Genomic DNA, 72,089 nt, shown 5'->3' with positions numbered 1-72,089 from the left:
ATCAAACTGCTTGATCCATGTAACAGATTGGCTCTGAGAAGAAGTAAACATCTACTTCCTTGAAGAAACAGCGCCACCCTTGTCCATGGGCTGGATTAGGTATTTCAAGGAAAACTTTGGCAAACTGTTTTCTTTCTGTTTTTCTTTCAAATCATCTGGTGTCAGAAAGTTATATAGATTTGTAATTTACATCTATTTAAAAATTTCAGGTCTTCCAGTACTTATCAGATTCTTCATGTCCTGCAGGAAGTGGTGTATTTTTTGCAGTCTGACACAGTGCTCTCTGCTGCCACCTCTGTCCATGTCAGGAACTGTCCAGAGCAGGAGAGGTTTTCTATGGGGATTTGCTGCTGCTCTGCACAGTTCCTGACATAAACAGAGGTGGCAGCAGAGAGCAGTGTCAGTGTCAGACTGGAAAGACTACACCACTTCCTGCAGCTGATAAGTTCTGGAAGACTGGTGTATTTTAAATAGAAATAAGTTACAAATCTTTATTTCTGACACCAGTTGATTTCAAAAGAAAAGAACGTCACCGGAGTACCCCTTTAATAGGGCTGAACTGCAATACCAGACACAACCTGTGGATTGGTTCTTTTTGTGGAAGAAAGAAGACAGGTTCTTCCCATACAACTCTTCTACGATGGACTTCTATGTGTCTGAAAAAGTGGGTTATATGAAGACGATGTTACGCCACCCTTACCGGTCAGAGCATTCAGTGTACATCATAGGACAGCCATGTGCTCACACATTATATGTTGCAGATCTTTAATACAGTCCTAACAATAGAATCTATGGAATTATATAAAGGGTGTGTATATGCGGTGAGTATATGGGATTGTTGCATAATAAAGTGAATGTGAAAAATAAAAATAATACTTGAAATGTAGGGTCAAAGTTAGGTTATACTGATTTACAATGAAACCTGTGCACAGTGTAATTTTCCCTGCAGCACCACCATAGGGGAATTGAAGTGTTAAAGTAGACCTGTCAGTAACTGAAAAGGCAGCAAAAGCAGTGCTCGATGGGGCTTCTTACCCTCAATCAGGAAATAATACTCTTATTTCAATCCATCACTTCGGCGCTGAGATATAAGCTTTAAAAGTTTATGGAAATTAGGGAATAAAGCCCGCAGTGTGTTCCCCTGGATGCAAAAGCCCAGCCATGTTCAACCTGTCAATCTAAACATAGGGGTTTTAGGCCGCATTCACACAATCTGTGCTCGCGGATGGCACAGACATGAAATCTCTTTCCTGGAGTGAGCATGGATCGTGTAAAGGGTCTGAATACTGCTGGGCTTTTGCATTCCAGGGGAACGCCCCCTGGGCTTTATAGCCTAATTTGCCTAAAAGATCTAAAGCTTATATCTCATAAGAGTTATACTTTCTTATTATTACTTCAATTTATCACTTTAATCAGCTGAGAGATCAATGAAGTTGATGAGTTGTCCATGTAAAGCATGGACGTATTTAGTCCTCCCAAGTGAGAGACACTCTTTGTAACCACTCTTTAGATCATTAGATCAGGATCCTGGAAAGGAAACATGTCCGTTAAATCAGAATTTCCTAATAAAATATAAGAGAACAGGTTTTCAAAATCAAATAACTTCTTTACTTTCACGAGTATATAAAAAAATTCAAAAAACAAGAGAATATATTTTTTTCAATATAAATTCAACATAAAAAATATTAACACTAATGTACTATAATACATATAAATAAATGGACAAAATAAGTGACAAGCCAAATACTTTCTAACATTGAATTGCGGTGCCAGTCAGGAGACCGTGCACTTTGATCTCCCAATGTTGACTTTCTGCCGCATTGTCCCTCCCGAAACATTCGTCTGTGTTGTTAACGTGGCAGCTTTCGCTACACGACTGCAGATTTGGTGTTTTCTACTTTCTTACTTAGATGGTGTTTAAGGTCAAAAGGTTGGACAATGGAATTGCCAGTATTGCTCTGAGCTAAGGGTGTGGATCACCTGTAAAAAGCTGGAAAAACCAACCCAACAACATTGTAGCGAGGTAATTTTTTTTTTTTTTGGACAGTAAGTTTAATTTGTTTCTGTGGTGTTAGGTTTCAAGGAGGGACAAGATTAAAGTCTTTAGTCCCAGACTACACACCCCAATGCAGAATGACTGACAGTAGCCAAACTAGTAGATTTTCTTTCTTTTTTTTTTTTTTTTTTTTAACTAGATTGAGTACTATCGTATTTATGGCTATAGTGTTTGTATACTTCTCTGGTACATTTAGATGCAAGGAGTACATCAATTTTCAAAGAGGGATATAGAGTTAGGGCCCTATTACACGGGATGATTATCGTGCGAAAGATCGTTATATCGTTCAAATTTAAACGGTATTTGTTCTGTGTAATTGCAGGAAACGATTGAAAAATCGTTCGTATGTTGTTGATCGTTGATATAGATCTGACCCTAAAATTGGCTGCAATTCCACATTCGCTCGCTCAAGTTCCGCATTTTTTCACTAATCGTTCAGTGTAATTGCACATTGTTCATTGTTTTGCTCAGATCACAAGGAATAAACGATCATAATAACGATCGCAATAATGATCGCAGTAATGGTCGTATCTAACGACCATCGTTCTGTGTAATATGGTGAACCATTTCAGGTTAACGATAAACAATCTCGTCTGCGATCGTTTATCGTTAGTCGTTAATCGTTAAAAATCCCTCCGTGTAATAGGACCTTAGTGCTGCGTTTACACGGAACGATTATCATTCGAATTTTCGCAATAACGATCGCATTTGAGCGATAATTGGCTCGTGTAAACGCAGCGAACGATCAAGCGACGAGCGAGAAATCGTTCATTTCGATCTTTTAACATGTTCTCAAATCGTCGTTGGTCATTCTTTAAAAATTCGCAAATGGCTTCGTGTAAACAGTCTGTCACCGATTTATTCTATATGTGAGATAGGCAAAACAAGAGTCCGTGGAGCCTCAATTACGAGTCTCAAAACACGGGATAGCCAGATATCTCTAGCCTGTTGCCAACGGGGTGCCTCCATGATGGGGAGAGCACCACACCACCCTGATAAATAACCCCTTAAGTCCCACTCGGTTGCGAGTATTGGAACATAGACAGGGAAACGACAGGGTGGCCCCTTTTGTCAATGTCTAACTCAAGGTGCGAGTATTGCGATCATGACAAGGGCTTGCAAAGGCAGGCTTCCACCCACAGACAGCCGTTTCGGGGTTTTTGCCCCTCGTCAGTGTGGGGTAGGATTCTGGCTAGTTGGGGCAACGAAAAATCAACCAACAAAACACAGTAATCACTGAACTCAAGGAGAACAGCGAAAAAAATTCCAATGAAGTACTCAATCAAGAGTCTCCACTGATGCCCCCAAAAATTTAAATATGCAAAACAAGAGTCCGTGGAGCCTTCATTGGAATTTTTTTCGCTGTTCTCCTTGAGTTCAGTGATTACTGTGTTTTGTTGGTTGATTTTTCGTTGCCCCAACTAGCCAGAATCCTACCCCACACTGACGAGGGGCAAAAACCCCGAAACGGCTGTCTGTGGGTGGAAGCCTGCCTTTGCAAGCCCTTGTCATGATCGCAATACTCGCACCTTGAGTTAGACATTGACAAAAGGGGCCACCCTGTTGTTTCCCTGTCTATGTTCCAATACTCGCAACCGAGTGGGACTTAAGGGGTTATTTATCAGGGTGGTGTGGTGCTCTCCCCATCATGGAGGCACCCCGTTGGCAACAGGCTAGAGATATCTGGCTATCCCGTGTTTTGAGACTCGTAACTGAGGCTCCACGGACTCTTGTTTTGCATATTTAAATTTTTGGGGGCATCAGTGGAGACTCTTGATTGAGTACTTCATTGGAATTTTTTTCGCTGTTCTCCTTGAGTTCAGTGATTACTGTGTTTTGTTGGTTGATTTTTCGTTGCCCCAACTAGCCAGAATCCTACCCCACACTGACGAGGGGCAAAAACCCCGAAACGGCTGTCTGTGGGTGGAAGCCTGCCTTTGCAAGCCCTTGTCATGATCGCAATACTCGCACCTTGAGTTAGACATTGACAAAAGGGGCCACCCTGTCGTTTCCCTGTCTATGTTCCAATACTCGCAACCGAGTGGGACTTAAGGGGTTATTTATCAGGGTGGTGTGGTGCTCTCCCCATCATGGAGGCACCCCGTTGGCAACAGGCTAGAGATATCTGGCTATCCCGTGTTTTGAGACTCGTAACTGAGGCTCCACGGACTCTTGTTTTGCATATTTAAATTTTTGGGGGCATCAGTGGAGACTCTTGATTGAGTACTTCATTGGAATTTTTTTCGCTGTTCTCCTTGAGTTCAGTGATAACTGTGTTTTGTTATATGTGAGATAGGCTTAAGTGAACTTAAAATGATCGCAATAACGATTTTTCTTATGAATTTTCTAACAATTTTTCTAACGATTTATTGGTCTAAACGCTGATCGTTATAAAAACCAAATTGTTGCTTCAAAATTGTTAAACAATCGATTGGGCGAATTATCGCTCCGTGTAAATGCAGCATAGGATTAGTACTTTAGAGGATTCATCGCCAAATACAACGGGACAGAATCACTGGTGGAAAAGTTGGTGCAGATAGAGGTAGGGATCATCAGACTTGTGTAATAACTATTGGGCTATGTTCACACACCATGAAAATGACCACTGTTTTTATCAGACGTACACCATTTAATGGCAAATAATGGCCGTTAAATGACAGCCGTTTATTAAAAACAGCCGTCATTTTGATGGTGTGTGAACATAGCCCTATTACACTGGACAATTATTATACAGAAAATTGTTATATCTTTCAAATTTAAACGATAATCGTTCTGTGTAATCGAAAAATGGTTTGTGTGTCGTTGATCTTGATTTAGATCTGACCCTAAAATCAATGCTAATCATTCGATAATCATTCGCTGTAATTTCACTAATCGATCAGTGTAATTCCAAATTGTTCTTTCTCTTGCGTGGATCAGATGGAGTAAACAATTGTAGTAACGTTCATTGTAACGATCGTAACTAATGACTATCGTTTTGTGTAATATGATAAATGATTTCAGTATAACAATAAACAATCTCGTTCTGTATCTAATATGAAAAATAAAAAAACTTTTATATTCTACTGATTTGTGTCTACAGCTCCTATACAGACCTATGCATCTCCATGGTAATAGGCTGCAGCCACATGACTTGCATACAAGAATAAGGGACTGAATGACATCTGAGCTGCCCTTGACCAGGCAGTGTGGAAGCAGGAGACAATTTCAAAGTCAAGACAGTCAAGCAAACAAACAAACAAAAAATCCTTAAACTTCCTTCCATGTGATAGTCTTTGTGATTCCTTACATATTTTTAAATCGCTTCATTTACAAAAAATGACTAATTCATACAGAAAAAAACAAAGTCTTGGCCAGTAGATCTCTCACTTTCCTGCAAACTGCTGCCCACTGCCTTTTGTTAGAGGAATTCATTTTTTTATTTTTTTTTAACAATATTTTATTAAGTAGGCAAAAGCAAGAAAACATTTCAAAAGGAGCATGTGATATAATAATTAGGATTACAGACATTGCTCACAATATTAGAACCTTAGTGATATTGTCTAAATACAATAAAATAATACCATGCCTACAATTTCTTACAGTATATCAGCAACAATGAAAATTGCAGAAAAGATGTAAAATATCTCCAGATAGTAGATGATGTTTTAGGTTTATAATAAATATGGGAGTGAACCGTAATAGTAAATCATTGTTGCCATAAATTTAGTAGGAAAACAGTATATCATTCTGAAGTAAAACAGAATAAGAACAACAAACATAAACTATTAACTGCGGCCAGAAACAAGATTGTTGCAAGAGTAAATGGGCCCAACGGCCTATAGGTACCAGCCAATCCCCCCCCCCCCCCACACTAATGTATTCTAAGGATGCCCAAAGTTCCTTGAATATCTTCTTTATTATACCACTCAGAACCACGGAACTGCATTATAACATTTGTTCTCTCGGTTGGAGATAATTCACGTTCAATGAATCTGCGCCAAGTGGAGAAAAAACTAAATGTGGAGCAATTACCAGGTGTGTGTTGGGTATCCAACCTCTCTACAAAAAGAAAATCCCTGAGCTGGTTGGATAATTCCGATACAGAGGGGTTAGAGTCTTCAAGCCAATGTTGTAGTAGGCATTTCTTGAATGCTAATATAGATAGATGCATACCACGGTGTGAAGTATTTCCCGAGGAGACACTGAGTAGTGAAGTTGGTAAATAATGAAAAAGGCAGCACATCAAATCAGGAGTGAGATGGAAATCCCAGATCTGATTTATGAATTTTACACATTCTAACCAACCTCTCTGGACTTTCGGGCAGGATCACATACAATGAAGCAGATCCGCACGAGCTAGATCACATTTAGGGCAGTTTCTCAAATAATGTACAGGCACTCCAGGAAAAGCAAAATTAAAGGCATAAATTGCCCTATGGATGAATTTAAAATGCAGTTCCCTCCACTATTCTGAAATCATGTAATTGCGTATACATTTTAAACCCGACAGTATTTTAGAACTTATCTCCCCATCACAAAGTAATTCTTCCCATTTAGAAAATACAGTAGCTTCACATCCCGCTAAGAAAGTATTTTTAATAGATAGATAAAGCAGTGAGAGACTAGTTTTTTCAGTAGGATTACCTACAAGTAAATCAAAAACACCTTTTTTTTTCTACTGACGCAAAATCCTTTACAAGTTTCCTACAATAAGATGTTAGTTGAGTGTAGTGATGATAGTATCGGGGGTCTAAGTCATGTTTCTGTCGTATAATTTCCATACCTTCTTCACTATCTAGTAAGTCGCCTAAAATCGTTGGTCCATTAGCAGGCCAGTCACTAAGTAGTGAATAAGATTGAGATAAAGCAGATGGTATTATATTTAGTATGGGCATGTACTTGGAAAGACAGAAGGGCAGGGAGTAGATCTTACGAATCGCTTTCCAAGCCGCTATCAGCGTGTCGTAGCAGAATAGGCAATGTTTGTAATGGATATAATAACCTGGCAAAACTAACCATTTTAAGCAAATGAGCACGTCCTGTCAGTGATAAAGGTAATTCTTTCCATTTCTCCAGTTCTTTAGATATTTTAGATATTAGAGGGTGATAGTTCAGTCTATATGGCATATGGGAGGTGTGGCCTAGTTTTATTCCCAAATAAGTAATGGAGGGCGAAGCACATTCAACATCTACATTTGGTTTCACTGAAGGAGGAGAGGATCCCAGGAATAATAATTGGCTTTTCATCGTATTTATTGTGTATCCCGAAAAAGAACCATAGAATGTAAGTGTATTAAGTACATTGGGCAGATCAGTTACTGGGGAGTTTAAAAAGAGAAGCATATCATCCGCAAAGCACAAAAGTTTTGTTTCTAAATTACCCACAGAAATACCTGAGTATACTTGAGAGGAGATTAAGTGTACAGCTAATGGTTCTAAGGCCATGTTAAATAGGAGTGGGGAAAGTGGACAGCCTTGTCTAGTGCCTTTCTGTAAGTGTATAATATCTGATAGAAATCCTGGAGTTGCTATTCTTGCCATAGGATGGGAATAAATGGCTTCGATATAGCGTTGCATTAGTCCTTGTAGGCCAAATTTATCTAGCACCATGGCGAGCCACCATCTCTAGCAGCAGAGAGACCGAGACAGACAAAGGAATTGATGCCACTGTTATGCACAGGAGAAAGAATGGGATATGTACATGCAATCTGAACCAGTCTGCCCCCTCCAGGGGTCCACACTATGATAGAAAGGTAAATCAAGGCTTCCCACTTGTCTCTCTCCATCCATAAATTTATGGGCAGCTTTTGTTATCAGCAGTCCTTTGCTTGGACCAGGGCTGATTTGTGATGTATGCCTTAAACCTGTCACTGTGTGTTTTCCTTTCCACCCATGTAACATGGGCGGAAAGCAGTAGCGAGCCTTGGCACCAAGCACCCCAAGCAATCGCTTGGGGCCCCCAACATCCAGGGGGGCCCCCACACCCCGCTCTTCTCTTGTGCTCAAGAACGCTAGACAGGGCCGTTGCCCCGCTCACTGCTGTGATCTGAACTGTAAATATGAGCACTCGTAATGAGTGCTCACAGTTACATGCAGCAGCAGCACTGACAGGGCGGGAGCCATTGGCTCCCTTCCTGTCAGTCACTCTTGTGGCCGCAGGAAGTGTTTTCCCTGCTGTCACAAGTGGCCGCTGTGTCCTTGTGGTGACATCACTGGAGCATCGGCGCCAGGACAAGGGGAGTGCGGCCTCTTGTGACCGCAGGGAAAACCCTTCCTGCAGCCACAAGAGTGAAGAGAAGAGAAGACGCCCGGACCCAGGTGAGTATAAGTGTTTGTTTTATTGTGTTATATACTATATGGGAGGGGGAGCACACAGGGGCCTGTGTAACTGGGGGAGCGCACAGCGGGGGTCTATATAAATGGGGGGAACACACAGTGGGGGTCTATATAACTGGGGGAGCACACAGGGGGGCTATAGACTACTGGGGCTTCACAGAGGGGTCTATATACTACTTGGGTCAGCACACAGGGGGTCTATATACTACTTGGGACAGCAGAATGGGGTCTATATACTACTTGGGGCAGCAGAATGGGGTCTATATCCAAGTGGGGGAGCACACAAGAGGTCTATATCCAAGTGGGGGAGCACACAGGGGGGCTATATACTACTGGGGGAGCACACAGGGGGGCTATATACTACTGGTGTAGCACACAGGGGGTCTATATACTACTGGGGTAGCACACAGGGGTCTATATACTACTGGTAGGGCACACAGGGGGTCTATATACTACTGGGGGAACACACAGGGGTCTATATACTACTGGTGGGGCACACAGGGGGTCTATATACTACTGGGGGAACACACAGGCGTCTATACTACTGGTGGGGCACACAGGGGGTCTATAGACTGCTGAGGCAGCGCACAGGGGGTCTATATATAACAGGGGGGCACACAGGGGTCTATATAATACTGGGGCAGCACACAGGGGGTCTATATACTACTGGGGCAGCACACAAGGGGTCTATATACTACTGGAGGAGCACACAGAGGTCTACATACTACTGATGGGGCACACAGGGGGTCTATATACTACTGGGGGAACACACAGAGGGTCTATATACTATTGGTGGGGCACACAGGGGGTCTATATACTACTGGGGCAGCACACAGGGGGTCTATATATAACTGGGGGAGCACACAGGGGGTCTATATTTAACTGGGGGCAGCACACAAGGGGTCTATATACTGCTGGAAGAGCACACAGTGGTCTATATATAACTGGGGGAGCACACAGGGATCTATATAATACTGGTGGAGCACACAGGGGGTCTATATACTACTGGGGGAACCACACAGGGGGTTTATATACTGCTGAAGGAGCACACAGGGGTCTATATCCAAGTGGGGGAGCACACAGGTCTATATCCAAGTGGGGGAGCACACAGAGGGGCTGTATACCACTGAGGAAGCACACAGGGGAGCTATATACAAGTGGGGGAGCACACAGAGGGTCTATATACTAGTGGGGTATATGCAACTGGGGGCAGCACACGGGGTATATACGACTGGGGGCAGCACACAGGGGGTTTATATACAACTGGGATAGCACACAGGGGGTCTATATACTTTTGGGGGAGCACGGGGGGGCTATATATAACTAGGGGAACACACAGGCGTCTATACACTACTGGGGGAAGCACACAAGGGGTATATACTACTGAGGGGAAGCACACAAGGGGTATATACTAGTGGCGGCTGCGCACAAGGGGTATATACTACTGGGGGCAGCACACCGCGGTCTATTGTTGTGGAGTGAGTGTCGAGGGGGGGGGGGCCCCAGACATAACTTCGCTTGGGGCCCCAGAAATGCCAAGACCGCCCCTGGCGGAAAGCACACATATGTCATCTACAGTATTATAATCTCAATTGTTCCAGTACTCAGCATCTACTGCATGTCCTGCTGAAAATGGTGTATTCTTTCCAGTCTGACACAGTCCCCACAGTGCTCTCTGCTGCCACCTCTATCCATGTCAGGAACTGTCCATAGCAATAGCAAATTCCCATAGAAATACTCTCCTGCTCTCCAAACTGGAAAGAATACACTTCCTGCAGGACATACAGCAGCTGATCAGTGCTGGAAGACTTAAGAAATTAAAATGTTTTGGCTTTTCTGGCACCAGTTGATTTAAAATAAAGAAAAATGGTGAACTACCCCTTTAACAGTATGAGAATGGCTTACAATGTTCAATTTTTGCTCTGTGATCTATACAATAAATATGATATAATAGTAAGACGACCCCTTTCATGTCCTTGAGTCATAAAAAGCTGCATTCATCTCTGAGTGCTAAGTCTGAAGCTGAGGCTCAGCATAAACATATTCATTTTGTATAGATAATAAAAATCACAAAAAGCATGATTACTAATTTTTTATTGATAATGGTAAAGAGATCTATAATCCTTTGCTAAGGGTTGAGTGCCCCCTCTTGAACAATGAATGTATAGCAGTGGAGGAATGACAATGGGTCAATGGTTCGCTCAATTATCTCTGTCCTCACTGCTGGAGTCTTGGCATTGCTTACCTTTACTGCCATCTAATGGTGCATTTTTATATTTTTAATCTTCAGTTTTAACTTCAATAAGCAGGCCCTAGGAGCAAACTAACATCGCGAGAACAGCGTCTACAATCATTGGCTGGCTTACTCATGTGACCTCCAGAGTATAAAAACTTGGCTTTTCTTGCTCGTCATCAGGCGCCATCTTGAACCTAGTGAGGGAGAGATTGTGGAGTAGGGACAAAGAGGTAAAATAGAACACCACAGCTCCTGCCGAAGCACGTCAAGGAGGATGTGCGATTCTGTAACTTGTATGTAGACCACAGCGGGCTGATGGACCATGGATATCTTAGCTTAGCCCAGGTCCCTGCTCTGGGTGGAGCTGGCTTGTAGAATCCTTCCTATTAAGTTCAGTATCAGTCAGTAGAGAGCGGCTTGCTGGCACTGTGCTCTACTGCAGGTCCAGTCTTGAATTGTCTGTCCTTTTTCCGTGGGGAAGGAGGAGACAGCCTGAGTACCGCCTGGAATTCCAGACAGTACTCGGGCTGTCTCCTCCTTCCCCGCGGAGCGGGAAGGCATCGGGAATCAAATTCTGCACGTTCGAAAATGTTCGAGTTCAATCGAACCTAAGATTTCCCGATGTTCGATCATCTCTATTTCTAAGGTGGTCGACTGTCCTGTTTTAGCTAGTCAGTCATAAGCGTAGGCAAGGGTGAAGATTTCCCTAGGGGTCTTGTCTAGCAACCCATGAAGGTTGGGAAGCTAGCAGCAGGAACAACTATACTCACGTCTTGTCTGGCCTGTAGCCAGGTGCTAACTAACTGAATAAAGAAGTTACTACAAAGAAAAGTGTAAGTGTAGCTAGACCTAGTGTTAGTTGCAGCTGTGCTGTGTGAGTGCGACATCTAGTAGTTGGAGTAAGGAACAGCGGCCTCCTGTCCTAACCTGTGACACTAGAGAGATACACTTTTGCCAAGGTGTAAGAAGAAAAGAGAAAACACGTAGTGGGACACGACACTCATACATTCTAATTGTTGCAGGACAAGTTGAGGGATAGATCTTGGAGTAGAAACAGTAAGGATTTTCACAGATTTTAGGTAAGCAGGACCCCAGAAGTCATTCTTAGGGCTAATACACAGCACAGCATATACTTCTGTCCATACAGTGCAAACGTGGTGTCCCAGCACAGGGTGCTGTCCTTTGGCACCTGAACAAGTAACTCCCTCAGGTTCACACAAGTGGAAGATGGTGTAGCTGTACTATTGTTTTTTCCCCCCTAGGTGTCACTACTTGTATTTTCTATTTATATTGTATGTGTGAAGAGCCAGCTGAAGATACAAAAGGGTTAACTATGTTGTGTGTCACATGTTATGTATTATCCATCTACAGGTGCCGGTGCTTTTTGCTCTCTGATTTTTTGTCTTTCTCTCTGTGGATGTGTTTGGTCCAGCCCAGTCACAACTGCCTTTCTGAAGCAAGCAACTACTTAGCTATGCAGTGCTAAGTTACACCAGTCGAGAGAAGTCAAACAGAGATTCACCTTGTCCACGCCAGGAACCTCTTAAAAACATGCAGTTGCCTCCAAGCTATAGGAACTGACCCCAGTGGGACAAAGCTACGGTACGTCTACGTATCCCACTGCGCAGTGCAGGATGACTGGGTAATCCCGGGAGTCAGCTTCACCTTCACCTCTTGCTACCCACCTAGGACGGGTAGCCCGCAACTAGGGGGCATAAGGCGGGTAAGGACTACAACAGTCATCCGTGAGTACGAGTATTCTCTTTCACCTCTTTTGTCACTTCACCTGTTACGACAGAGCACACTTACTACATTGGGCAGGGCCTGTCTGGCAACTCCTTTCCTCTCTCTACTGCAAAGCACCTACTACTACTACTACTACTACTACAAGCACCGGTTCTATCTCAACTGTCAGCAGCTAAGTCTTCTGTAAAGATTTGTACTGATCCACTGCACTGTCATCACTGTACTGTTTGCACAAAGTTGATCTCCAGTAAAGTATCCTGTTTTTGCCAAGCACACTGGACTCTGTTTTACTCTTTAAGCAATCTACACTCCTCTGTATAATTGGGTTATCCTCTTTCTCTTTGCTGTGGCATTGCCAACAGTCCAGTGGGTCTAACACCACTTCAGGCTTCCATGACAAGTGCCCAAGAGACCCTAAACTCCCCCAAGGCGTTGGCCGCCATGTCACACAAAGACTACCAGTTGAAAAGAAAAAAAAAACAGTTAAACTCTTTTAGCGGTGGGTGCTGTTTGATTCCCTCTGTAAGGAACTTACCTTGTCCGGCTCCAGCGGCGTCTCCTTCCAGCTCGGCTCCGGCTGTCGGCTCGGGAGCGCGCCGCTGCTCCGCCCGCCGGAGCCGAGTGACGTCACGGAGACCCGACGGCGTCCCTAGCAACCGGGGACGCCGTGGGGTCACGTGACCGTCAGCTGGCCGGCCGGCACGCAGCTGATGTGTTTTGCACTCAGGCTGAGTGACAGGTCGCCCGGCCGCTCAGCCTGCAGTGCAACAGCTGCAGTGAGGCTGGACTCAGGAGGCCGGACCAATCAGCCTTTGGTCCGGGCTCCTGGTCCAGTATAAAGTTTCAGTGTAGCCAGCAGGTTATCGCTGGCTATTAGTTGTCCTGATCCCAGCTCCCCAGTCCCTTGTATTCTGTCCTATCCTTCTCCATTTTGTCTTGCCTGGATTCTGACCTTTTGCCTGTCCCCTGACTCTCCGCTCGGTTCTGATTTTGTACTGCGTTGCTCGTTTGGTTCCTGACTCGGCTAGTTGACTCTCCGCATTTTGTTTGTCTGTCTGTCTGCGTTTTATGTTCTGCACGTATACAGTATAGGGATTGTCTTCGTGGTTGTCCGCGACCGCCTAGGGTCGACTGAGGCAAGTAGGCAGGTGACAGTGGGTGGGGTCAGATTTAGGGCCCACTGTCTTGTGTCTTATCTTCCCCCAGCCTCTCGTGACAGAATAGCCAGCCCAAAAATTTTGTGTGACGTGTGCCAACGATTTGTTATCATGGATCCTATGAAGGCACTAGTGGAACAGATGCAGAATCTGAACACATTGGTTCAGAATCTCGCTGAGCGGGTTCAGGAGCAGGAGGCTGCTCCTCGACAGGTTACGATGACCACGCCCTCTCCCCCTGAACCGCCTGTACAACTCCCGGAAAAATTTAAGGGGGATAGAAAGAGTTTTCGAACCTTCAGAGAAGGGTGTCGGTTGTTTTTTCGACTGCGTCCCCGTTCGTCAGGAGATGAGGCCCAAAGAGTGGGAATAATCATGTCCCTCCTGCAGGGTCCCCCACAAGAGTGGGCATTCTCTCTCCCTCCTAACGCCATAGAACTAACTTCTGTGGACTTTTTCTTTTCGGCATTGGGACTATTGTACGATGACCCTGACAGGACTGCAGTGGCCGAGCGACAATTGACGTCCCTAAAACAGGGGAAAAGACCAGTGGAAGATTATTGCGCAGAGTTCCGCCAGTGGTGTATCCCATCTGGTTGGAACGACTCCGCTCTGCGCTACCAGTTCCGGGTGGGTCTCTCTGACCAGTTGAAGGACCTGTTAATAGCTTATCCTCCCCCTGAAACGTTAGAAGAGACAATGACGTTAGCCATTAGGGTAGACCGCCGGATGCGTGACAGACGAAGGGAGAAGTGCACCTCTGAACCCTGTAGTACCTCTTTCTCTCCTGTGTCTTTTCCTAAAAACCCCTCTTCCCTGCTGCCACCACCGGAGGAACCTATGCAAATTGGCGCCACCGATGCAAGAACTAGACGAGCCCATCGGATGCAGCATAATCTTTGCTTATACTGCGGCAAAGCTGGACACCGGGTTCGGGAATGTACCTCCAGGCCTGGAACATCGTCGGAAAACTCCAGCGCCTGAGTGACTATCGAGGGGGTCACTCAGGCGCACAGGTACCACTCGATAAGAATAAATTGATGGTTCCCATCTCGCTATGCTTGGGCGAGAGATGTATCTCGGGGTTTGCCCATGTTGACTCAGGGGCATCCGCTAATTTTGTTAATTCCGGGTTTTGGTCCGGTCTGGGGGTATGCCCGCTTCAGCTTAAATGCCCGCTGAGTATCACGGGGGCGGATTTTACCCCATTGGCCCAAGGAAGGGTAAAATATATTACTCCTCCTCTCGAAGTGAAAGTGGGGTCGATCCATTCTGAGTGTCTAGATTTTTTGGTTATGGACAATTTGTCCTCTGATGTTATTTTAGGTTTACCGTGGTTGACCCAGCATAACCCTGTGTTTGATTGGGTAAACAGAGAACTTGTCCAATGGGGACCAGGTTGTGCCGCCCATTGTATTTCTCTGAATTTAACCGAATGTTCTTCGTTAGAAGGAGAGCTCCCTGAATTTCTATCTGATTTTCTTGATGTCTTTGATGAAAAATCGGTGGACGAGCTACCTCCTCATCGTCCATACGATTGTGCTATTGATCTAGTTCCTGAATCCAAGTACCCGAAAGGACGCATTTTTAACTTGTCTAAACCAGAGAGAGAGGCTATGCGTGATTATGTTAAAGAGAGTTTACATAAGGGTCACATCCGTCCTTCCTGTTCTCCCCTTGGTGCTGGGTTTTTCTTTGTGGGCAAAAAGGATGGTGGCTTACGCCCTTGCATTGACTATCGGGAATTAAATAAAATCACGATTAAAAATCAACATCCTCTCCCTCTGATTCCTAATTTGTTTGATCAGATTGTAGGGGCCCGGTGGTTCTCCAAAATTGACCTCCGGGGGGCCTATAATTTGATTCGTATAAAGGAGGGCGATGAATGGAAAACTGCCTTCAATACCCCCGAAGGACACTTCGAATACCTTGTCATGCCCTTCGGGTTGTGTAATGCACCTGCAGTTTTTCAACGTTTTGTTAACGATGTTTTTCGCGACTACCTGGGACGTTTTTTAGTGGTATACCTGGATGATATCCTGATTTTCTCTCCAGATTGGTCTTCGCATGTTGGTCATGTTCGTAAGGTTATGGAACTCCTAAGACTTAACCATTTGTTTGCTAAATTGTCAAAGTGCCAGTTTGGTGTTCAGGAGGTCTCTTTTTTGGGATATAAAATCACCCCTAGTTCTTTTGGGATGGATCCCCTTAAGGTGACGGCCATTACCAAGTGGGAGCGCCCAAGGAATCTTAAAGCTTTACAGAGATTTTTGGGATTTGCTAACTATTACAGAAAATTTATTAAGGGGTTTTCAGTGATTGCTAAGCCCTTAACAGATCTTACCAGAAAGGGAGCTGATGTGGATAACTGGACTCCTGAAGCCATTCTGGCATTTGACAAACTTAAAAGATGTTTTTCTGTAGCTCCGGTGTTGATTCAACCTGACTTTGAGCAACCTTTTATTGTCGAGGTGGATGCCTCAGAGGTAGGGGTGGGGGCTGTTCTTTCACAGGGTCCTGAAACTCTCACCAATCTCCGACCCATTGCCTATTTCTCTAGAAAGTTCTCCAAAGCAGAATGCAACTATGATATAGGTAATAGGGAACTCCTTGCCATTAAGTGGGCGTTCGATGAATGGAGGCACTTTCTAGAGGGGGCTAAACACAAAGTTAAGGTTTTAACCGACCACAAAAACCTCGTTTATTTAGATAAAGCTAAGCGTCTTACTCCACGACAGGCCAGATGGGCACTCTTTTTCACACGGTTTAACTTTGAAATCACCTTCAGACCGGGTTCCAAAAATGTAAGGGCAGATGCTTTATCTCGTAGTTTCGACGTCAATGAAGTCCCCATAAAGGAGTCTGAAACCATCTTATCTCCGGGGGTGGTGGTGGCTATACTGCAGCCCGATCTGGCTGCCCAAGTCGTCCAGTCTCAATCTATGGCGCCTAGAAATACCCCGGAGAACAAACTGTTTGTTCCCCCAAATCTTCGTTTGAGAGTCCTGGAAGAAACACATTGTTCAGTTTTGGCAGGTCATCCAGGTATTGCTGGTACTAAGTATTTATTATCTCGTCATTATTGGTGGCCATCTTGGGTCAGAGATACTAAGCTGTTTGTGGAGGCTTGTGAGATTTGCGCCAGGTCCAAGGTTCCTCGCAGATTACCCGAGGGACTTCTCCAACCCCTACCGGTACCTGCTAGACCGTGGACTCACATCTCAATGGACTTCATAACTGATTTACCACCCTCTAAGGGTAAAACTGTGATTTGGGTGGTGGTTGATAGGTTCTCTAAGATGTGCCATTTAATTCCTCTCAGCAAGCTTCCTAATGCTCGTACCTTGGCTTCTCTTTTTATTAATCATATCTTACGTTTACATGGTGTACCAGAGAATATTGTTTCTGACAGGGGAGTACAATTTGTGTCTAAATTCTGGAGGGAGTTTTGTGGTCGCCTGGGCATATCCTTGTCCTTTTCTTCAGCTTTCCATCCGCAGTCCAATGGTCAGACGGAAAGGGTTAACCAGTCACTGGAGCAGTTCTTGAGATGTTTTGTTGCAGGGTCACAGGAGAAATGGAGAGAATACCTGTCTTTGGCAGAGTTTGCCCTGAATAATCGTGAAAGTCAGTCTCTCAAAATGTCACCATTTTTTTGTAATTTTGGGTTTAATCCTCGTTGTTCTTCTGTACATGCGGCCGAGTCCATTAATCCATCCGCCGAAAAAATCTACAGAAAACTGTGCACAGTTTGGGCCCAGGCTCTTCAGAACCTGGTTAAAGCCCAAGAAAATTGTAAAAAACAATCAGACAAAAGACGTATATCTGGCCCTGAGTACAGGGTAGGTGACAAGGTATGGCTCTCTACTAAAAACTTGAGATTGAAAACACCATCTGGTAAACTTTCTCCTAAATATATTGGTCCTTATGCCATAGTAAAAGTTGTCAACTCAGTTTCGTTTAAGTTACTGTTGCCTAAGAGTCTAAAAATTCACGATGTCTTCCATAAGTCTCTGTTAAAGAAATATATTAATCCCGTGTTACCGTCTGCTCCCCCTGCTCCTTTGATTATTCAGGGTGAACTTGAATATGAGGTAGAGAGGATTCTGGATTCTCGCCGAGTTCAGAGTTCTTTACAGTATCTGGTTCATTGGAGAGGATTTGGCCCAGAGGAGCGCACTTGGGTAGCAAGTAGGGATATGCATGCACCTCGTCTCATTCGGCAATATCATTTGCACAACCCGTCTAAACCAGGTCCTGTTACTAAGGGTCCTGAGGCCCCTCATAGGGGAGGGGGTAATGTAAGGAACTTACCTTCCGTCTCCTTCCAGCTCGGCTCCGGCTGTCGGCTCGGGAGCGCGCCGCTGCTCCGCCCGCCGGAGCCGAGTGACGTCACGGAGACCCGACGGCGTCCCTAGCAACCGGGGACGCCGTGGAGTCACGTGACCGTCAGCTGGCCGGCACGCAGCTGATGTGTTTTGCACTCAAGCTGAGTGACAGGTCGCCCGGCCGCTCAGCCTGCAGTGCAACAGCTGCAGTGAGGCTGGACTCAGGAGGCCGGACCAATCAGCCTTTGGTCCGGGCTCCTGGTCCAGTATAAAGTTTCAGTGTAGCCAGCAGGTTATCGCTGGCTATTAGTTGTCCTGATCCCAGCTCCCCAGTCCCTTGTATTCTGTCCTATCCTTCTCCATTTTGTCTTGCCTGGATTCTGACCTTTTGCCTGTCCCCTGACTCTCCGCTCGGTTCTGATTTTGTACTGCGTTGCTCGTTTGGTTCCTGACTCGGCTAGTTGACTCTCCGCATTTTGTTTGTCTGTCTGTCTGCGTTTTATGTTCTGCACGTATACAGTATAGGGATTGTCTTCGTGGTTGTCCGCGACCGCCTAGGGTCGACTGAGGCAAGTAGGCAGGTGACAGTGGGTGGGGTCAGATTTAGGGCCCACTGTCTTGTGTCTTATCTTCCCCCAGCCTCTCGTGACACCCTCCTTGCCTATGCCATCTGTAGTTGTCATAGGCAACATGATTTAAAGTGGTACAGGAAAAGTTTTCTTTTGATTACAATTTGGCTTTCTGTCCATGCTAATGTAGAGGAAAGGAGGTTTCCTGGTGTTTTTTCCACTTTACATAAAAGTTATATTGTGTTTGGAGTATATTGTTGAGAGGCTGTGATATTGGCATAATACTTTGGTGTGTTAGATGCACCCAGGCATGTTTACCCTGCTGTCCCAGTTACATTCCAGAGGTGTTTGAATAAATGTTTGAGGTGTCATTGTGAACTTGGTGACCTCCAAGTGGTCGAATTTAGGTTTCCAAGAAACAAGCATTTATCTCCCATCGATTTCAATTATTTGAATCAAATTTCGAGCTTTCAAATACAGTATTTTATTTCCTCATCTCTAGTTACTATCTATTCAGTCTCCTTCTCCCAGTTCTGAGCTGCTTCTTTCTGCTGAAGACACAAAAATCTTCGTGTGAGCTTTTCTTTCTGTCTCCCCCCTCCCTTCTAAGAGGGCTGAAGTAAACAACTCCCTGACTGGCTTTATCTGCAACACTATAGCTTATCTGGGTGTCAGTTACAGAGTCTGCTCAATACACCCAGACCCGACATTTGCGGTGTAAATTGCCCATAACAACCAATCACAGCTCAGCTTTCAGCTCTGGTAAAATTAAAGAGGAGCTGTGATTGGCTGCTGTGGGCAGTTTACACCAGTGTATATTTTACACCCTTTGGGCCTTAATGTTAGGAAGGGGTATAACTTGGATGTGTCATCATAAAATATCCTATTCATTGTTTTAAAGGCATGATTTTGATTTTTGCAATGAATCACATGCAAACAATTGCATAATCTTAATTGTAACTGCAGTTTTCACATTGGACACTAGATGTCAGTACAACATGCATTTATACCTGAACAAGACCGTAATACTTTTTAGTATTGCTAGCGTATATCTGGATGTGGAATAAAAAAAAAAAAAACTGACTGGCAAGTAGTGTCCAAATACTGCTTTGGGCTATGTTCACACAGAGTATTTTGGTCAGTATTTTGCAACCAAAAACAGGAGTGGATTGAAAACACAAAAAGCCTATGTTCACACACTTGAAATTTAGCCCATTTAATGGAAAATAATTGACGTTATCTTAAAACAACAGCCAGTGTGTAAAAAAAACCACCTTTCTGTATTTTCAATATACTCCTGGTTTTGGTTCCAAACTACTGACCAAAAAACTGAGCAAAAATACTGTGTGCGAACATAGCCTAAGGCTGGTTTTAGAGGAGCATGACTACTTTTGTCTGTATTACAACCATACGTCCCAGCTACGTTTGAGCCTGACGACTGTATAATGCTTTTAGTTCGAGTCTCTAAACTCGTGGTTAAGCTGGGCCTTAGCCGTAATGTGGACGTGAAAATAAGACTGTATTACCATCATCGGAGACTGATCATAATTATTAAAAAGGTTGTAGAGTACTAAAAAACCATGGCTGCTTTTTGCAAGAAACAGCGCCACTCTTGTTCATTGATTGTGTCTGGTATTGCAGCTTTATTGACGTTAAAGGAGTTATCCAGCGCTACAAAAACATGGCCACTTTCCCCCTACTGTTGTCTTCAGAGTGGGTGGGGTTTAAAGCTCATTTCCATTGAAGTAAATGGAGCTTAGATGCAAACCCCACCTGAACTGGAGACAACAGTAGGGGGATAAGTGGCCATGTTTTTGTAGCGCTGGATAACCCCTTTAATAGGACTGAGTTGCAATACCACAGACAACCTGTAGATGAATGTGGTTTGGCTTTTGGAAGAAAGCAGACAGGTTTTTCTAAACCTGTACAACCACCATATTGTCGGTAGATACAGTGTAGGTCCTGATCTCCTTCTTGTATGAACCTACAGGACCTAGAATCATCTACTTGGAGCTAGTAATGTCTGTTTACATGTATACATGATGCATAGTCCCTACCAGTGCTTTCCTCTTCTTTTTTCTCTTGACTTTTTTTTTTCATTTTTTGATTCCTACAAGGTTCATCCCTGCTATGTAGCTCCCTTGGGATACACTTTATCACGGACCCCAGCAAGACCTTTAATATCACCAAAAACAAGCCCTTAAAATTAATCCCTCATGTATTTTTTTCTTTGTTTCATTAAGTAGACATCATTTTACAGTTATTCTTTTACAAGGGCTGTCCAAGAGCAGAAGCAAATCCCCATAGAAAACCCTCTTCTATTTTGACAGTTTTTGACAGGAACAGAGGTGGCAGCAGAGAGCAATGTGTCAGACTGGAAAGAATACACCACTTCCTGCAGGACATACAGCAGCTGATAAGTATTGGAAGATTTGAGACTTGAGAAGTCATATAACTTTCCGGCACCAGTTGAATATTTTCTCTACAGTATCCCTTTAAGCGAAGAAAAAAAAAAAGAATAGAAAGTTTCAACAGATACAGATTTTTTTATAACTTTTCCTCTATTAACTCTTATCAGAAATTTCTTCATTTCTTTCTCGAAATAATTGTTACAGTCGATCTCATTTATATGAAAGGGATTCTACTTTGATGGAGGTTTCACAATGTTGTCCGATGCAAGAACAGAACAGAGGGCCACAGTAGGGATGACAGTCCACTCCACACAGGACAGGTAAAGTGCGGCAAAACCCATAGGAGCTGCATGTGCAATATCCCAATACAGAAGATTTATTTTGGTCTCATGAAGTATATCCTAAGATGGGAAAAAGGTAAAATTCCGGCAAAATTTTTTAATAAAGTATTGTATTGCCCCCTAAAAGTTATACAAATCACCAATATACACTTATTCTGGGAAATGCTTATAAAGAGCTCTTTTCCCTGCACTTACTACTGCATCAAGGCTTCACTTCCTGGATAAAATGGTGATGTCATTTCCTGGATAAAGTGGTGATGTCACTTCCTGGATAACATGGTGATGTCACTTCCTGGATAACATGGTGATGTCACTTCCTGGATAACATGGTGATGTCACTTCCTGGATAACATGGTGATGTCACTTCCTGGATAACATGGTGATGTCACGACCCGACTCCCAGAGCTGTGCGGGCTGTGGCTGCGGGAGAGGATGACGGCAGGGGGACACTGAGGGACACAGAGCACTGGAGGGACACTGAGCATCATCTGCCATCACAGCTCTGGGAGTCGGGTCGGAACAGGAAGTGAAGCCTTGATGCAGTAGTAATTGCAGGGAAAAAAAGCACTTTATAAGCATTTCCCGTAATAAGTGTATATTGGGGATTTGTATAACTTTTGGGGGACAATACAATACCCTAATAAAATGCCATAATTCAATAGTTTTGTCAATTTCACATGCGGTGATAGCAAATATGTTTAGTATGGGCTGCTGGAGCCCCTCAGCAAACACACACGGGGGGCGCTTGCCACTAAACCACCAGGTGAGAGCTTTTTGTAGCCTTTAAATGTTTATATGCAGCTGTCCGTTTTGACAGCTACATCTAAATGGCTAATTAGCCGGGTGCAGCAATCGACCTATGCCCGCTAATAGCCGTGGTCCCTAGATACTGATAGGATATACGGGTACATGTCCTGGGTCATCGAGGGGTTAAGGGACAATCTTCTACCAGTTTTCTTTGAGACTGAGGAGATAACAATTACAGGGCTCCTGGGCAAGAATCCATGGGAAGCTGTAATTGATAAATCTACCATGTTATCCTCAAAATTGCTAAATTCTATGTCTAGGCAGATTTACCTTTTAGGGTCCTACAATAAGTGTAAACTAACAGTTTCACTAATACTATACAGAATATACTGTATACTCACATACTGTATACTCTCACAGATAAAAGTGTGATGTGTCCTAAACAACCCATACTGGTATAGAAGTGAATAGGCTCTATTCCTTGATCCTTTCCCTAAGTTTACAGTTTTGATGGGGAACTCATAGAGATATATCAGCAGGTCTCCTGCAGAAGCTGGAGTGAAGGAGGTATTTCTCTGGTGGTCAGATGTTCAGTTTTATGAACATGTGATGGTTCAGGCGGTGCTGGCTCAGGCGGGTGCCGCGGGCGGTGGACTGGCCGGTCGGGGATCCGTTACTCGGGCCCTAGCCTGCCTTTCTGCCCCCCCCCCCGGTGCGGCCTCCTCCTCCCGGTCTGCCCAGTCTGCTGACCAAGGCGACGCTATAAAAGAGTGTGGGGCCATATTAAATTATCTACGGCTGGTAATTATCCACCTTCTATGTTATTTACAGTGAACTTTGTTTTGGGTCATCACGCTGGATTGATCTGGTGCTGCAGGTCTAAGGTGAAAGTGGTGCCAGAAACTGTGAAAAGAGGACAGACTGTCAGCAATGCCGCCTAAGCTATCGCAGAAGAGGGGAGGATATACTGGATCACCTAAAGATAAGACTGCTAAACCTGATAAAATTGATAAATATTTAAAGTCCCCTAACTGTACAATAACCTCTGCCTCATCGTGCTCTCCGTCTCCAGTTGTGGCCGAGAAAAAGCTATCAGGCTCAAGATTTACTGCGCTGCATGAAGAGAGGGGAGAGGAAGTAGAGGAGGGAGAGACTGCGTTGACAGCCAATAAACTAGATGCTATCTTGGCTGAGGTGTGCAGCTGTAGTAGATCTTTGGCGGAGCTTACTCTAAATGTAAACACGTTAGCGGTGGATGTCTCACTTATAAAAGATGACTTGAATAAGATTCGTGGGAAGGTGGAAATATTGGAAAAATCGGTTCCCACACTGGAGTCTGAAATATCAGGGATGAAAGTGAAAATGAAGGACTTTGAGAAACAGCTTAAAGTTAATATGGAGAAAGTTACAGATCTTGAAGATCGGTCTAGGCGGGCTAACGTCAGGATACTGGGGCTACCAGAGGGGGCGGAGTCGAGTGATGCAGTGGATTTTTGTCAGAAATGGCTGGTGGAAGCATTCGGGAGGCACTCTTTTTCTGCTTTATATGGCCTGGAGAGAGCACATAGAGTGCCGATGAAGCCCCTCCCCCCTGGTAGCGCCCCTAGAACGATGATTGTAAAGTTTGTCTGCTCAGGGGACCGAGACAAGGCTCTAAAATTAGCAAGAAATAGAGAAGATATCACATATAATGGTGTGCGTGTTGGCCAAAAGGTTGCAGTTTAGAAATATAAAGAAAAGACTGCATCAGGCCGACCTCTCTTTCTCATTAATATTCCCGGCCAAACTGCGTATTGTTTATAAGGACACAGTGCGTTTTTTTCCTCTCCTATAGAGGCAGTTGAATGGCTGGATAAAGAAGGCCTTTAATGATATGAAATGTGTTATTGTTGGGGGAATCTGGAGGAGGGGGGGTTGGGGAGGGGGGCGTTGACTGGCTATGGAAAGAGGCCGTTCTTAGGATATGGATAATGTCCTAGGGGGGTCAGTTAAGGGGGGTGGTTTGTTTTTTTTTGCTCTAAGATACAATGAGTTTTGATATTTTCTGTTGGAACCTGAGGGGATTGGGGGAGAGGACCAAGAGAGTGGCGGCATTTGATGTAGTGAATAAACATCTACCCGCGGTAGTCTGCCTTTTAGAAACCCATGGGACAGAGGAAACGATTGGCAGGTTGAGACGCAAATGGGCAGGAGTAGAACTGCACTCGGTTTATAACTCATATTCATCTGGGGTATCTGTATATGTTCATCATAAAATCTCGTTTGTGATTCTTGCTAAAAAAAATAGATGGTCGAGGTAGATACGTGTTTATGCATTGTAAAGTTTATGGGAAAGTAATGGTGCTTGCCTTTCTCTATGTTCCTCCGCCCATCTCCCCTCAGATATTTACTGTCCTGGTTGCATGGTAAAGAAGATCTGCCGCTGATCATATGCGGCGATATAAATTGTGTCTTTGATATATGCTTAGACAGGAAAGGCCCTAAGCTTAAGACTACGAGCGGTGTATCTCCCATTGCTAAAATAGCTGGGAAGGTAGTTTGGTATGATGTATGGCGTTTCCTGTATGGGAATAAATGTGAATTCTCGTGCTTCTGCCCAGCCAAGGGATCCGCCTCGAGGATTGATGTGGTTATTGGTAATGAGGGGGCCCTTCGCTGGGTGAAAAGGATGAGACACGAGACTCGCTCACTATCAGACCACTCTCCTATGACAGTGAAAATAGACGTGGCAGATCACGCATTATATCTTATTAAACCTTTTAAGTTTAACTCACATTGGTTAACACTGTTTGATGATAAAAGGAAAATTGTTAACGAATTGAATGAATTCTGGGATATTAATATGGGATCAGCAAGTCTACACTGTGTGTGGGATGCATCTAAGGCGTTTCTAAGGGGGCTCCTCAGCCGAGAAATGTTCCGGAAAAAAAAAAGCAGTTTAAGGACCAAGAGAAGAACCTGCAGGAGGCAATTAAGGTGGCAGAGGTAGCATTTGCACAAAATAATAATGAGGTTACTGTGGAGGGTCTAAAAGGGGCACAAAAAGCTTATTCAGACTATCTTAAAGACAAAGCGCAACGAAAAAAATTTTTTACAGGGCAGAAACGTTTCGTAGAGGCAGGTAAGCCAGGGAAGCTTCTGGCTAATGTATTGAAAGCGCAAAGGGAGAGTGGCCATATCGCAGCTATACAAGGGGTGCAGGGGAATGTTATACGGGATCAGGGACAGATACGAGAAGTAGTTAGAGACTTCTTCTCTCAGCTGTATGGGAAAGATTCTGGCCTTTTTGAGGGAGAATATAGCTCCTTTTTTGACAAAATCTCTTTGCCCCAAGTCTCAGAAGAACAAAGGGTTAGACTAAATAGCCCTATTACTTTGGGTGAGTTGGGGGAAGCATTGAAGAGCATGACAGGAGATACAGCACCTGGATCTGATGGCCTTCCTTTTAAGATCTATGTGGAATATGGGGAGGTATTGATGCCACGATTATTGGCAATAATTAATGAATCCTGTAGTAAAGGCATCTTACCAGACTCTATGAGACAGGCCAATATTGTCCTTGTCCCCCCCAAAAATAAGGACCCCTTACTGGTTGAGTCATATCGGCCGATCTCCTTGCTCAATACAGATTGCAAGATTTTTGCGAAGGTTTTGTCAAGGAGACTGGCCGAAGTGATCCCGGATTTGGTGTCACGAGAACAGGTGGGTTTCATTCGTGGGAGGTCAATCTTTGATAATATATCCAGAGCCTTTGCCAACATTCAGCTGGGGGACATGGGACCCCACTCCATTCTGTCATTAGATGCGCTTATATATTGTGAATTGTGATACTTTGCTTTTACTATGATAACAATAAAAAAATCATTTGAGTAAAAAAAAAAAGTGTCAAATGGCCACAATTTTATTTAAAATCACATTACACTAAAGACCCCTGACTCATGAAGAGTCACTCTCCAGCACTCAGGCAAGGAAAAAAACCCTGTGGGGTAAACCTCGAGGGAGCCATGGCTGGAAAGTTGCCCCTCCCTTGGGCTTAGAGGGTTATGCCAATATAAAATAGGAATTTGTACATTTAATCTGATTTACAGACAATAACAACAATAGACTATAAATATACTACAGAGATCTGGCTGCCATATCTGTCACCTTATTAATGGCTGGGTGGAGGTACCATTCCTCCCTTACAGATCCACAGCCACCTCTCAAGAAGGTGGAGACTTGGTTAGAGGGGTAGTCTATAGCAGACACCCCCTATCCCCTGCTAGAACCTCCAAATTGCATCAGGGTGAGGAGAGTGTAAAGTAGTCAAGCTCAATCAAGGTCCTCTGGCGCATCCAAGATGGCACTGATCCAGGCAGGGTGCCTTTCTTTTATGGAACCTTCTCTATGACATCAGCGATTGTCCCCACAGGTCACAGTTGCCATGGTGACTACAGGTGCCCATAGCACTCTACAGAATTAACCCTTTAATGACTGGCGATGCACTTTACTGCAGAGGTCATTAAACACACTGGTGACCAAGCAGCTCAGGGCACTAGGAGCTTAGAGATGACAGGTACAGGTAGTTGTAGATGTGATATATACCCCAGACCGGCCATGTAACCAGCATATACCTCATAACTTTATAGACGCCCATAGAGGGACACATACAGTCACTACACTGCACGAACACAACCTGCACACGTCCTACGACTGCTCTGTGACTATTAGTGACTGCACTACATACAGCCTCTGTGGTTGTCATGGTGATGCTGCCACAACTAAACATGGCCGCTCAGCTGTTTTGCAGGATCTTGCGCTGCTAGCGCTGCCCTTACATAAGATGGTGGAAGCATGGCGGATAGATAGAATCAAACACAAATGTAATAAATATCTTTATCTTTCTCAGTCTTCATTCTAATGAAAACGCACAGGCCTGATATATAAATGTGATGTACTGTACTAAAGCGGTCTGGCTCTGTTACATGTCCGTTATCACACAATAAACTATACTGCAGTAATATATCTGTATATGAGGTGGAGGTCAGCTGTTCCCACACCTTACATCTGCACAATGTCTACTGGTTCACCAGACGGCAGTAAATTACAGTCAGGCCTCAGTTATTAGATTATCATGAGCCGTCACCATACGGCTGATTCTAGTCCGATAAAAACCATACATAGCAGCTCTTCAGTGAGTGTACTGAATGTCCATGATGTGTTCTACATGGAGCTTCCATTCTGTCCCCTTTCTGGATATCAAAGCAAAGTAACAAGAGGACGAGTCCCGGCTGTCTCTGTATCTGCCATAAAATCTGGACTCGGCTGTTTCTCTTCCATAGAAATCAAAGGAGATTGAGCACGTACACAGAGCCAATGCTTTGGTGGTGGTGAAGGACCAGACACTCTATTTCTTGGATTGAAGTGAAAAATAGTTACAAATGATAAATTGTTCTCATGTGGCGGGGCAGAGGATTTAGGTTTGGTTCACACTGCGTTTTTGCAATCCGTTTAACGTAACCGTTTTTACTTGGTTACTTTTAACGGACAGAAAAACGTAGTCAACACTACTTTAGTGTCCGTAAAAAAAAAAAAAAACGCATCAGTCTTGATCCGTTTTTTTTTTTCTTTTTTACAATGGAAGTCAATAGAAAATGGATCCAAACGACACACAATTGCATCCGTTTTTGCTTCCTTTTTGTTCCATAAAACGCATATGTTAAATGGATTGCAAAAACTCACTGTGAACCCAGCCTTAGCTTGTACTTGTCCGGGCTCGATCTCCAGATCGGTCGAGGTCTGAACACTGAAATCCCAATCAATGAAAACTTTTGTTACGTCTCTGGGACATATTAAAAGTTTTTAATAAGAGGTACACTTTAAAGTAGTACTCCGAAGAAAAAAAATGTTTTCACATCACCTGGTGCCAGTAAGTTACAGATATCGGCCGTATTCAGCTGATATCGACCGTTGCGGCTGATAATCGTCCCGTGGAAGAGAAGGCAACGATCAACCGACATCGTTCATGTCGGCTTATCGTTGCCTCGTTTGTTTTTCAAACATGTTGAAAAACAAACGTCCAGGATAGCAGCGATCTGCTGCAGTCGCTCAGTGGAATAGGAGCAGCGGCAGCAGACCGCCCTTACCCTCTATGGGCTGCCCGGACAATCTAGCGATCACCCGAGCAGCCCCCCTGCAGCTCCCCGCGGCCCCTCCCGCACTCTCACACTTGCTGCTGCGTGAAATAGCGGGGAACAAGGAGCAAACGAACTCCTCACTGTCGGCCCGTAGAATAGGGGCTTAAGCCGAGTCATTTTTATTACCTAAATGAAAGAAACAAAGGATCCAGTCTGTAGATGTAAAACGATGAGTGCTGCAGGCCAGATTAGCTTAGATTCCGCATCCCAGGCCATGGCTGCCTTTCTCAGCACGCATACTGTACAATGCACGCTTTATTTTACCAGCATACATTGAATTCCTAGTCTAACCAGTAAAGGAAAAGGACAAGTAAGCAACTGGACCTCCAGACATTCAAGGGAGTAAGAAAAGTCAAGGTCCTTGCTGTCTCCTCCAGCCGGATCTGAGCAGAACTAGTCCCCAGCAGGTTGTTGTAGTCTCTATGACCTTTCCCTGTGAGCTATCACACTGTACAAACGCTCCAAGGCAATGCTGATATGTACTGAGCGCCGCCATTGTTCCTCCTGCCTCTCTGGCAACAATGATTTATGGATGAGCTAAATAACAATTACTGTAAGCAGAGTGCGAGGAAGAACATAGCTCAGGAGCACAATAAGTAACCTGGAGTTATTGCTGCCTACAGAATATAGTTATTTCATGTTTCACAGGAATAACTTCACTTCCCAAGGACTTTCTGCAAATACACTGCTCATAAAAATACAGGGAGCACTAATGCTGTGTTTACACGGAACCATTATCGTTCAAATTTTCGCAATAACGATTGCATTTGAGCTATAATCGGGTTGTGTAAACACAGCGAACGATCAAGCGACGAGCGAGAAATCGTTCAATGTGATCTTGCAACATGTCCTCTAAACATGTTCGCTAAAAATTCGCAGGTCGCTTTGTGTAAACAGTCTTTCACAGATTCACCCTATGTGTGAGATGGGCTTAAGCAATCTTAAAATGATCGCAATAACGATTTTTTAAACGATTTTTGACCTTGTCTAAAAGCTGATCGTTATAAAAACCAAATTGTTGCTTCAAAATTGTTAAACGATCGATTAGGCGAATTATCGCTCTGTGTAAACGGACCATTAAACAACACAATATAACTCCAAGTAATGCTACGTTTACACGGAACGATAATTCGCCTGATCGTACGATTAACAATATCAGAGTAACGATTTTTTTTTCATAACGATCAGCGTTTAGACGGTACGATATATCGTACAGAAATTCGTTTTGTGATCGTTTTGTGATCGCTTAAGCCTATCTCACACATAGGGTAAATCGATGAACGACTGTTTACACAGAACGATCTGCGAATTTTTTTCGAACGATCAACGATGATTTGAGAACTTGTTGAAAGATCAAAATGAACGATTTATCGCTCGTCGCTTGATCATTCGCAGCGTTTACACGTACGATTATCGTTCGAATTCGATCATTATTGTGCGAATTCGCACAATAATCTTTCCGTGTAAACGCAGCATAAGGCTAGGTTCACACTCTGTATCTGTGCGGCTGTATTGCGGGCGGTAAATCATCGGCCGGATTTTTCCGGTTCATGCGTACGCTGGAAAGTATACTATATACGGCTGCACAGTGCACACTATGTATGAATCTACGGCCCGATCGTAAACGGACCCGTAAAAAATGAACAAGACCATTGTTTGCGGCTGGAAATGCGGCCGTGAATTGACAGGCGGTCCGTACGGAGTACTTCAAAAATAGCCGGCAATGATGCTGAATGCCGATGCCTCTAATAGTTAATATATTAAATTAATAAAACACATTTTCTTTGTAATAAAGTCCCTTTCGTTGTTCAATAATTTAATTCTAACGAATCCATCATTGTGCAATTAAATATACTGTTAAAATAAATATATATATAAATGTATATTTATATATATATATTTATTTTTTGACAGTATATTTAATTGCACAATAATGGATTCGTTAGAATTAAATTATTGAACAACGAAACTGATTTTATTTCAACGAAAATGTGTTTTATTAATTAAATATTAATTAGTACAGGAAGCTCCAGTAAGCCGTTAATTCATATTGCCGGCAATAGAACATTCTGTACTAATCATCACTTTACTTTAATTAAAACATCAAATGTTTCTTCTAATTATGTTATCACAATAGCATTATTAGAAGAAATATTTAGAATTATATGTGCGCTCAGCTGATTGGCTGAGCGCACGTATAATTAGCGGGTCTGCAGCACAGTGACTTCATTGTGCTGCGGACCAGCGAAGAGGACACATCGGGGTGAGTATAGAGCTCTCCCCACCCCCTTCCCAGCACTGCACCCCTCCCAGCAAGGAAGGGGGGTCACTTAACCCCTTGGGGGCCAAACTGTAAGCAGGGATCTGTAAAGATGCTGCATACTGTAAGGAGCACAACACCACTCCCAAAGATGGGTGTTGTGCTCCTGTTTGCGTGTTTTTTGTGTGTTTCTCCCTTTTTGTTTTTCAGATATCGGTATCCTGTGGATTACGTCGGATTACGTGGACTATGTCGATGACCAGCGGTTGTTTGTTGTTTTTTTTTTTTTTATAAAATGGTCAATGAGGGGTGTGGGGGTGTTTTTATTTGAATAAACATTTTTTTAACTTGTGCCTTGTCTTTATTTCTTTACTTTATAGACTTAGTAGTGGAAGCCGTCTAATAGACGGAATCCATTACTAAGTCGGGGCCTAGTGTTAGCCGGTATAAAATGGCTAACACTAACCCCCCATTATTACCCCAGTACCCAATGCCACCAGGGGTACTGGGAAGAGTCGGGTGCCAGTGGTCCCGGAGCGTCAAAATTGGCGCTCCTGGACCGGGCGGCAGCAGGCTGGTAAGATTTAGGCTGGGGAGGGCCTAAAACAATGGCTCTTCCCACCCTGGTGTTACCAGGCTGCTGTCGCTTGGTTTTTAACCTGGCTGGTTATAAAAATAGGGGGGACCCTATGCGTTTTTTTTTTAAAATAAATAATAATAAAAAAACGCATAGGGTCCCCATTTTTATAACCAGCCGGGTTAAAAACCAAACGACAGCAGCCTGGTAACACCAGGGTGGGAAGAGCCATTGGTTTAGGCCCTCCCCAGCCTAAATCTTACCAGCCTGCTGCCGCCCGGTCCAGGAGCGCCAATTTTGACGCTCCGGGACCACTGGCACCCGGCTCTTCCCAGTACCCCTGGTGGCATTGGGTACTGGGGTAATAATGGGGGGTTAGTGTTAGCCATTCTATACCGGCTAACACTAGGCCCCCGACTTAGTAATGGATTCCGTCTATTAGACGGCTTCCACTACTAAGTCTATAAAGTAAAGAAATAAAGACAAGACACAAGTGAAAACATTTTTTTATTCAAATAAAAACACCCCCACACCCCTCATTGACCACTTTATTAAAAAAACAACAACAAACAACCACTGGTCATCGACGTAGTCCATCGAATCCGACGTAATCCACAGGATACCGATATCTGAAAAACAAAAAGGGAGAAACACACAAAAAACACACAAACAGGAGCACAACACCCATCATTGTGAGCGGTGTTGTGCTCCTTACAGTATGCAGCATCTTTACAGATCGCTGCTTACAGTCTGCCCCCCAAGGGGTTAAGGGAGGATGTATTGCATCCCCCTTAACCCCTTGGGGGCCAGACTGATGTCAGACTGCACCCATCCCAGCAAGGAAGGGGTTAAGTGACCCCCCTTCCTTGCTGGGAGGGGTGCAGTGCTGGGGAGGGGGTGGGGAGAGCTCTATACTCACCCCGATGTGTCCTCTTCGCTGGTCCGCAGCACAATGAAGTCACTGTGCTGCGGACCCGCTAATTATATGTGCGCTGAGCCGATCAGCCAATCAGCTGAGCGCACATATAATTCTAAATGTTTCTTCTAATAATGCTATTGTGATAACATAATTATAAGAAACATTTGATGTTTTCATTAAAGTAAAGTGATGATTAGTACAGAATGCTTTATTGCCGGCAATATGAATTAACGGCTTAATGGAGCTTCCTGTAATAATTAATATTTAATTAATAAAACACATTTTCGTTGTAATAAAATCAGTTTCGTTGTTCAATAATTTAATTTAAACGAATCCATCATTGTGCAATTAAATATACTGTCAAAAAATAAATATATATATATATAAATATACATTTATTTATATATATATTTATTTTAACAGTATATTTAATTGCAAAATGATGGATTCGTTTAAATTTCATTATTGAACAACAAAAGAGACTTTATTACAACGAAAATGTGTTTTATTAATTCAATATATTGAATAGGTGTTTGCATCACTTTCTTAAGATTTTATTTGTTATTTTTAGTTGAACCAGATTTCCAAGTAAATGACCGTATGTTTTGAGCCGCATGTCTATTTTTTCCCACGGCCGTAGTTTCAGCCGCACATTTCCAGCCGCATAAAAAATACAGCCGCACACATACATAGTGTGAACATAGCCTAAATCAGACTTCTATGAAATCAAACTTTCCACTTAGGAAGCACCATTGATTGACAATCAATTGCACATGCTGTTGTGCAAATGGAATAGACTGATGGTGCTTTTACATGGAACGATTATCGTTCGAATTTTCGCAATAACGATCGCATTTGAGCGATAATCGGCTCGTGTAAACACAGCAAACAATCAAGCGATGACCGAGAAATTGTGCATTGTGATCAGGGGCGTAACTAGAAATGACTGGGCCCCATAGCAAACTTTTGATTGGGACCCCCCCATTCCTTCACTGACCCTAAGCTGTCCACCTGTTCCTGCAAATGATGACAGCTCAGGGGCCCAGTGTATTGCAGGAGCGGGCAATGGGGCCCCTGATGTGGTGGGCTCCATAGCAGCCGCTATGGCTGCTATAGTGGTAGTTACGCCCCTGCAATCCAGCTCCACTATAAATCACCCTGGTCAGGCACTAGCTTGGTGATGACAAGACAGATAAAGTTTCAAAGTTTCCAATCTCACCAATGTGTAAAATTCTTCAATCTATTGCTTCCTGACATATACAAGTGAATGCATTGTGACTAAGTATTCATGCTCATACTACCATTATACTACCATTACACTGTGTGCTTTATATAAAGGGGCAATGATCCCTTGTAGTGATGTCTGAAACATATAACAACACCTGCAAAGTGTTCGCACTTCTGACTTTCTTGCATTCAATGTCTGTGTCCAGCTATCATCTGCAGGTCATGGGGTCACTAAAGTCAGTGGTGTGTAGCAGACAGTACAATTTATGGCCACTCCATAAAATCTGCCGCTCTTCAAAGCTGCCGCCCTGAGCAATAAACTCATTTCGCCTCATGGCAGAAGCGACCCTGCATGAGTTTGAAAGCACCACCAACATTCAAAAGTGACCAAAACATCAGCCAGAAAGCATAGGTACTAAGAATTAGTCTGTGGTCCCCACCTGTGGGACCACTCCTTTATTGAGTGTGTCTTGCTAATTGCCAATAATTTTCAGTGTTGCTTCCTAATTGGAAAGTTTGATTAAACAGAAGTTTTATTTACTTGGAGTTATATTGTGTTGTTTGAGGGTCCATTTACACAGAAAGATTATCTGACAGATTATCTGCCAAAGATTTGAAGCCAAAGCCAGGAATGGATTTGAAAAGAGGAGCAGTGTATTTTACAAAGGGTATGCTCTTAGTCTAAACTGTTAGCCAGAATCCTACTCCACACTGACGAGGGGCAAATATCCAGAAACAGCTGTCTGTGGATGGATGCCTGGCTTTGGTAAACCCATGTCATGTCGCAATACTTGCCACAGAGTTAGACTTTGATGCAAAAGGGGCCACCCTGGTATTTCCCTATTTATGTCCCAATACTCGCAACTGAGTGGGACTTAGGGGCTACGTATCAAGTTGGTTTGGAAATCTCCCCACTGGGATTGACCCCCTTGGCAACAGGTTTTCCTCCCCTGGAGGGATATCTGGCTATTCCCATGTTTTGAGGCTCCATGGACCCTTTTTTGCATAGTCTAAATGGCAAGATGGCGCCGCTGATTATGGCCTATGTTGGTTACAGCACATTGGAGTCAGTGAGGTTTATGTTATTTCCATGTACTGTTATGTTGTATGAGATTAATTGCCAGCCACGTCCCACTCCCTCAGCCTATCAGGGACACCTTCTAAAAAGTTCTGTCCAATGCGATGTTGAGTTACCTCAGTTCTTTCCAACTAATAGGGGATTAGCCCAGCCTTAGCCCTTTTGTAGGGGATAGTGTTAGGTTTTGTGTGTTCGAGTTAGTCTCTGCCTAATGAACTGCTGCCATTCCAGAAGAGGGAGCTTACACGAGGACCTGGCCCTTGTGGCCAGGTGCCCAGACCTGCTAAGACAGATTTTCTTATCAAGCCACCAGCAAGTAACTATAGTCCTGCTAAAACCTTAGGAGAGGCAACTACAGTCTCATCCCCTGCAACTGTGATTGTTACAACTCTAAGAGGTGGCCATTGGAAGGATGCCAAGGCCCACTGAAGGATGCTCCGGTCCTCTGGTGGGCCAGTCAGAGGGCTAATGGTTCCTTGCTCTGTGTCTTGCTAATTGCCAATAAATTTCCACCTTTTTGGTCTGTTTACACGAAGCGATAATTAGCTCAAACGATCGTTTAACGATTTTGAAGCAACGATTTGGTTTTTATAACGATCAGCGTTCAGACGAATAAATTGTTAGAAAAATCATTAGAAAATTAGTTCGAAAAATCGTTATTGCGATTGTTTTTAAGATTGCTTAAGCCCATCTGACACATAGGGTGAATCTTTGAAAGACTGTTTACACGAAACGATCTTGCTACTACTTGGAGCGAGCACTGAAGAGCTGCAACATTAAGGTATTTCTCGTATGCTATACACATCTTACTATGAAGTATTACACGAAACGATCTGCACTATAGCAGCCATAGCGGCTGCTATGGAGCCCACCACATCAGGGGCCCCATTGCCCACTCCTGCAATACACTGAGCCCCTGAGCTGTCATCATTTGCAGCAACAGGTGGATAGCTTAGGGTCAGTCGGGAAGGAATAGGGGCCCCAATCAAAAGTTTGCTATGGGGCCCAGTCATTTCTAGTTACGCCCCTGCTGAATTGTGTGTGCTCCTATTGTAATCCGCAGGTTTTCTGCACACACGCTGTGCTTACTTTTAATTGTCAATGGGGGGGGGGGGCAGTGTGGGCACCAGGGGAGAGGAAGGAGGCCATTTCAGGTTTCGCCTCAGGCAGCAGAAGACCTAGAATCGGCCCTGCACTCATAGTAGCATGAGACGGACTCTACAACCCACACAAGTGGCTCAGGTAGTGCAGCTCATTCAGGATGGCACATCAATGTGAGCTGTGGCAAGAAAGTTTGCTGTGTCTGTCAGTGTAGTGTCCAGAGGCTGGAGGCGCTACCAGGAGACAGGCGAGTACACCAGGAGACGTGGAGAAGGCTGTAGGAGGACAACAACCCAGCAGCTACCTCCGCCTTTGTGCAAGGAGGACCAGGAGCACTGCCAGAGCCCTGCAAACTGACCTCCAGCAGGCCACAGATGTGCATGTATCTGCACAGTTAGAAACCAACACCATGAGGATGGTATGAGGGCCGGACGTCCACAGATGGGGGTTGTGCTCACAGCCTGACACAGCGCAGGATGCTTGGCCTTTGCCAGAGAACATCAGGATTGGAAAATTTGCCACTGACACCCTGTGCTCTTCACAGATGAAAGCAGGTTCACACTGAGCACATGTGACAAGTCTGGAGACGCCAAGGAGAGCGATCTGCTGCCTGCAACATCCTTCAGAATGACCAGTTAAGCAGTGGGTCAGTAATGGTGTGCGGTGGCGTTTCTTTGGAGGGCCGCACAGCCCCCCATGTGCTCGCCAGAGGTAGCCTGACTGCCATTAGGTACCAAGATGAGATCTTCAGACCTCTTGTGGGACCATATGCTGGTGCGGTTGGCCCTGGGTTCCTACTAATGCAGGACAATGCTAGACCTCATGTGGCTGGAGTGTGTCAGCAGTTCCTACAGGATGAAGGTAGTGAAGCTATGGACCGGCCGCCCGTTCCCCAGAACTGAATCTCATTAAGCACATCTGGGACATCATGTCTCGCTCCATCCACCAACGTCACATTGCATCACAGACTGTGCAGGAGTTGGCGGATGCCTTAGTCCAGGTCTGGGAGGAAATCCCTCAGGAGACCATCCGCCACCTCATCAGGAGCATGCCCAGGCGTTGTAGGGAGATCATACAGACACTTCATCAGGAGCATGCCCAGGTGTTGTAGGGAGATCATACAGACACCTCATCAGGAGCATGCCCAAGCGTTGTAGGGAGGTCATACAGGCACCTCATCAGGAGCATGCCCAGGCGTTGTAGGGAGGTCATACAGGCACCTCATCAGGAGCATGCCCAGGCGTTGTAGGGAAGTCATACAGGCACCTCATCAGGAGCATGCCCAGGCGTTGTAGGGAGATCATACAGACACTTCATCAGGAGCATGCCCAGGCGTTGTAGGGAAGTCATACAGGCACCTCATCAGGAGCATGCCCAGGCGTTGTAGGGTGGTCATACAGGCACCTCATCAGGAGCATGCCCAAGCGTTGTAGGGTGGTCATACAGGCACCTCATCAGGAGCATGCCCAAGCGTTGTAGGGAGGTCATACAGGCACCTCATCAGGAGCATGCCCAGGCGTTGTAGGGAAGTCATACAGGCACCTCATCAGGAGCATGCCCAGGCGTTGTAGGGAGATCATACAGACACTTCATCAGGAGCATGCCCAGGCGTTGTAGGGAAGTCATACAGGCACCTCATCAGGAGCATGCCCAGGCGTTGTAGGGTGGTCATACAGGCACCTCATCAGGAGCATGCCCAGGCGTTGTAGGGAGATCATTGTGTTGTCAGCACACTTTGTACAGAACAAATTAATCAATGAGAAGATTTCATTCATTGAGATCTAGGATGTGATATGTGAGTATCCAAGGGACAAGGGAGGGACATAGAAGTAGCTAGAAGTCAGGCTGAGGTGTAGCGCCAACAGAGAGCATTCAATGGGCAATGCCATGGCGGCTCCATGGAGAATCAGCGGCTCTTTAATTCTGTTTAGGTTAGTGTTACGTAGCAGATTTCGCCATGACATATATAGAGAACATCTGCTGTGTCGTTCTGCATTGATTGTGCTGCAGTGCGACAGCGATCTTTGCCTAGCCCCGGCCTAATGCAATTCCCATAGAGGTTCCATAAAGGTGATGTAAATCGGGCGACATCAGGTACACCTCAGATCGCAAAACTACAACTCCCATCATGCCCTGACATCCTGAGAGCTGTAGTTCTACACTAGCTGAAGAGCCATAGATTAAGGAACCTCACAGTATATAATACCAGCTTGGTTTTAGGAAGTGTCCATCTTTTCTATATATGTGATTAACGCTGACTTCAAAAAAACGCAAAGTGGGAACACAGCCTTAGAATACAGGCCACGGGGCGCACATAATTCCCCATACACACAAGGAGACGCTATTATTATTCCCCCGGAGTCTATGTGCTTTCCCATGCCCCGGCAGCCCTGTCACTCACAGCCCCGCCCGCCCGTCCATCACCGCGCCATGCCTGGTATCCGAGCTCTTGGCAACCTCACTTCAAAGAGCCGCCTGGGGAGGGGCGGGAGCATTTCTGTCATATCAGCCAATCGGGAGACGGGTGGGAGGGGCTTCGCGAGAAAGACGCGCCGCTATTGGCCGGGGGGAGGGTGTGGCGTGGAATCTTAGCTTCTTTTCAGATCGGCTGAAGGACGGGCGCCGTGACGTCACAGAGGAGATTAGCGCTGCTCGGCGGAAGGGCGGCCGGTACCGGAGCTCCGTGATGTGAGCGGGCTGACTAGGGGCCGCAGGTACAGCTCCCCCCGTACTGACTGTCTGTCCGTCTCTCTCCCTCTTCTGCTGCTATTTTTGTCTGTCTTCCAGTCCTATGTGGGACCGTCCCCCTGTTTTTCCTGCGCTGGTCTGTGCTTTCCGCCGGGCGGTTGCAGGTTGTGGATGTTCGCAGCTTGTTGTGACAGGAGAATGTGTGTGTGTCCCGGGCCCAGGCGGATCGGTACGTATACTCCTCCTCCTCCTTTCTCTATCTTGCAGCGCTCGGATAAGGATCTGGTGGTATGCGCGGCCTTATGTTATGTAACGGGAAGGTTACGGCCGTCACCGCATACTTATCATAGACTTAGGTGCCTGGTCACACAGCGGACGTTTCCTCGCCGGTAAAAGCTGCCTGGAAGACAAACTACCATTGTTGCCTATATCAACCAATCACAGGACTGCTTTCATTATCCAGCAGTGGTATATGAACTCGGAACTGCACTGTGATTGGTTGTCATGGGTGATGGACAGGAGACTTAGAGTAGCAACCAATCACAGAGCAGCTAGTATTAGTTGGAAAATTAAAGCTGTTCTGTGATTGGTTACCATGGGCAACAGACTGGAGGTTTAGAATACTGTGATAGCAACCAATCACAGGACTGCTTATATTTTCCAGCAGCAGCAGCAGTATGTGTCATTAAAGCTTCTCTGTGATTGGTTGCTATGGGGGATATACAGGACACAATACCATCATAGCAACCAGACTCCTTTCAGATGCCCATGGCAACCATTTACAGTTTAGGTTTCATTTCAAATTCTGCTGTTGGGGAAATGAAAGCTGTTCTGTGATTGGTTGCTGTGGGCAGCACAGGTTTTCTTTTAGATAATAATGTACAGTGAATCTCTTCCCCCCCCCCCCATGTATGTTTTGGGTTTAAAGGGGGATCCTTCCTGAAATGGACGTGTGACAAGACTCATAGACCATGTCCCTGTTATTAAAGCAGCACTTTGCAAGTCTGCAAGGGTTAAAGGGGTTATCCAGCGTTACAAAAACATGGCCACTTTCTTCCAGAGACAGCTTCACTCTTGTCTCCAGCTTGGGTGAGGTTTTGCTGTTCAGTTCCATTGAATGGAGCGGCAGACAGTCTCCAAACTGCTGGCCTGTTTCTCTCCTCTTCCTGCTCACTCATCCCCCTCGGCCCCTCCCTCCTCCATAGGTTTTAATGGACTCAGCAAACCCGTCTACACTTTGCTCCTCTGTAGTGAAGATGGCTTAGCCTGGGGGTCAGCTGCAAAACGGCTTTTTGAGTACAGAAAGAGGCTTTTTTGCCTAATAAAACTTATTACAGTGTTTCTTAAAATCACCTGTACTATTGATTTCTGCAAAAATGTTTTAAATGACTTACTCTTTAAGCAGCCTCTGTTAGGGCTCCGGTAGATTGCATTTGTGCCTTCCATGGCATCTTTGTGTCATCAAAATGTGATGCCAATGTGCCTGGGCATGGGTCCCATTGATTTCAGTGGCCTGAATGTAGTCACTAAAGCACTATGTGAGGGCCATTGATATCAATGAGAGCTGTGCCCGGAGGTGCACCTACACATCCTAGTTAGAAGTGAAGTTTTCCCAAGAAAAAGCAACTCGGAATTTCCCATGTGGGCTGATGCATTAGAGGGGCTTAAAGGGGTAGTGCTGCACTTAGAAATTTTTCGCAAAATAACACACATTACAAAGTTATACAACTTTGTAATGTATGTTATGTATGTGGATGGCCCCCTTCCCTTGTACCCGGAAGTGTAGTGCAGTATACATACCTGATCCGTGTCGACCAACCCAGTCTGTAATCTTGTCAAAGATGTCCTCTTCGGGAGGCCGGCCGACCCGCTTCTGCTGTCCCTCATGCCGGCCCCCCCTCTGCCGCGTCATAACAGGAGCGGGTCAGCCGGCCTCCCGAAGATGACATCTTTGACAAGATTACAGACTGGGTTGGTCGACACGGATCAGGTATGTATACTGCACTACACTTCCGGGTACACAGGAAGGGGGCCATTCACATACATTACAAAGTTGTATAACTTTGTAATGTGTGTTATTTTGTGAATAATTTCTACCCCTTTAAAGGCATTGGCAGCCCCGACTTATCTTGACATCTCAAGAATAAGGGTGCGTTTACACAGAAAGATTTATCTGACAGATTTTGGAAGCCAAAACCAGGAATAGATTTGAAAAGAGGATAGATCCCAGTCTTTCCTTTATTACCTGATCCTGGTTTTGGCTTCAAAGATCTATCTGTGTAAACGCACCATTAAGGCCCTATTCCACGGAACGATTATCGTTCGTATTCGGCCGCTACGGACGATAATCGTCCGGTGGAATAGAGTGCAACGATCAGCCGACATCGTTCATGTCGGTTGATCGTTGCAGTCGCTTGTTTTTCAACATGTTGAAAAACAAGCGACTGATATAGCAGCGATCTGCTGCCGTCGCTCCGTTGAATAGGAGCATCGGCAGCAGACGCTGCTATATCCTATGGGCTGCCCGGACGATCAGCGATCACCCGGGCAGCCCCCCCGCAGCTCCCCGCCGCCCCCCTCCCGCACTCACCCGCTTGCTGCAGCCGCGTTGAATAGCGGCGGCAGCGAGCGGGGAACGAGGAGCAAACGAGCGCTGAGAGCGCTCGTTTGCTCCTCTAAACGACCTGTGGAATTAGTCTTCTACATAGACACGTCATAGTAGTCAGGCGTGCTGCTACTGTATCGACCCGTCTTCCTCTGTGATGGTTGGATACAGTTGTATCCCATCTTGGAAATACTCTGAGCTCAATAGCATGGACCTCAGGTCTATTATACTTACCAGAGATCCTGATAAATATCAAGCAACACTGTAAATTAGAAGATCATCTCTTCTCACTAGATGGCAATTATGTTTGTATAAAACCAGAAAACTCCTTTAAAGGGGTACTCTGATGCTTTTTTTTTTCTTTCAAATCAACTGGCGTCAAAGTTGCATAGATTTATAATTTACTTCTATTTACAAATCTCCAGTCTTCCAGTACTTATCAGCTGCTGTATGTCCTGCGCAAAGTGGTGTATTCTTTCCAGTCTGACACAGTGCTCTCTGCCATATGTCAGGAACTGTCCAGAGCAGGAGAGGTTTTCTATGGAGATTTGCTACTGCTCTGGACAGTTCCTGAGATGGACAGAGGTGGCAGCAGAGAGCACTGTATCAGTATGGAAAGAATACACCACTTCCCCTTTAGGTTATGCCTACGCAACATATTTTTTATGAAAAGAACGGTCTTTTTTTTATATTAAAATGTGTTGCATTGAAGTCAATGCAAACAACGGCCATTATTCACAGTTTATTGAACAATGGCCGTTGTACACTACAGCCAAGGAAATAATTGCATTGATTTCAATGCTGCTTTCAATGCAACGTTGTCCGTGCCATGTGTGAACATGGTCTAAAAGTGTAACCCCCCCCAAATATTGGAAAAACTCCAGTCTGCTGTTATTGGTGGGGTAGAGCCTAGTAACATGTTACTGTGACATATGAGAAGCTAGTAATCTGGAGGCCGGGTCTGCACAATGACACCGACAAGGTTATATGGTCCCAGGTCAACAAAGAGCTTGTATATTTCCACTTTACACTGATGGGATATAGCTAGGGTGTATCCGAATGGTGGTGGTAGCCTAACTCTGTGACAAAGCGGATCTGGTGCTAAGGAAAGTCAATGTCCTGTCAGCTCAGCGGTACTTGAGAAGCAGTATAGAGACCTCTGTAGCTGCTTAGACACAGAGGTGGGGAGCAGTCGGGGTCCCAGGACTAGACGTCCAAGCTTATGGTCATCCATCTGATGTAGATCTGCTTAAGCATTTGTGGATCGGTATGATGGACGCTGCCATGTCATGTCATGTAATACTCTTAAAGGGGATATCCAGGCAGGGGAGGGTTTAGTTATTCCTGGGGAGGGGGGTGACTGCGCCTGCACCCATAGTGACATAGCTGTTATTGGATCACTCCATACCCATAAACCATATATTAGTCGTCTGAACCCCACAAAGTGATGACCCATCTGAACTATTTGCCATCACTTTAAATCATTGGGTTACCCCTTAATGTTATGTCCATAAAGTCACCCAGTGTGGCTGCACAGTAGATTGTATATGGCGGCTCACTGAGCAGAGCCCCCTCCTGTGTATGATAGGAAATTTAGGTCAATGACTAATGCACGATCAGCACTGTAATGGAGACGGCTGGCTTATAATATATCTACTCAGCTGCGTCAGATCCATGTGTTCTGATCCAAGAAATGCTCAGCATATTCTGTGTATCTTGGGTGACGGATGACTCCTCAGCTCGCTCCTGCTGGGATAGCTCATAGATTTATGATGTATATGCTGTATAAATCACTGTGCTAGAACCAGTATACTGCATAATGTGACTCCTCAGCATTACTAGGTAAGATAGCCGCAGCTCCCATGATGTAGCAGTGCCCGCACAGCTCCGGTTACAGCAGCTCTATAAATACCTGGAGCCTTTCATCTGGCTCAGCACTCAGTGTAGCGTTTCGCAGCTCTCGCTCTGGGTTTTGCATGTGACATGTAATCTGTATGCCCTGGAGGTGACGCTCTACTGTAATGTCCTCTGCCTATATCCGTCTCTATGTAAATCTGTATTACAGGAGGTTTGTGTCCTGCATGCTGTGTAATCTGTATGAGCTATAAGATCAGTAATGCTTCCCTATGGTAAGTGCATGATACAGGAACACCTTCCTACAATATGGACCTGCAGGCTGGTCACCATTCATGGCAGAATACTCAGATTTCTTTACTGAGGGTATATATATATATATATATATATATATATATATATATATATATATATATATATATATATATATATATATATATATATAATATTATATATAAAAATAATTGTGTGTGTAAAATTTATGGTTATCACTTGGGAACAGTGCCCCATCTGTCTACAGGTGGTATTACATGTGTGTTCCATTTAGTTCAGTGCAATACCAACTACAACCCACAGACATTTTCTTCCCTTCTAATTCACTGGCAATCTGTGTGCATAGTTTCCTTACATGGCCATGTCACACTCTCGGCATATTTAGCACAAAATGTTTATGACGTTGGAATATGTACAATGTTCCCTGTGACTAGATCAGATTCTCCATTTCAGGGCTGTCAAACCCTCGGCCCTCCAGCTGGTGCAAAACTACAATTCCCATCATGCCTGGACAGCCAAAGCTTTAGCTTTCCAGGCATGATGGAAATTGTTATTTTGCATTAGCTGGAGGGCCGCCAGTTTGACCCCTGTGCTGTATTTGACCCTAACCCATAAATGCTATGGAGACTTCGTAAGCGGTTTTATGAATAATTTCTCTTCATAATTGGGACATCTTATAATCTCTTTTTCTTCTCTGCAGGTTTTCCAGGAAGAAGTTGTTCTCCATCATTACTACTTGATGCAATGTCTGTCCCCACACAGCTTCTCTTTCCCCTCATAAGGAATTGTGAACTTGGTCGGATCTGCAGCTCTGTGTGTTTCTGTCACCACAAACCTCTATGCTGTAGGTCTCGGTATCCGTCTCTAAAGTCGCTCCGATGCGGAGCAGACGGGACGTTTGCTTCGGCCTTTCGACGACCCAGGGAGCCATGTTTTCAGCTGCGACAATATGTGACTACTCCACAGAGGTTTTACCTTACCCCTCCCCAGGTGAACAGCATCTTAAAAGCCAATGAATACAGTTTCAAAGTCCCCGAATTTGACGGGAAGAACATCAGTTCCATCCTCGGTTTTGACAGCAACCAGCTGCCCGCAAACGCTCCAATCGAGGACAGAAGAAGCGCGGCTACATGTTTACAGACCAGAGGCATGCTCTTGGGGGTGTTTGACGGCCATGCTGGCTGTGCTTGTGCTCAGGCTGTTAGTGAAAGACTCTTCTATTACATTGCGGTTTCATTGCTACCTCAGGAGACGCTACTTGAGATTGAACATGCAGTAGAAAGCGGCCGAGCTCTGTTACCCATCTTGCAATGGCACAAGCATCCAAATGATTACTTCAGTAAGGAAGCGTCCAAGCTGTACTTTAACAGTTTACGGACCTACTGGCAAGAGCTGATCGATCTCAACACAGGGGAGACCACTGACGTCAAGGAGGCTTTGATCAATTCGTTTAAGAGACTGGACAATGACCTGTCCTTGGAGGCTCAAGTCGGAGATCCTAACTCTTTTCTGAACTACTGGGTCTTAAGAGTGGCTTTTTCGGGAGCCACTGCTTGTGTGGCTCATGTGGACGGCGTAGACTTGCACGTGGCCAACACGGGAGATAGTCGTGCCTTGCTGGGAGTTCAGGAAGATGACGGATCTTGGTCGGCAGTAACCATGTCCTACGATCACAACGCTCAAAATGAGTCTGAAGTTCAGAGGCTCAAATCAGAACATCCAAAGGAGGAGAAGACGGTGGTGAAGCAGGACCGGCTGTTGGGCTTACTGATGCCCTTCAGAGCTTTCGGGGATGTTAAATTCAAATGGAGCATTGACCTTCAGAAACGTGTGGTGGAGTCTGGACCCGATCAGCTGAACGACAATGAATACACTAAATTCATCCCTCCCAATTACCACACCCCACCGTACCTATCTGCAGAACCCGAGGTGATCTATCATAGACTAAGACCCAAAGATAAGTTCCTTATATTGGCTACAGACGGGCTCTGGGAGACTATGCATAGACAAGATGTGGTGAGGATCGTAGGAGAGTATCTGACTGGTGTTCACCATCAGCAGCCTATAGCAGTAGGAGGTTATAAAGTTACCTTGGGACAGATGCAGGGTCTTCTCATGGAAAGAAGGGCCAGGATTTCTTCTGTTTTCGAAGATCAAAACGCGGCCACCCACCTTATAAGGCATGCCGTCGGCAACAACGAATTTGGCGCCGTTGACCACGAGCGACTATCAAAGATGCTTAGTCTTCCAGAAGAACTGGCACGGATGTACAGAGACGACATTACAATCATAGTGGTGCAGTTTAATTCTCATGTCATCGGAGCCTGTCAGTAACTTTTGAGATTTTACTGCCTGCGATTCTGAGGCTTTAAGGTTCTGATAACTTCTCGCATCACTTCTTTTCATCGAGTGGCATGATGCTTACTACTTAGCCCTGTGACGTTTTTGTACAAGAGGAAAATTGCATGGCAGATAATGGGTTAGTCTCGCTTGCTATTCTTCAGCCCCCCCATGGGAAGTTGCACCCTGTGACCTGAGGCTTTACAATGGTTTGTTGTATTAGGCACCACCTTACAGTGCAGAACCAGTCATCGCCTTCTAGGCCCATGGGGGTAGTATATGCAGAGTAGGTATCTAGAGTTCTTCCCTTGGTTTTCTTCTATAGCCAATCAGTACAGTTACATTAGAACAATACATATCTTAAAGGGGGTCTCTGTATTGTGCCCAGTCACTGCTGGTAGAAGCAATACAACAAAGACACATCCCGTATTCCACTAAGTGTCTCCTCTAAATGCTATACTGAAATTAAGCTGCTACAACCTACGTTTATGCCATGGTTTTTCAAATGAACAAGCAATATAGGGGTAAGACCTGTCCTTGCACAGCAGACGGTCTTGCATCTACTAGAGAACACAGTTGTTGGTGACAGCCATCCAGCAGCTTTTCATTGTACCACCATCTAGGTTTATTGCCGTCTTTTCACAAGAAAGCAGTACATTGTCATCGCCACTTGTCAGCTATAGGGTGGTATGGTAGTCAGAACCTAGGTCTATGAGAGACGGTTCTGTAATATAATCTGAGTAGTGTTTTCTCGATATGGCACTTACTAGAGATTATAGAACTTACCCTTTCCTTGGTACCCAAGTTGGTCCCCATTGTGGATTTTATGAGCTGGGATATAATTGAAAAGCACTAAGACCCAGTTATTAACAGAAGTATTTCCACCTTAAAGAGTTAAGGCTCTATTACATGAAACTATTATCGGCCAAATACGTCTTGTGTAATAGAAGGCAACGATCAGCCAACATGAACGATGTCGGCTGAACGTTGCTGTCGTTTGTCTTTCAATATGTTGAAAAACTAATGACTAATATAGCAGCGATCTGCTGCTGTCGCTCTGCGGAACAGGGGCGGCGGCAGCAGACTGCACCTATCTTCTATGGGCTGCCCGGGCGATTACCCGGGCAGCTCCCTGCAGTCACCCCTGTACTCACCCGCTCGCTGCCAAAGTGTGTACTAGCGCTGGCAGCGAGCAGGTATAGAGGAGCAAGCAAGCACTGACAGCGCTTGTTTGCTCTCCTCCGTTGCCCCGTGTAATAGGGGCTTTAGTCCCCATGTGTTTGCACTGTAAACTTTGACATGCCCATTTAAAGGGAAAATATTAGTTTCTCTGTTGGATGTTCGAAAGCATATTTGGCCCAGATTTACTAAAACTGGCTAATTCTTAGACAGTGTAAACGCTGTCAGATTAAGTCTGGTGTATCTTTAGATTGTCTAGACCAGGGCTGTTAAGCTAGTGGCCCTCCAGCTGTTGCAAATCTACAATTTTTTATTTTTAATTGTAAAGCTCTAAATCAAATTTTTTTTTTTTTTATATTAAGGATGATTTATTTATTTCTTTGTGCTAAATTCCCCTTTTTCATATCTAACCCTCAAGCCTCATGGTAGGCAATGAGAAGAGCTGCCAATATCTGTATATACTGTGGCAGTGCAGTGTTGGTGTACATGGTGGAGACTGCCACAGTATATACAGTGCTGGCCCCTGGTTCTGTGTACACAGACACTGCATTGCCACAGTATACACTGACTTACACTGTATGTACTGTGGCATTGCAGTGTCTGTATACACAGTACGGAGGCTGGCACTGTATATACTGTGGCAGTCTACTACGTGTGCACTGTGCTGGTCCTGATACTGTGTATAGACCGACTCCACTCTTCCACCAGTGTCCTCACCCACCAAAAATCACCATTTGTCCCTGCTTGACTGTCGCTACTCATCCTTGCCTGGAGGGGCAAGGGAGGTCAGTCCTGTCAAGATGGCTGTGCAGGCCAGAGCTCTAGTCGCTGAAGGGTGAAGGAAAGAGCACCCCCCAGCATCTGGGGTTAGAAAAAAATCATACCGTTAGCCCCCCTCCCCCCCCCAAAGGGGATTAAATCAAATTAACTTGTCTAATTGCCTAACCCTAATGGGAATTATAGTTTTGCAACAGCTTGAGAGTCGTGAGTTTGACACTTGTTTAGACCCAACTATTAGTTGTCTTATGGTGGATTTACACAGGCAGATTTATCTGACAGATTTTTGAAGACCAAGCCAGAGAGAGAGAGAGAGAGAGAGAGAGAACAGGTCATAAAGGAAAGACTGAGATTTCTCCTCTATTCAAGTCCATTCCTGGCTTTGGCTTCAAAAATCTGTGGGATAATCTGTCTGTGTAAACACCATTACTTTTTTGCCAAAAGTGGGGGAGATTTATCAAACATGGTGTAAAGTGAAACTGGCTCAGTTGCCCCTAGCAACCAATCAGATTCCACTTTTCATTTTCCAAAGAGTCTGAGGAATGAAAGGTGGAATCTGATTGGTTGCTAGGGGCAACTGAGCCAGTTTCACTTTACACCATGTTTGATAAATCTCTCCCATTATTGTGTCTAAATTTTAGCACTGATGTTGCACTGAAGCCGAACTCCGCCATTGAAACAAAGCACGCCGTCTGGAGTCTGATGCAGAAGTGTCTCGTTCATATCAGATTTCTGCGGGGTTCACAAATGTCCACATATACATATAGGGCCCCATTGATTTCAGTGGTTTAGACTTGGTCAGCTAATGACTACTTTGAGTTTATTTTCTGAGTATAAGTGTTTTACTTGGACTCAAAAGAAAATTACAGACAAAAGACCACCAGGGGGCACCACAACAAGCACCTTTTCCCAATGATTGCATTTGCTACTTCTGTACCTCTGTACAGGTACAACCCATTGCCTTTGTTAGTCTTGAACCATCTTGTCTTCCCGTGTTAGACAATCCACTCCTTCATTTTTTTTTTAAATTTTTTTTTATATGTTCTCTCTTTGACATTTTTGGCTATCATGTTGAACACAATGTACATACTTCTATCTTTTGCACATGTATTTAATAGTTTACATGAAAGGTTCTCTTTTTGGACAACTTTTAGCATTTCTATCTGTCTTATAGTCAAGAGCTGCATTCACAATTCTGTAGCGTTCGGAGCTGAAATCGTCCAGTAATCCTTGCCGAACTAATGCCTGCATAGTCTGGAAAGTGCAGTTTTCACACCAGGTACTTTACTGCAAGGAGTTGAGATTTAAAGGGGATATCCAGGCTTAGAAAAACCTGTCTGCCTTCTCCCAGAAACAGCACCGCTCCTGTCCTCAGCCTGGGTGTTTGGGGGTCTTCAACTCAGTTCCATTAAAGTCAATGGAGCTGAATTTTAATACCACACCCAACCTGAGGACAGGAGCGGTGCTGTTTCTGGAAGACTGCAACCGTGTTTTTTAAAGCTAGGATAATCCCCTGTCATTCCTATTGTATTATAGGGACTTGGCTAAATCAAAGATGTCAGACAAGATTAGCGACGGCTTCTAAATGTTAATGCGGCTCTAGGATGTAAAACAGGCCACCTTTTATGAAGATTACATCTGTAAAGTTAATGTATACCAAATAATTTTCTCACTAAAAAAAAAAAATGGATGTGCCAGTTTCCTTGAAGACCTATTATGAAAAAATTGGATATGAGGCCACCATGTAGCGGCGAAGAATGAACATGATATATTGACTGGTAGGACTGGATACTCATCGGAAGCAGCAGGATGTTAAAGAGGACCTGTCTACCGACCTGTCTAACGTGGATAGCACTGGATAACGGGGTTATTCTCTATAGCAGGGATGGGGAACCTTCGGCCCTCCAGCTGTTGCAAAACTACAGTTCCCATCATGCCTGGACGGCCGAAGCTAAAGCTTTGGCTTCCCAGGCATGATGAGAATTGTAGTTTTGCAACAGCTGGAGGGCTGAAGGTTCTCCATCGCTGATCTATAGCATAAGGCACACTTGGGTAGCTACACTGCTCCACATTTGATTACAGGCGGCTGAAGAAGTTGGATGCAGCCTGGAAAACATGGATACAGCCATAGGCCATATCCATGTAGTCCAGGACTCGCTAGGGCTGCATCCAACTTTTTCAGCCACCTGTAATTAAATGCAGTGTGTTCAGGTTTGTGCTCGGGATTCGCTCCTCTCCAGTCCTGATCAGCTCCCCCTTTATTGTCTCCAAAAGTAGGCAACCTGTCCTGACCTGTCTGTTTCTGTAAGCATCTGCATTGCATTGTGCAATTCCTCTGTTCTTTCTTCTGGAAAACGAAGTGTGGGTTCCTGAGAATGCATGCTGGGTCTTGTAGTTCACCACATGTTTTGCTGTTTTTTTTTTTTTTATCACAATGAGTTGAAGTTAGTTCTCTTAGTATAAGATCTAAACTGGTGTCTTCCACTACATTGATACCCATTGTCTGCTCTCCACACCCACTACACGTGCCATACTATTATCGGGGTCTTATGACCCCCCTCAGCATTCAGGATATTTTAGGTCTCTTCTCCTCCATTGGTTGAATAGCACTTATTTCCATATTTTGTACGAGAGCTGTTACAGTATTTAACCTAATATGTTGCTTTTCCTATGACATTGTATGTACTCCATGTGTGTAGTGTATATGCAGTAAGCAGAATAATAAATGCTGTTTAGTACATAACCGCTTGTGTTATTAAATACTTACTCATATATATTGGACTTTTCTTCTGACATGATGCTTTATACTAAATACGCAAGATTTCACCTCTTTCTACACAAGTAATGGGGAACCTTCCGCCCTCCAGCTGTTGCAAAACTACAACTCCCATCATGCCTGGACAGCCAAAGGCTGTCCAGGCATGATGGGAGTTGTAGTTTTGCAACAGCTGGAGGGTGGAAGGTTCCCCATCCCTGTCTTACCCCCTCACCCTCCAGTGATCTAACTTTACCTTTGCAGAACAATCACTTTATAGGGGTCGTATTGCACTGGCCCTTATGTAAATAGCCATAGGGTCATCTACAGAACTACAGTCAAGCTTCCCTGCCTTTTCTTCCATCTGTCAGCTTAGCATTATGTAAATCTCATATACTCAGAGTCCCTGAGCCCGCTTTACAGATCGCCTTGTTTTCAGCTCTAATGTTTAAGCTCTGCCAGTGTTGACTGTAGTTTTCCACTGCTCGGCTCTCGTCCCACCCTTATTCCCTCCGCTTGTATTCTTCAGGCTGTGAACTGCGGCCTACTTCCCGTCACTGAGGAATTGATGAGAAGCGCCTGGAAAATCCAATCTTAATTGCTCAGAAGTATCCGGCACAGTGTACAGTATAGATTGTAAGGGGCTTAAAGTGATGCTAAAGAAATAGGGAAATGCATGAAGAAAACCAATTCCCTTATTAGAGGGGTGACCAGAGTTCATTGCCTCTCGGTGGGGGCCCGACTCTTGGCTTCCCTGGTGATCAGCTGATTGAGCTGAGAGCTGCAGGCTCTGTAGTACTTTCATGTGTTTGCACAAGTACACTGTGCAGGGTAGGGCAGCTTTGTCCTATTAAAGAAGTAGTCCAATATATATATATATATATATATATATATATATATATATAGTGGTGCTTTGGGTTATGAGCATAATTCGTTCCGGGACCGTGCTTGTAATCCAAATCCACTCTTAAACCAAAGCAAATTTTCCCATAAGAAATCATTGAAATACAGACAATTGGTTCCACACTCCAAAAATAATGGTTTTTTTATTCCGAATAACATGTAAAACAAATGAAATAAAGATTTAGAAACAGCAGAATATGTGATATTATAAGTTACTGTACAGTATAGTATCAGCATGTGGAGTATAAAGTATAGTAACTGCATAAACCTGAAAAACAGCAGCAGTGTGTAGATAAAGGATGAAACTGCAGATCCCCATATTGGCTGCGTGTGAGTGCAGGCACATTATAGCAGGAAAGGAGAGGATTGAAAACACAAGGACGGACAGAGACTGCAGGGTGCATGAAGGAATGAGCAGGGCAGATGTGGGCACATACATGCGGCACTCTCTGTCCGGGGAGAGAGGGGTTACAGCTATGGAGAGATTACCTCCACAGTCCTATCCCCTGATGCAAGCCCCAGCCTGAAATGGATCTGCTATGATTTGGAAGGTGAGGGAGACTTTCTGGGTCAGAGTACAGGGCTGTAGACCACCCTGTTCAGGCCATGCCCCTCCCTGCTCCACCTCCCACCTAGTGCAGGGAGCTCTTAAACCAAGTCACAATTTTGAACAACTGTGAGCTCTTAAACCAAAACGCTCTTAATCCAAGTAACTATTAAACCAAGGTACCACTGTATATATTTTTTTTGTCCCCTGGCAGCACCAGTTTGAATCGATGTCCCATGGCGCCATGCAGTGATGTCACCACACTTCTAATCCCTTTTCTTCAGGGCTATTGAAGACTGTAAGTTGGGGTCTCCAATGCATCTCTATGGGAGCCCTCTTATAGAAATGCATTGGAGACACCGACTTCAGAGCTTCCTAGCTGCAGAGCTGAAGCTGAAGAGATCACATGGACATCTGCTGAATTTGAACAGTGCTGTAGGACCTGACTGAAGCGACACCGCAGGACACTGATCATCTTTGGTAAGTGCATGTACCCGCCTACAGCAGGGGGACAAATAAAAAAAAAAAAAGTAATGTATGCTTCTTTAAGGGAATGGTACAACATCTTTTGTATAAGTGCTGCTTATGTACAAGATAGAACTAATAAATGGATAATCTGGTTATGTAGCACCCCCCCCCCTGCTGTTACTTGCCTCTATGTAATCAATATGTCCTTATTACTTGATAGATGATTAAGGCATAAACGGTTCATTAGACCATGGCTACTGAAGTAATAAAAGGTGGGAATTAAAGGATTTGGCTACAGCCCCTGGAAAAAAAAATTGGAATCTCTGCACTTAGAGGATTGTTGCTCACATTATTATTTTTATTTATTTTATGTTTTTTATCCTCATAGGGAAAGCAAAAAAAAAAAAAAACTCAGATAAGAGGCTGCACGTTCTGGCTTCATGAATCGTACCGCCAACGAGGAAATGCTGCTAGTTAATGGCAGATGTTTCTCCAAAGATCTAGCAGAGAAAAAAAAGCAGATATGTTTTCACCAGTCAGGGTCTCAGTATTTAGACCACAGGACGTGCCTAGCAGTATGCTTCACTGCTTGACCCCTGACTTATTGGGCTCCATCAATTTACAATTGAGCCAGTCGCTTACAATGAGACAGATGAAGGCAAGCTAGGGGGTGAAGGGCGCTGCCATGGGCCCTTTCCAACCATATCGAGATTGATGGAGATCTAGACTGATCAAAACCATTCCTGATCAAACATCAACAGGAATCAAAACTTGAGTGAATTGGCTAATAAAAGTGTGATTTACTTTTAGTAATAGAAAGGAAAACCACTACCATCTAAATGGAATATATCAAGATTACAGTTGGGTAAAAGGGAAGAATTAGTGATAAATAAACTGATCTTGGCCGAGAAAGGGATGCGGGCTGTGATATCTGGTGCAGTTGTAATGAAACCTCTAAACATGGCACCTAAGAAAATTACATTTCCCTTGTGCCTCTCAGCACTATATAGGAGTTAGATACAATTTGAGCTATGTGCATAAGCCCACACAGCGCTTCAAGGTTCCTGATTCGTCTGGGTCCTTTAAGGTGTTATCCAGCGCTACAAAAACATGGCCACTTTTCCCCCTACTGTTGTCTCCAGTTTAGGTGCAGTTTGCAATTAAGCTCCATTTACTTCAATGGAACTGAGTTTCAAAACCCCACCCAAACTGGAGACAACAGTAGGGGGAAAGTGGCCATGTTTTTGTAGTGCTGGATAACTCCTTAAACTAAAAATTGCACAGCCCCATGACCACCACAACAATGGTGCCAGACGGAGGAGCGACCCAGTAGCCCCTTGTAACTGCTAAACATAGCCCCCTGGACTCTAGGCCACACCCTCCCCATGACCACCAATCCAGAGACTAGGGACGCAATTGCACTGCAGTTCATAGAGCATTGTTGCACTGATGCAGCCACCTTGGCCTGTGCTTTATTTATTCTCTGGATCTAAAAAGTACTCAAATCCAAAGCAATCTACACCTCCATAGAAAGTGGATGGAGGCCTCAACACTCCGTTCATTGTGGAAGGATCCTCCTGGAGTGCAGATAGTCAGACCCCAGTGTTTATCTGTTATCCCTTATCCTATGGATAGTGGATAGTAAGCTTTGATGGTAGTATTTGAGCACCAAATCATACAGTGCATCCTGAAGGCCGTATAGGTCATGTAGTCCTTATAGTAATAGTACAGAATTAAAGGGTTATGATTTTCTGGAGCCTGTTCTTTTGGATGTAGGTTCAGCTATGAGAGGTGTCCACCATTGACCCTAACAGGCCATATATATGGCACGTCGACGCTTTAAAGGTGCTGACAGTATGCTGTAGCTGGCAGCCCCCAGTAAGCATGGTGCCTTTTTGGTAATTTTCCGTGCAGTGGATTATGTACAATCTTATGTCTCCTACTGTCACAGAGTTGTTGTTCGTGCCACACTTGTCATGCATCCTCCTCCCTCTTCATGAATAATCAATGCTGCCCGGCCTCCTGCTCGCTCAGCTGTCAGATTGCAGATCAGTCCTCTGTAGGCAGTTTATCTCTGAAAGAATCTCTCCTCTCTAATGTGTTGGAACTGTGGTCTAGGGGTAACTCACCTGTCTAGAGACCTGCCAGCAGTTCATTCTCTGGTTCGAATCCCCTGATGAAAATTGGATAGATGTCTTTTTTTTCTCATTATTGTATCATTTTTAAGGCTATGTTCACACAGTATTTTTGCTCAGTATTTTGGTCAGTATTTTGCAACCAAAACCAGGAGTGGATTGAGAACACAGGCTATGTTCTCACAATGTTGAAATTGAGCAGATGGCCATCATTTAATGGCAAATATCGGACGTTGTTTTAAAAAAAACAATAATTATTTGCCATTAAATGACAGCCATCCACTCAATTTCAACAGTGTGTGAACATAGCCGTTTAGTGTTTTCAATGCACTTCTGGTTTTGGTTGCAAAATACTGAGCAAAAATACTGTGTGTGTGAACATAGCCTTAAAAAATGATACAATAATGAGGAAAAAGAAGACATCGATTTAATTTCTATCAGGGGATTCGAACCAGAGAATGACCTGCTGTCAGGTCTCTAGACAAGTGAGTTACCCCTAGACCACAGCTCCAACACATTACAGAGAAAAGATGCTTTCAGACATAAACTGCCTACAGAGGACTAATCTGCAATCTGACAGCTGAGCGAGCAGGAGGCCGGGCAGCATTGATTATTCATGAAGAGGGAGGAGGATGCATGACAAGTGTGGCACGAACAACTGCTCTGTGACAGTCGGAGACATAAGATTGTACCTAATCCGCTGCACGGAAAATTACCAAAAAGGCACCATGCTCACTGGGGGCTGCCAGCTACAGCATACTGTCAGCACCTCAGGTAGTGCCCGGGAGCTGACGAATTCCCTTTAAATGATGACTTCTGTAAACTAATGCCATAGGTGATCATGATTTACACAGGTCTCTAATAATATAAAGCCTCTTCAGGAACAAGCACTTGTTTCGTGCTCTTATCTCTGTCGGTAATAGGTTTATTATTAATGTGTCACATTTAAGCACATTCCCTGTGGTTGCCAGGCAAAGCCAGCCAGCAAGATTACTTATCTTCCCTTCATATAACAAATCAAACAGTGCTGTAGTATGGAGCCAGGAATGTGCCAGGCAGCTGCTGAGGTGTGCGACCATCTGATGCTTCTGCCATCCTAATCTGTACTGGAGAAATAGCCAAGTTTCTTATTAGTATCATTGGCAAAGGACCTAATGATAATCTGCATCTCAGGGTCCATTTACACGGTAGGATTATCTGCCAAAGATTTGAAGCCAAAGCCAGGAATGGATTTGAAAAGAGGAGAAATCTCAGGCTTTCCTTTATGACCTGATCTCTGTTTATAGTCTGTTTCTGGCTTTGGCTTCAAATCTTTGGCAGATAATCTTTCTGTGTAAATGGACCCTCGCTCTCAGGACTTGTAAAGGCCCTATTACGTAAAGCGATTATTGTCCGATGTCGGCCGTTACAGACGATAATTGCTTTGTGTAATAGAAGACAATGATCAGCCGACATGCACAATGTCGGCTGATTGTTGTCTTTCAACAGGCTGAAATTCTAATAATAAGCCAGGCAACAATCTGCTACCATCACTCCGTTTAATAGGAATGGGGGCGGCAGACCACCGCTGTCTCCTATGGGCTGCCCCCCCACCTGCAGCTCCCCGTTGCCCCCCTGGCTTTTACCCAATCCTCACTCGCTGTCGGCCGTGGCCTCCAATAGGAGGATCGAGGCCCTGGGCCTATATTTGAAATACAGGATTGTTGACTGCAATATCATGTCTATCACACCTATCACACTCTGTATTCTTTTCAGTCTGACACAGTGCTCTCTGCTGCCACCTCCGTCCATGTCAGGAACTGTCCAGAGCAGAAGCAAATCCCCATAGAAAACCTTTACTGATCTGGACAGTTCCTGACATGGACAGAGATGGCAGCAGAGAGCAGTGTGTCAGACTGGACAGAATACACCACTTCCTGCAGGACATAAAGCAGCTGATAAGTACTGGAAGGCTTGAGATTTTTTTTAAATACAAATAATTTACAAATCTGTATAATTTTCTGAAATCGGTTCATCTGAGATTTTTTTTTTCTCTGAAGTCCCCCTTTAAGGTTTGTTTTATAGCACTATCATACCATTGTATTGTGTGTTTGTGTTCTTTGGGTCAGGACCAAAGGTTTTTATTTTATTATTTATGTAGAATTGTTTATAAGTGGTCCAGTTCCCTTCCATTGTTCCTGCACAGCTTGTGGTGTGACCGGTAAGTAAATAGCCGCTGCTGATAACAGTGCTGAGAGCCACATTGTTATTATTGTGCAAGCAATGCTTCATCTTAGGAATGTGCCCGGTCTTCTCAATGACACATTGCATAGCTCAGGGGGACAACTATAGACACATGGACTCAAAGACCTTTCTAAAAAATGTGGCTGATGTTTTGTGAGAACCATAAATGACATAAGCCTGTTGTGACTGAGGCCTTCACTCAGATCTATATGATAGTCCCCACAATGGGAAGCATTGGACCCTACTGTATGTCAGTTTGATCTATTGGACACATGGGAGATTTATCAAACATGGTGTAAAGTAAAACTGGCTCAGTTGCCCCTAGCAACCAATCAGATTCCATTTTTTTACGCCACACAGACTCTTTGGAAAATAAAAGGTGGAATCTGATTGGTTGCTAGGGGTAACTGAGCCAGTGTCACCTTACACCATGTTTGATAAATCTTTCCCATAGCGTTCTACCCTTTGGGTTTTATTGTAACACAACCTAAAGGCCTCCATACACATTGGAATGCTCACCATTTAATGTGTACAAGGACTGATGATTGGATTTTAGTAGAGATGAGCGAACCGGGTTCGGGTTCAAGTCCATCCGAACCCGAACTTTCGGCATTTGATTAGGGGTGGCTGCTGAACTTGGATAAAGCTCTAAGGTTGTCTGGAAAACATGGATACAGCCAATGACTATATCCATGTTTTCCCACATAGCCTTAGGGCTTTATCCAACTTCAGCAGCCACCGCTAATCAAATGCCGAACGATCGGGTTCGGATGGACTCCAGCATGCTCCAGGTTCGCTCATCTCTAGATTTTAGCTGTCCAATCCCTTAAAGGAGAACTATCAGTGGTTGGAAGAATCTATCCTGCTAATATGTACATATAGAGTATGGGGCTCTAAGGATGAAGTTTCTTACCTTATCCCTGGTGCTGTTCCTGTGCTTTTAGGAGGTTAAAGGGGAACTATCAGGTAAGACAAATCTAACCTGCTGATATGTCCCTATTGCACAGGAGACACAGAGGAGGATGGTATGTGTCTTATATAGATGAGCGAACCTGGAGCATGCTCGAGTCGAACCGAACCCGAACTTTTGGCATTTGATCAGTGGTGGCTGCTGAAGTTGGATAAAGCCCTAAGGCTATGTGGAAAACATGGATATAGTCATTGGCTGTATCCATGTTTTCCAGACAACCCTAGAGCTTTATCCAAGTTCAGCAGCCCCAGCAAATTAAATACCAAACGTTCGGGTTCGGATCGACTCGAACCCGAACCCGGTTCGCTCATCTCTAGTGTCTTATCTTCCTCCTTGGTGCCATTCCAGTCCAGTTAGTCATGTGCTGCACGCAGGGCCGTATTAACAGCTGCTGCTGCCCTAGGTACTAAACCTGCAGACGCCTCACCAGTTAGCATCATGATTTTCTAGTTTCTGAACATCATCTTGATATCTGATCAGTCTTAGTCCACGTTCCTACATTTACTGTACTTCACCACATGCAGCCGAAACCAGACCCTCATGCGGCAACCAATAGGTAATAGCTCCAAGCATCGCATTTAACACCGCCATTCTGTGACTGGATAACTCCTCCATGCCAGACCTGACCAATACTATGCTATGGGGGCGGGCAGTGCTCCTTATGGCCTTACCGTAGAGCACATGACTAACTGCATTGGTACAGAGCAGGTGAGGAGGGTAAGACACATACCTTCCTCCTCTGTATCTCCTGTGCAATAGGGACATAACAGAAGGTTAGATTGTCAAACCTGCTTATAGTTCCCCTTTAATATTTATGCTAATTAGGTGTTTTGCTGCACTGGGGGTGGGACTACTGCCCCCAGTGCACCAATCCTCCCCCCGGCCGGCCCGCCCCTTCTAATGAATAACAGCAGAGGAGGTCCATGGATGTCATAGGGAATGTCCTGCACATTGACAGCCAATCACTGTGGTTATTGAAATCATACCTGCCGCTCCTTTTTTTTCATAAGTGCTTGTGTGAGCGCTCTAAATAGTAGGGACACTCTATTGGTACAAAATAAAAAATACATACATATGAATACATACATAAAGAACAACAATGCTACAAAAAATATTCTTAATTAAAACATCTGTTCTAAATAAATGTAAAACCTAAAAAACTTTACAGTCCATCAAATGTCTAAATAAACTAAGGTGGTGGGGAAGACTGGAGTGGAGGCACTGGATGCAGTGAGGGTAAAGCAGATGGGTATAGTGTATTTCTTTATTGCATCACAAACAAGAGGATAAAAAATTGGGCAACCCCTTTAAGGTTTTTCAAGAACTACAGGAAAAAAAACAATTGCGGAATTGAAGCCTTCAAAACATGTTTTGTTAAAAAATACAATATAATCAACGAGAGACCATAATGAAAGCCCTTAGTACATGCAAGGAATTATTGTAGTAGCTTTAGGGCAGGGTAATGGGAATATGCTGCCCCCTTGTGACTGTAAGTAGTAGTGTCACATAGAAAGAAGTGTTCAGCACAGACAGCAATTTTTAAAATGAAATGTGATTATGTTCACATTTGTCCATGGGCGTTGCTAGGGTCCTAAAACATCCGGGGCACAGGCCCTCTGAGTGCCGTCATATGTGGTTAGCGAAGGAGCCCAGTGCAGAAGCTAGTAACCGCAATGACTGCTCTATTAGTCCTGCTCTATTGCCGCCACTCATAAAAACTGCAGCTAAGCAGACACAGGCAGCCACCCGCCAGGGTCACTGTCATCGGTAATGGTGCACACCACTGCCCAGGCAGCTCCTGCACAGCTCCGCCTGTACACACAGCCTCTGGGAGGTCTGCCCTAGCTCCTATCCTCTAGGCCAGTGTTTCCCAACCTTTTCTACCTCGGGAAACTCCTACCAGATAATGCAAAACCCTCATTTAGTCACTCACAGGTGACGTCTTCTTTGATCTGAGATGTTCTCTTTCCCTTTTCCTCTCCATCCGGCCCAGACCACCATGATGATTTCTTCCAGCTGCAATTCATTCTCGACAAACACCTTAGGCGCCTCACTTTTCCTTCAACTTCCTTCCCTTTTCCCCTCCTAGAGGCTCCCATACAGTAGTAATTCAACTGCTTGGTGTCAGCGAGTAGGTAGGAAAGTGTGTTGCCCCCTGTATGTAGGATGCCCTGATGTGCCCCCATATAGTTATAATGTCCAGTGTTGTGCCCCATAGTAATAATGCCTCCTGCTGTGCTACCCCACATTGTAAGATGTCCCCTACTATGCACCATCATATAGTAATAATGCTCCCTGCTGTGCACCCCCATAGTAATAATGCTGTGCCATTATATTAATAATTCCCCCTGCTGTGCCCCTATATAGTAATAATGCCCCTGCTGTGCCCCCATATAGTAATAATATCCCCTATGCTGTGCCCCCTATAAAGTAATAATGCACCTGCTGTACCCTCCATATAGTTATAATGCCCCCTCAGCTGTGCCTCCTATATAGTAATAATGCTCCTGCTGTGCCCCCATATAGTAATAATGCCCCACCATAGTAATAAAGTTCCCCTCCTGCCTGCAATTAACCTGACCACCACACACACACACATACTACCCCACCTGACCCCCCCACACACCACCCCATTCCCTCACACTACCCCACCTCACCCCTCCACATACACATACTACCCCACCTGACCCTCCCATACGCACACTATCCCACCCGAGACCCCCCCTCAACACACATACACACTACCCCACCTGATCTCTCTCACACACACACACCTGATACCCCAAACACACTCTTATGCATCAAGGAACCAGCAGGCCAAGGTAGTGTGTCCATTCGCTTCCCCTACCTCCTCACCTCCACCTGAGAGATGGGCGCTGCAACGGTAGTAGTGGCAGCCTCACGTACTGCCCACCCGATGTAGCGCCTAGACATGCTCCTTCAATACAATCAACACACGCTCCTGATCTGCGTTGGGCGGGCAGTGGGTGAGGCGGACGGGCAGCAGCGGCAAGCTGTGAGCCTTATCTGGCTCACGAGATGCTGGGCAGATAAGATTCGGGGCAGCAGGCATTTTATCCTCGGCACGAGCCCCAAATAAAACTGCCTAGTGACGCCACCGCATTTGTCTAAAACTATAATGAAAAATGAGGAATCTGATCTCACTGTAATGATTCCGTCACCTTATAAAACCACAATGCCACAAGCTGAATAATGCAAATTATACAGATTATGAAATATTAAAACGTTTAATATTCATTATAATTTATAGTAGATGACGTTATTCTTTTATACACACTCAGACGGGGGCTCAGATGAATGTATGATGACTTCACCCATGTGTGCATCTGCAGTTAGGGCTAGAGGAAGTGGACAGGGGGTAGGTGTATAGTGTTCTTTTGTGGGTGCTCTATCTACCTACAGGGGTCAACTACCTACTGGGGGTTACCTAACCCCCTCAATGATAGCACCCCCAAGGCAGATCATAAAATCCCATGGCTTCAAGTACCATCTTTATGCTGATGACACTCACATCTCTCTCGTCTGGATGTCACCTCTCTGCTATCCAGGATCTCAGAGTGTCTGTATATTCCTTCTTCTCCTCCCACTTTCTAAAACTGAATATGGACAAAACAGGATTCATTATGTGGTGTCCCACTAGGGGTGGTGTTACTAGTCACACCCTTCGTAAAAGTCTGTACTTTTTGTGGTCTTATCACAGCTACAGTATTACTAAAGATGACCACTAGATGTTGCTGTATTGTATAACTAAAGTATGGAAGCTGCACAGATGAAGTGTCCCAAAGGGTTATTGTATGCATATGTACCAGATTCTGTAGTCCAGTAGGATCTTTCCTTTCTTCTGTCCTATCACCTCTTCCCTTTCTACTCTTCTGTTGCACTCTTTACACCAAACCACAGCGCACCTTACACGCTGGTTAGGAAGTTAGTCCCTTGGGTGAGGGAGGAGTTTAGTTGAGCTTCGGTGGAGAAAGTACGCAGCTCAGATAGCTCTCCACAGTGGCTCTACCTGGGCCCTGGTCCTCTGCCAGGTACCCTCTACGGAAGAGGAGTAGTCTTACTCAGTACCCCGCATTGGTAGGACGCAGGACAGAGCCCGCTTACAAACTTCTTTCTTGAAGCACCTACACGTTGTGTGATGCAGTGTTAAACCCTTCAAGAAAGGACTAGCCAATAGATCACCTCAACCCTTGCCGAGAACTAGGAGTAACTACGGTGCAGGACAGTAGCCGCCAAAGAGCTAGGAACTGATCTGGGTGGAGCTAAGTTACGGAAAGTCGATGAACCTGTGATATTACCTGCTGCACCTTTACAAGTAGTAAACCCAGTCAATGTTATTGTGATTATTCACTACCACCTGCACAGCACTTGCACCGCAACCTTGGGACATCTCCCCTTTCTGTGGGTGGCGGGTCCTACCATTATTCGGGAGGGTTACTACACCGCTCTGACCACCTGTGACTACACTATCCCAAGGGACCCTGCAGCAACCTGACAGGACACCAACCACAGGGGAGAGGGGTACAACTGGCCTTACACTCTAAAAGCAGGTGTGCCCACCAGGCACTGGCGTCACGTGACAAAACCCTAAAGTTCCGGCTGTATCTCAGCCATCCACCACAAGGAGTGGCGTCACACTTCCACCTAGCAAGTGACCGGCCGTCCCACCGCCACAATATCATCTGGGGGTCACCACAATCATTTTTCCCCATCTTTCTCCACCCCTCCATCTCAATCACAGTCAATGGCTGACCTCCGTCCCCATCTCACATGTCCGCTGGCTTGGGGTCACCTTTGATTCTGCTCCATACCACATATCCAGGCCCTTACCTCACCTCTAGAAAAATTTCCTGAATCCGCCCTCCCTTAAAGTGAACCTGTCATTTTTTTAAACTTTTGACATATCATAGAGACTTGTCAAAAGTTTTGAACGGTCCGGGTCTAAGTGTTCAGACCCATACTGATTGTGAGACCGTGTCAGGAGAAGTCGAGCTCAGCGCCATTCTCTACCGTCTGTGTCACGTGATGTGTCTGGATCATAATGTAAGTCTATGGAGCCTGACTTTCACTGACACAGAGCAGGGAGCAGACCCAGACACTGCGCGGTCCTTTCCCGGCTCGTTCTCACAATCGGTCAGGATCTGAGCACTCAGACCCGGAAAGTCAAAACTTTTGACTTATCTCTCTGACATGTCAAAAGTTTTTGAAAACTATGGTGACACTTTTCCTCTGAATCAACAAAACTGCTGGTACATGCCCTCATCATCTCCCATCTAGACTACTGCAACATCCTCCTCTCTGGTCTTCCATCTAACACCCATACTCCCCTACAATCCATCCTCAACTTTACTGCCCAACTAATCCACATCTCCCCTCGCCCCTCCTCTGCCTCTACTCCCTGCCAATTACTTCATTCGCTCCCCCATTGCTTAACAAATTCAGTTTAAATTGTAGAAACCTAGAAGATTGTCATCAGAAAAAGACTACAGTTTTTTTTTTTTTGCTCAGTAAGGGCCAGTTCACACAGACCAAAATCTGTGCAATCTTCAGCGGAATTCTGCCTGCTTCAGTGTGACACTGTTTCTCTATGGGAGGGCTTGCGTCAATTCTTTGAGTGGAGAGCGACGGAAGTGGAGACGTGTGCGGAGGGCTTGCGTCAATTCTTTAAGTGGAGAGCGACGGGAGTGGAGGTGCGCAAGCTTTCCCATAGAAAAACAGTATCACACTGAAGCAGGCTGGATTCCGCCCCATGTGAACTGACCCTTACAGTATGGTAGTAATTTAGTCACCGTGTGGTGTCCCACCACGGGTGTTGCTATTGGTTACACCCTTCGTAAAAGCCTGTACTTTTTGAGTGTAAGTGGGGATGTATTAGTACCAGAGTTTCGCCACAAGATGTCGTTATTGCAAGTCTGTATATTCAGTTATTGCACAGCTGTAGTACATAAGGGGTTATTGTTTGTTTGCGTGTCACATGGATCTGTACGCCAATGAGAGTTCTTTCCTTTTCTGACCTATCATCTCTCTCTTTACTTCTCACATACGCACTCCTCACCCACTCACAGCACACCTTACAGGGGCTGTAGGAAGGGAGTCACATGGGTAGAGGAAGTGTAGGGTCTTTTGTCTTTAGAGGAAGGACGCAAGCCATAACGCTCTCTACAGTGGTCCAGTTGGGCCCTGACCCCTGCCAGGTCCCCAGTCTAAGTTGTGCAGTCTAGAAGTAGACCAGAGCACATGCAACTATCTACAGTTTCTTCTCAAGTAACTCCACTCAACACTATGCAGTGTTAAACCTTCACTAGAGAGGACAAATCAGGGATCATCCCAACCCACGCCGTGGACAAGGAGAGACACAGTGCAGGACAGTATCCATAAAGAAAGTAAGGAACTGATCTGGATAGAGCAAGTTGCTAGAAGCCTATGGACTATATCTCGCAGCGCGGGTGTAAGCAGGAAAACCTCAGAATTCCGCTCATCCCAGGTAACTTGTGTCACCCTCTAGGACGGATCACTCGACACTGGTGGGCAATAGGTGGTGCAAAGACCAAAGAGTCAAAACACAGGCACAAGTACTCTTCTATTTCTACCTCTGAAGTTCCGGCAGAGCACAGTACTACTTGGGTCGGAACTCTCTCGACATCCTCCTCTCTACTCTTCTGATCCTCTTTCATACCTCTCAGCACGCAGCTCAGTCAGCACGACGGTACCACTCTTTCTACTCTCAATACAGATCTGGATCCTAAAGTCTTAAGTGTCTTATCAAGTGTAAAGTATTGTATCAAGGCAAAGTTGTATCATCTACTGCCTACCTCAAGTATCTTCAGAGTAAATAAGATTTTATTCATGATACAGAGACTCTGTGATTCCTCGTCAAGCACCAACACAGTACACACACACTTCTTGGGTCATGTCCCCTTTTATGTGGGTGGAAGTGCCAATATTCCGGGTGGGTCACTATTTCACTCCAGGCCACCGTGATAAGTACCCAAGGGACCCCGCAACAACGGCAGGACACTGTCCACAGGGGAACAAGGTATAGCCGGCCCCTTAAAATAAAAGCAGCTGTGCCACCATACCTGTGTGCCCAACCGGCACTGGCGTCACAACATAACATCACTGGGCATGGCTATATCTTGGCCAACCACCATAGAACTGGCGTCAAGCCCGACCATCTGGCAAGTGACCGGCCATGCCGCCTCCACATCGGGGGTCACCACACACTGTGTGGCGGTCGTGGTATGGCTGGACTATGTGCCCCTTTTATACTGTTATTATTGGTCCCGGTATTCTGGGCTTGGTCAGTTACGGTATGGCGGTAATATGTATGGTGATAATATTTGTCCCTTATATTCTGGTATTATTTAGTAGCTGTGTGACAATTATTCAGGCATATATAGTATTAGCACACAAGATTTATAGCTGTATTACCTTAAAGATTTGAGTGTGTTTTCAGTGATGTGCGTGTTAGTGATGTCCGTGCAGCCCTTGCTGTATATAGAAAATAGAAAAGTTATTTTTTTACTTACTTCTCCACACTCCCTGAGAGGAGCCGCTGTGTAAGCTCCTCCACCCGTATCTGCAGTGCTTAATCAATCAGTAGCCGAGATGGGACAGCGACGCAACGTCAGTTCAGAGACCGGCTCTGAAGTTCCAGCAGCGGCTGCGGGGAGCGAGCAGAAACTAGAAGAACACTGGGGAGCATAGACAGGTATGTATAAAAAATTTTTTTATTTTTTATACATTTATCAGTTGTTGGCCATGCATCGTTATTACACAAAGCGATATGCGGTTTGAGGCTATGTTCACACTATGTGAACAACCGGCCATTCCGTGACCTTCCGTGATCTTTCCGGCCGCGGAGCTCTGATGCGGGAGCATCAGCGTGCGCCTGCATCAGAGCTTCCCTTAGCCCACAGTGAAGCAAGCGGCCGGAGTCGCTTGCTTCACTGTGTGAACTGACAGATCTTTCTGCGGCCGGAATTCACTGACGGGACCGCACGGTATCCCAGCCGGAGCGCATACGATGTGTGTATGCTCCAGCCGGGATCCCATTAAAAATAAAGCTATGTCCTACCCTGCAAAACTACGGCCGTAGTTCTGCGGCGAGAACTACGGCCGTAGTTTTACGTAGTGTGAACATAGCCTGAGGGTGATGGTTCTTCAAAATGTTGAAAGACAACTGACAACTGATGGCTGATCGTTGTCTTCATTACACAGAGTAATGGTGCGTTTACACCTAACAATTATCGCGCAAATTTGCGCGATAACGATCGAATTCAAACGATCGTACGTGTAAACGCAGCGAACGATCAAACGACGAGCGAGAAATCGTTCATTTTGACCTTACAACATGTTCTCAAATCTTCGTTGATCGTTCGCAAAAAAATTTGCAGATCGTTCCGTGTGAACAGTCGTTCGTCGATTTAACCAATGTGTGAGATAGGCTTAAGCGATCGCAAAATGAATTTTCCGTACGATGTATCGTTCCGTCTAAACGCTGATCGTTATGAAAAAAAACCTGTTACTCCGACATCGTTAATCGTACGATCGGACCAATTATCGTTTCTTGTAAACGCAGCATAATAATCTGCCTGATTGGGACCTCTGTGTAATAGGGCCTCAAGTCTTCCAGACACCATGTATGGATGACCACGATGGGGCCCTTCGGGTCTCTCTGGCCATCTTATCCTAGTTCTGCAGTGTTCCAGCATAGGAAGATACATATACACGTCCGCACCTGGCCCTTCCTGAGGCTATGCTGATGCCTGCACTTCCTATAGCTGCTAGCTAACACAAGAGGGCATAGAGATGCCACAGAACATGGCAGCTTGCTAGTCCTATATTTATTCTAGGTGCATAATATATATAAAGCAACAACAACAATGAGCTATCAAAGTGAGGGAAGAAACATAACTCTTATATGTGACTTTAGTCGTCCTCCTATGACATCTGAATATGATCTTTATACAGATATCATTTACAGACATGTCAGTGTAAGGTTTCCTTTATAATAATAATTATTTTATGTGTATAGCGCCAACTGGTTCCACAGCCGTAGTATGTAAAGGCAGATAAATCCCTTAAACCTGCCCTTGGTCAAAAGCGGTATAGAAACCTGAGCATATAGGACATTGCAAAGTGACTTCCTTCTAGTTGCCTGTCAGTCTCTACAGGTTTGTACTGACTGGCAGTAGGTGAAAGGTGCAGTAACTGAGTGTGCAGGGGATTGGCTGTAGGCGGAGGGGTGCACTTTGGCATCTTCACCTTTGCTGTTCTTGCTTGACACTGTTTTTCCTTTACTATAAATGTTATGTGTGCAAACCTCCTAATTATATGGGCTATAAAGTGTAGGTCTAGATATCGGTCTGCAGTGAGTAAAGCTGCCAACATACTGTACATTAGGTAATTTCATTGTGGGCTTACTCGCGACATAAACCCCCTATAAATAATGTTTAATTTAAGAACTGGACATAGTTCTCTGACTTAATTATAATAATTTTTTTTGTTTGCATCTATTATAAATTTATCCCCTAGGTGGCGCTACAATCCTTCAATTTGATCAGACTTTAACATGATGATCACAGGTTACATTACTATTTTGTACACCAGCCCTTTAGCTAATTCTTGACAATTAATGAAGGATTGTTAGTGTCCTGTCTTGTATCAGCAGAAAAAAGCATGTGTCAAATACAATTTTGTTTGTTAGAAGTGGGGTTTTTTTTGGGGGGGGGAGGGGGAATCTTCATAGAGTTGCATATATATATATATATATATATATATATATAATCATTTACAAGAAAGATTTAGTACTGTTGGCAGAACTACAATGATAATATGGGACGCGACCACAGCGGGAAAACCGCAGGCATGTAGCATTGTGGCATCACATGGTGTATGTGCCGAGGTATTCCCCTCTTGAAATGATGCTTCTAGGAAGGAATTGCTCTACATTGGGGAATATGATGGAGCATGCCAGTGTCATTTCTGTAAGATTTGTATGGCATTGGAGATACAGAAGGAGCATTATGTATTGGGAGCCTTATTATGGCTGCATGTACTGCTGTGTCTATAAAGGATAAAGCTGGACATACACTATATCTCCTGCCCATCCCATGTACATGCATGCTGGACTTAGTTGAATGTGCATGTATACTGCATGAGGAGATGGAAGTAAGCTGCTGTTGGAGGCCGATCTCTCCTAAGATCAAACGCATCATGTTTTGAAATCCAGCAACCTGATCCTTCTCTCACCCAATGCCTGAAATCAAGGGGCATCATGCCATCAGGACACCCCGTACACATCAGATGGTCCTGCCACAATCGACTGATTCAGTCTACATTAATCTAATATGTATAGTAGAGATGAGTGAACCTCTAGTTTGTTCGGGTTCATCTAAAGCTGATCGTGCATTTGATTACCGGTGGCTGAAGAAGTTGGATGCAGCCTTAAAGGAGAAGTCAGATGAAAATTTTTAAATTCAAAAGTTTTATTAAAGTTTTTCAAATTGCAGGGAGGGGGGGGGAGGGAAGGGGAATGCAAAACATGTAACCTACAAAATGTAAAGGACCAAACGCGTCAAACCAGATGAAAATTTTTATTGAAGTATTGTATTGCCCCCCAAAAGTTATACAAATCACCAATATACACCTATTACGGGAAATGCACATAAAGTTCTTTTTTTTTCCCCTGCACTTTCTACTGCATCAAGGCTTCACTTCCTGGATAACATAGTGATGTCACTTCCTGGATAACATGGTGATGTCACTTCCTGGATAACATAGTGATGTCACTTCCTGGATAACATGATGATGTCAAGACCCGACTCCCAGAGCTGTGCAGGCTGTGGCAGCTGGAGATGATGATGGCAGAGGGATGCCACCATGTTATCCAGGAAGTGACATCACCATGATATCCAGGAAGTGACATCACCATGTTATCCAGGAAGTCAAGCCTTGATGCAGTAGTAAGTGCAGGGAAAAAGCACTTTATAAGCATTTCCCATAATAAATGTTTATTGGTGATTTGTATAACTTTTGGCAGGCAATACAATACTTTAATAAAAATTTTCGCTGGACTTCTCCTTTAAAGGTGAAGTCGGTGTCGGCCATTTTCTTTTTCAAAAGAAACATAGCCGGGTTGCTGACTGGCTGAGCGGGGCTGACGCGGGGTGGACCCCTGCGCTGGAGCCAGATAGGTATTTGCATTTTGTAATGTTCAGGAAGCAGTTGGGGGACTGAAAACCAGAGCAGGACTCCAGCGGACCCCAGTGCTGGAGCCGGGGAGGTAGGTGTATATTGCTATTTTCAGCCACCTCTTCCACGGCTCTTTTGTAAAAGAAAAAAAGCCAACTTAAGGCTGCCTGGAAAACATGGATACCTACATAGGCTTGTGTTGTCCCACCATGGGTGTTGCTATTGGTTACACCCTTCGCAAATGCCTGTACTTTTAAGTGTAAGTGGTAATGTAGCGTTACCAGAGTTTTGCCACAAGATGTCGCTGTTACAACTATATATATTCAGATATTGCACGGCTGTAGGAACCAAAGGGTTATTGTTTTGTTTATGTACCACATGGATCTGTACACCAATGAGAGTTTTCTTCTCACCTATCATCTCTCTCTTTTCCTCTTCACACGCACTCCTCACCCACTCACAGCGCAGTTTACACATGCTGTAGGAAGGAAGTCAGATGGGTAGAGGAAGGGTAGGGTCTTTTGCCTTTGGATTCTGTAGAGGAAGGATGCAAAAGCTAGTCTACAGCAGTCAAGTTGGGCACTGGCTCCTGCCATGTCCCCAGTCTAAGTTGTGGTCTAGACGGACAGCACATGCATCTAGACACAGTTTCTCTTCAAGTAATTGTATTCCACACTATGCAGTGTTAAGCTACTACTAGAGAGGACAAGTCAGGGATCATCCTAACCCACGCCATGGACTGAGAGGAACACAGTGCAGGACAGTATCCACAAAGAAGTTAAGGAACTGATCCGGATAGAGCAAAGTTGCTAGAAGCCTATGCACTCTAATCAGAGAACTCTGACCACTCTGCTCATCCCAGGTAACAAGGTCAGGGGCTTGTGTCACCCAACACTGGTGGGCAATAGGTGGTGCAGACCAAAGAGTCAAAACACAGGCACAAGTATTTTCTTTACTCTCAAGTATTCTTCTATTTCTACCTCTGAAGTTCCGGCAGAGCACAGTACTACTTGGGTTGGGACTCTCTCGACATCCTCCTTTCTACTCTTCTGATCCTCTTTTTTACCTCTCATCACGCAACTCAGTTAGCTCGGCTGTATCACTCCTTCTACTCTCAGTACAAATCTGGACTCTAAAGTATTAAGTAACTTATCAAGTGTAAAGTATTGTATCAAGGCAAAGCTGTATTATCTGCTGCCTATATTAAGTATCTTCACAGTAAACAAGATTATATTTATGCTAAATAGACTCTGTGCTTCTTCCCTAAGCACAGACAAAGCAAATACACCTTCCTTGGGTCATCTCCCCTTATTATGGGTGGCAGTACCAATAGTCCGGGTGGGTTACTACTCCACTCCGGACCACCGTGCAAATTTCCCAAGGGACCATGCAACAGCCTGGCAGGTCACTGTCCACAGGGGAAAAAGGTATAGCCAGCCCACTAAAATAAAAGCAGGTGTGCCACCCTACCTGTGTGCCCAACCGGCACTGGCGTCACAACAAACTACCACCGGGCAGAACTATACCTCGGCCAACCACTACATCAGTGGAGTCACGCTGTGCCAGCTAGCTTGTGGTCTGTCCTTGCTCACCGGCAGGGCAGTCACCACAGGCTGTATTCATGTTTTCCAGGAGTCCCTAGTGCTGCATCCAACTTCTTCACATGCTGCACAATCTTGTTCGGACGAACCTGAACTAGCTAGAGGTTCGCTAATCTCTAATGGCCAGCTTTAGAGGGCCAAGTTAGGGCCCTATTACACGGGATGATTATCGTGCGAAAAATCATTATATCATTAGAATTTGAGCGATAATCGTTCTCTGTAATTGCAGGCAACGATCGAAAAATCGTTCATGTGTCGTTGATTGTTGATTTAGATCTGAACCTAAAATTATTGTTAATCGTTCGCTGTAGTTCCACATTCGTTCGCTCAAGTTCCGCAGAAGGAATAAATGATCATAGTAACTAACGACCGTCGTTCTGTGTAATATGGTGAACGCTTTAGCTTTGGCTGTCCAGGCATGGTGGGAATTGTAGTTTTGCAACAGCTGGAGGGCCATGAGTTTGACATCCCTGCTCTAGAGAAAAACAAACAGCAGGTCACTGGACTTAAATTTTCTTTTGCCGATTAGAGTCAATACGAAAAATTGTTCTAATATTCTAATCTGTTTCTATTTTATGACTTCATTTTATTTTTTTATTTCACTTCGCTGTTTTAACAGCATTTAGTGACATACTTTACAGCCAGCCTCATGGACATAGATGACAATAAACAGAGTCTGTCCCCTTGAGATGAATGTGAAACATTACTGAGCGTGCTCTGTGTCTTGTACAGAGGTCATTCCACAGGGAGCTGCTATTGTCTCCTCCTTCTACTGGTGTCACATGACGCTGCAATGCTGTACAGATCACCTCTCAGCAGCCTCCTCTTATCAAACCAGACAGAAAAAGAAGGCTTAGCTTAGTCTTAGCCCCAGTGGTGAGAATGAAAACTGCAAGATTTCAGGATTATTTTATAATATAGATAGAAAAATTGAACAATTAGAAAAAATTTCACCAAACTTTTTTATTTTTTTTTAAATATGTTTAACATAAAAACATTATTTAAACAATGTGTAATTTTCTGATGACCCATTCATCCAGGGGGCCTTCAAGGACTCTTTAAACCAAAGGCCCCATAAACCTGCAGCCTACCCTGAAAATTTTCTTATATAGAGCGTTGTTTGATTTGTTACTATATTCTATTATTCTGTTTTTATGTTTTTCTATGAGCCTCAGCTTTATAGAAATCTAAATTTGTTGAGTAATTCAGCATCACGGACTCAAAATATCTGCTGAAAACCCTGTTTATTTACTTTTCCATGGAAACTGAAACTCGATCGCCCCAGTGAAAACATTGTTAATCTGGTTTATAAAGAGATCTGTCCCAAACAAACACAGCCCAGAACTTTTTTAGACTGCAGGAAATTTCTATATTTCTATTAATGTGAAGGTTGGCGGTGGAGGAGATTGACTAAAACTACTACAGAGGAAAAGTAGAGATGAGGCCTATAACAACCAAGCGGATGACACCCCTTAAAGGGGTTGTGTCCTTAAGAAAACAGGGACGAAACTGATACATTGCATGGAATTAAACATATTTCAAATAAATAAGCATTACTGATAATGTCATAAAATATAGACTTACTAATCCCTATGTCTTGCTAACCTGTTGCCAATGCTTACTGTGGTGTCCCACCACTGGGTACTGTCTATGGCACCTTAGTAAGTCACTTCTAAAGGTTCTAAGTAGTATTTTGTTTTCCCCACTAGTATTGTGTTTTCCCCACTAGGCGTCACTACTATCTCTATCTAACTTATTGCACAGCTGAAGGAGTGGAAGGGTTAAATTGTACCACATGTTATGTGCTGACCAGTTACAGGTGCTAGTTCTCTTCTGTCCTATGTCTTCTCTCTCTCTCTCTCTCTCTCTCTCTCTCTCACTGACACGCAGCCCCACCACTCACAGGAGGGTTTAGCTTAGCCCCTGTAGGAGGAGTTAGTTCCTGGTGGGAGGAAGTTGAGAGTTAGTGGTCAGAGGTCCAAGCATATGGATTTGTGAGACACTACAGGGTTACAAAGTTCTCCTACTAGACCCTAAGACAGCTATGCAGTGTTAAGCCCTACCTAGGGGAGCGAAGCCAAATAGAAATTACCTTGCCCAGGCCAGGAACCTCTCTAAAACGTGCAGGGCAGTTACCTGAAGCAAGGGGAACTGACCCCAGTAGGACAAGGCTACTGTGCAAAGGTCTACGTATCCTACTGCACAGTGCAAGACGACTGGGAAACCTCGGGAGTCTGCTACACCCAGATAATCGATAACTGTGGCTCGTATTACTCACTAGTCATGCCTTTACAGCATTTGGGCCCC

The 72,089-nt window shown here is 44.6% G+C and overlaps 1 protein-coding gene across 1 annotated transcript; it reads left to right on the top strand.

The window, feature by feature from the left end:
• Positions 1 to 37,864: 37,864 nt before the first annotated feature.
• Positions 37,865 to 47,427, top strand: PDP1 (pyruvate dehydrogenase phosphatase catalytic subunit 1). Its single transcript, XM_069959866.1, has 2 exons — positions 37,865 to 37,961; positions 43,368 to 47,427. The coding sequence occupies exon 2, from the start codon at positions 43,412 to 43,414 to the stop codon at positions 44,999 to 45,001; it is 1,590 nt and encodes a 529-aa protein (XP_069815967.1). The 5' UTR covers positions 37,865 to 37,961; positions 43,368 to 43,411; the 3' UTR covers positions 45,002 to 47,427.
• Positions 47,428 to 72,089: the final 24,662 nt, after the last annotated feature.

The sequence above is a fragment of the Dendropsophus ebraccatus genome, chromosome 2 (genome assembly GCF_027789765.1).
Source record: "Dendropsophus ebraccatus isolate aDenEbr1 chromosome 2, aDenEbr1.pat, whole genome shotgun sequence".
Classification (NCBI taxonomy): domain Eukaryota; kingdom Metazoa; phylum Chordata; class Amphibia; order Anura; family Hylidae; genus Dendropsophus; species Dendropsophus ebraccatus.
This window is presented reverse-complemented; position numbering and strand designations above follow the sequence as displayed.

What these genes read in the sequence shown, in the direction of transcription:
- PDP1 (XM_069959866.1), top strand. Translation starts at nt 43,412, where the DNA reads ATGTCTGTCCCCACACAGCTTCTCTTTCCCCTCATAAGGAATTGTGAA.